This window comes from Phascolarctos cinereus, unplaced genomic scaffold (genome assembly GCF_003287225.1).
Source record: "Phascolarctos cinereus isolate Bilbo 61053 unplaced genomic scaffold, phaCin_HiC Scaffold_4;HRSCAF=312, whole genome shotgun sequence".
Taxonomy (NCBI): Eukaryota; Metazoa; Chordata; class Mammalia; order Diprotodontia; family Phascolarctidae; genus Phascolarctos; species Phascolarctos cinereus.
In genome coordinates this window covers 83,913,116-83,985,204 of record NW_027555847.1, presented here as the reverse complement: position 1 = coordinate 83,985,204, position 72,089 = coordinate 83,913,116, and the positions used below count along the sequence as shown (strand labels likewise).

Sequence of the window (72,089 nt, the reverse complement as noted above, 5' to 3'; positions counted from 1 at the left end):
ACCTCATCTTAGAGGGGGCACAGAAATGGTAAGTCATTTTCCTGGGTTCCCACAGCCATTATGTGCCAGAGGCTTCCATTAACTCAGATGTTCTTGATGCAGAGGCTTATTCATTGCCTCCCTTTTTCCTCTTTACAACTTCTACACATAGGTCCTAACTTTGCCCTCTGGGGCCAAACAGAACAAATGAAATCCCCATTCTTTGCGTCATCTCTTCAAATAATGGAAGGCAGCTACCGTGTTTCAATTAAGTCTTTTTCTTCAGACCAAATACTCCCCCAACTCCCAGAACCTTCGTGGGAGCTTCTTGTGGCACGAGCTAGAGGCTGTTCAATCTCCCTCCTCTGGATACACCCCAATGTATCATGACCTTCCTCAGCTATGGGACCAAGACCTGAGCACAGACAGCACTCCAGGGGTGGCCTGAGCAGGGCAGAAAAGACAGCAAAACCACTGTTTCCTTAATCCTGGACTCTCTGCCTCTCAGCCCTACTTAAGATGGTAATATTAGGCTCTTTTAGTTGCCAGGTCACTCTGGAGTCATACTGGTCTTTTCTATCCACTAAAACCCCCAGATCTTTTTTAAGACAAATTGCTAACCATGTTTCCCCATCTTGAACTTGTGAAGTTGATTTTTTTTAACCCAAGAGTAAGATTTTACATTTATACCTATTCATTTTCATCTTCTTTGATCTTACTCAATGTTCTAACCCTATCAAGACCTTTTGGGGTCCAAAATCTGGCATCCATTATGTTAATTTCCCTCCCAGCTTTGTATAGCTTCAAACTTGATAAACAGTTATGACTTTATTAAGTCATTGATAAAGTATTAGTATGGGTTCATATGCAAACTCCTGCGGTATTCCTTTGGTGACCTCCAATGTCAAGTTGACATTGATTATTAATGATTACTTTTAGGGTTTGGCCATTTGAACAGCTCTGAATCTTCCTAAGTATATTATCACCTAGCCTACATCTTTCCATCTTGCCCATAAGAATGGTATAGATGACTTTGTGCGATGTTTTCCCAAAATCTAGGTGAGCTCTATCTAGTGTATTCCTTTGACCTAATAGTCTAGTAATCTTATTTTTTAAAAAAAAGGAAATGAGATGAGTCTGACAAAGCTTCTTGTTAATGAATTATCCTAGCTCTTTGTGATTGCTGCTTCCCTTTTTCTATGTTCACTAGCCATCTTTTTAATAATACATCCTAGAGTTTCATTGGCCTACAGTTTTCAATTCTGTTCTCTTTCCCTTTTTGAAAAGTTGAAACAGCATTCATGCTTCTCTAGTCTTATGGTGGCTCTCCTATTGTTTATGATGTCTCAAAGAGAGATTTATCAAGAACATCTGCTAATTTCTTAGATACTCTAGGATACAGTCAACTGAGTTTGGTGACTTGGACTCCTCCAGGGCAGCAAGCCGCTGTCCAATTACCTCCTTACTTATCTGTGGTATCAACTCCTTATTGGCCAATTTTGTTCAGTCCTTTACATTCCAAAGATCCTTATCCTTAGAGGGGAAAACAGAAATTAAATAAGACCAGGTCTGTCTCCTTTTCATCATCCATTAGAGTCCCATCTGCCCCAAGCAATGCTATTACTATTTTGATGCTCTTCTTTCTTCCAGTACCTGTCTGACCACACCTTGGTTTTCATAACTGGATTAGCCATCTCCTATTCCAAAACCCTGGATTGTTCCAGAAGCTCAGTCTTTATCTGCTCACACCTTAGGGGGATTTAACTGGCAATCAGCTGAGGGCAAGCTCTGTGGTGAGAGCATCACAGGCTGGGTGTCTGGTTGGAGGTGGGAGGAGGTTATAGTTTCTAGGAGAAAAGAGTTGAGAAGAGGACAGTGCAGAAAGCCCCTCTCCCAGGCCCCCCCCCATAAATATAATCAACCTTATAGCTTTTCTGGCTTCTTTATAGACCCTGTTCCCTTGCTGGACAGCTCTGATTATTAGAAACTTCTTTGTGTTAGACTGAACTGGGCCTCCCTCTAATTCCCCTTTAGGTCTCCCAGTTCTGCCTGAGGGAATGGGAGTCAAATTGCTTAAGGGCATCTTAGGTGACACAGTGGATAGAACCCTGGGCCTGGAGTCAGGACAACTCATCTTCCTGAGTTCATATCTGGCCTCAGACACTGACTAGCTCTATCACCCTGGGCAAGTCACTTAACCCTGTTTGCCTCAGTTTCCTCATCTGTAAAGTGAGCTGGAGAAGGAAATGGCAAACCACTACAGCATCTCTGCCAAGAAAACCTGAAATGGGGTCAGAAAGAATCAGATCTGACTGAAAAACAACTGAGCCACAAATAATTTAATCCTTTGTATTTTTCCAGTTATTTTGTTTCATTAAATGATTTGAATTCATGATCACTTGGTGTGATCCGGTAAAGGAAGCATTGGTTGGGGCCTGTCAGCTATAGAGCCAAATAGAGAATTACCTCAGTAGTACCAGAGACTTGGATGTAGGTGAGAAGGGGGTCATTAAGAGATACAGCTAACTAATAATTCCGATGGAAAAGATCCTAGGGTTTTAGCAGCTTTCAGATTCAAGGTGAGTCAACAGCGTGATATGACTACCATGTTATTCAAGGCTGTGTTGAGAGACCTAGGAGGTTCCATTATGCTCTGCCTTGGTCATACCACATCCGGAGTATCATGTTCAGTTCTGGGCACTGTATTTTAAGAAATGGAAAGATGAACTGGAAGCCTTCCAGACCAAGGTGAATAGGATGCTGAAAAGCCTGGAGAACATGTTTTAAAAGGATTCATCAGAGAAACTGGGGATTTTTAGCTTACAGAATGAGAAAACATAGAGGGACAAGATAAATAACTGTCTGCTTTTTATTTCTTGTGTGCCTCAATTTCCTCATATGTTAAAAAAAAAAAAAAGACATTGTTGGACTGGGTGACCTCTTAGCCTTCCTCCTTCACCCCGGGGCTTTCTTTGGTTTTATTCTTTTTCTCATTCCCAAGCTAGGCTCCAGGGGAATCAGGATAAGGGGTGACTGTCTAGAACGAATCTGCTCAAGCCCCTTCTCCTGAGTTCTTGATAAGTACTCCTGTATAAGTAGTTTGGATTTATGCAGTATTTATTTGAATGTAAGCTCCCTGAGGGCAAGGACTATTTTTATTTTTTGTTTTCTTGTCTGGAGCCTAAGAGGTGTTTAATGAATGCTTGTTGGATTGAGTTCTCAGGCCTCAGATCTCAGTAGATATCTTCAGAGATTCTACACCTGTTCTTTTCAGTGAGGTCCATGAAGGTCAGTGGGCCATCCCTTCAGTGGCCTGGCTTAGGTGCCAGTAGTCTAGAATCTTTCCCCATTTATCCTTTGCTGCCAGACAGCGAAGGCTCTGCAGGCCAGTGGCAGGGACCTCCCTGAGCTCAGAGTCATTTATTAGGATGACCATCTATCAGGAAGATAAGGGGCTAGCCCAGGGCATAGCCCCAGGGACAGGAAGGAGCTGTCAGCTGCCTGCAGAGATAACCAGTCTGGGCAGGCTGGTCCCCTGCCTAAGGTCAGGGATCCCTGGAAGAGCTCACTTCTGCTCATCACCCAGGCTTGATAGGCCTTGCTCAGAACCACCTCTGGGCTTCCCATAGGAAGGAAGACGCCCTGTCAATGGTGATAGCTATCAGCATGTCCGTCTGCCTGGGTGTGGTGGGAGGGAGACAGAAAGAGTCCTCTCCCCACGTTCCTCACGAACTCATGGAGGCTATCCATAATCTTCTGGCTGGCATTCCAGGTCTGATACTGTCTGGCCTCCAATCTATGAGGGAAGGATCATAGATTATGAGCTTGGACAGACTTTAGGGGCCATTCAGGCCAAACCCCATTTTACAAATGAGGAACTCAGGCCCAGAAAGTGTCACTCAGGTAATCAGTAGAAGGGCCGGGATTGGAACCCAAATCCTCTGAAAGGAGTAGACCCTAAACTCTGAATCTCCCCCCAGCACAGAGGTCAGTCCTCTTCTCAGGACAGATGCCTAATTAACATCAAATACATGATGTTTTAATGAAGAATGATGATAAATCAAGTTTTCTTTTGAATTAGTATATTAACAGTAATAATTCAAGTTTATGTCACACTTTATTATATGTAAGGCAAATTATCTATTTTTTCACAATAGCCCCATAGCTAGTGTAAATTAGTTCAAGTCAACCAGCATTTATTAATGGGCTATATACAAAATATAATAATTTTATATATATATGTGTGTGTGTATATATATATATATATATATATATATATATATAATATACACACACATGCACACACACACATGTACATACACACACATACACACATTTATAATCCTACTCTGGGCCAGGTGCTGTGTTAAGCATTGGATTTAGAGTGTTGTCTACATTGAATAGATCAGGAAACTGAGACTGAGAAAGGGGCAAGTGATTTGTTTAAAGTCATAAAGCTAGTGTCAGAGCTGAGAATCAAACCCAGGTCCAATGCACTTTCCATGATAATCCCTCATTGCCTTTCAAGTTACACATGGTAGGTATCAGCAACACACAGTCAAAGCCACCCCTACCTTCTACTCCCACACTCCTCTGTATAGTTTTCCAAAGATACTTGAATTATGATAATCATTATTTCATGGAACCATAGAATGTCCATAATCTTAATAATCTTAAGGATTATCTCATCCAACCGCCATCACTTTATTTTTGTTCTTTGAGTTTTTATTATTGTCTTTTGGTATTACCTAATACTCATTTTCTGTTAACTCTTAGAGTGAACCCTCCCTTATAGCAAAGAAAATAGCATTTAATTTAATTTAACATCATAATCTCTTTATTTTAGAGGATGTGACTGAGGCCAAGAGATAGAAAGAACCTTGTTCCCAGCTACCCAGATTGAGTACTAGCAGTCAGGGATCATGATTCTTTCTGTGATGTTGGTTTCCTCCTTATTCCCAAATACTCAGCAATAAGCAGTCATGACCTACATTTTAGCAAAGTGTTTGATAAAAACTATCTCACATTATTCTTATGGAGAAGATAGAGATATGAGTCATACACTAGTACCATCAGATGGATTCAGAACTGGTTGGTTGGCCAAACCCAACGAACCACGTTCCATCATCATGGGGAGAGGTCTTTAGTGAAGCGTCCCAGGTATCTTGGCGTGGCCCAGTGCTGGGTAACATTTTTATCAATGATTTGGATCAAAGCATAGAGGGTGTGCTCCTCAGATTCACAGAAGACATTGCCAGCTTATCAAATTTGTAGATGGTACAAATTTGGGAAGGATAGTTAGTACTTTGAATGATAGAATCAGGCTCTAAAAGGATCTTGACAGGCTGGCTAGAGCATTGGGCTAATCTTATAAGATGACATTTCATAGGAATAAAATCTGGTAGTTGGGTTAAAAAAAAATCAGCATCCTAAGTACAAGATAAGGGAGGCATGTTTAGACATGGGTTCATCTGAAAAACAGTCTGGACATTTTAATGGACTATAGTTTCTCTAGAAATCAACAGATGTGGCAGCCCAAAATGCTAATGTGGTCTTGGGCTGCTTTAATGAAAAAAAAAAAACTTTCAGGAGTAATGAGGTGGGAATCCTGCTGTATTCTGCCCCGGCCAGACCATAGCTAGAGCACTATGATCATTTGTAGGTGCCGTGGTGAAGGAAGAACATTGTTCAACTAGAGATGGCGCAGAAAGGGGCCATTCTGATGGTCAAGGGCCATGAGTCCAGTCCATATGAGGATCAGTTGAAGAAAAGGGGGACGAGAACACTCAGAGGGCATATGAGAGCTGTCGTCAAATAGTTGAAGAGTTATATGGCTATATGGTAGATGGGGTAGAATTTTTCTTCTTGGCCCTTGAGGGCAGACTGGGGAACCCTGGGTGGATGTTTGAAGAGCTTGTCCATCCATGGAATGGGTTGCCTAGAGGGATGGGGCCTTCCTTCTCACTAGAGGTCTTCAAACAGAACCTTCATGGCCGCCTGTAGGGGATATTACAGAGGGTATTATATTTGCCCTATTGGTTGGGCCATTGAAGTTCCTTTCACTTCTGAAATTCTGAATCCAAGTGGTGAAATCCCACCACTAATACGCAAGCTAAGTCACACCCTCCCTCTCTGTTTCCACTGAAAGGGGATTTTGGCTTCTCTGTCTGATAGGCCTTAGCCCTGTAATTGGCTCTCTTTGCCTGACTGCTGAGGAGGCACTTGTTCAGACGGTCTCATGGGTGCTCTGCAGCCTGGTGTGCTCCTAGGGTTCAGGGAAGACAAAGGGGAGTCTGGCACAAAGTGAATGACAGCTGATTTGGGTTTTGCCCTTCCAATCCCCACACAGAACAGTTCTGGGTTGCTGAAGACAGGACATCCCATTCCAAACCGAGGAGCTGTTTGCTTATGATGCTGACTCCCTGACACAGCACCAGCTATGATAATAAATATGAATTTGCAGTCTAAAGACAGAAGAGAGCTTAGGTCCCTCACTTGGGTGAAGGTTTTCTTGGTTACTGTAAGGGCAGTTCCTTCTCTTAATGAATGAGTCAGATGGCCCTTACCCCAAATCCAAATGGAACTAACCTCTTCATAAGGTAGTGAGCTCCCTGTCACTGGCAGTATTCAGGCAGAATCTGAATGACTATCTGTCAGGGATGCCTCTGGCAAGAGCATAGGAGGTTGGTCTAACACAGCTCTGAGATTTTTCTTCTTCTATGAGATGGGTAGTTGTCTTCTCCTTTCCCTAAGACAATTGGGTCCCAACTCTCATTTGATCTGAGATAAGGTTGGTTTTTTTTTTTCCTGACAATTGGGTCCCAACTGTCATTGGATCTGAGATAAGATAATTTTTTCCGATTTAATTTAGCAGACATTAGATACCTACTGTGTACTGAGCACTGTGTTCTACAGTAGTAGGAAGTAGAAGGGGAAGAGAATGGAATAAGCTCATATTAAGCACATACTATGTGTCAGACACTGTGCTAAGTGTTTTTACAGATATTTTCTCATCATATCAAGAGAGGTGACTGCTATTATTGTCCCCATTTTACAGTTGAAGAAGCAGAGTCAGAAGTTAAGTGACTTATTTAGGGTCACACAACTAGTGTTGGAGGTCATATTTGAACTCAGGTCTTCCTGAGTCCAGGCCCAGTGCTTTATCCACTGTATCACCCGCTGTCTGTAGTGGAGACAAAATTTAGATAATAAACTCATGGAGCTTACTATCTGGCATAAGACAACACAATAACATTTCAGTGCATTGTTATCTCATTGACGTCAGTCAGTCAACAAACATTTATCAAGTTCTTACTAAGCACTGGGAATATCAAGAAAGACAAGACAATTCTGGGCCTTGAGGAGCTCACAGTCTAATAAACGATGTGGGTGTTTTCTCCTTTGCTGTGGAAGACCACAGCCCATGCATGCCTTCTCATCCTGTGAGGCTCTTGTCCAGGTCTGCCCGTCCAACATGCTGAGCTCATTCCTTGAATCTCTAGTCAATACGGGCAAATGGATAATCTATCTATCCACCTGTCTATCCATGGATCCATTTATCTCTCTATATATCTAGCTGTCCATTTATCTATCCATCCATCCATCCATCCATCCATCTACCTGTCTATCCGTCCATCCATCCATCCATCCACCTATCTACCTATCCTACCTATCTGTCTGTCTGTCTATCCGTGTGCCCATTCATCCATCTCTCTCTCTATATATATGTATCTAACTATCTATCTATCCATTCATCCATTTATCTCTCTATATATCTAGCTATCCATTTATCTATATATTCATCCATCCATCTATCTATCTATCTATCTATCTATCTATCTATCTATCTATCCATCATCATTCATCTACTAGGGATGGGGAACCTGCAGCCTTGAGGCCACATGTGGCCTTCTAGGTGCTTGGGTATGTTTTTTTGATTGAGTACAAGTTTTATAGAACAAATCCTTTTATTAAGTTTATGAAGTTTTGATTCCCCCCCATCCCGGATCCATTTATCTATCTACCTGTCCATCTATCCATCTCTATCTCTGTAGGTATCCACTCATCTATCTATTTATCTACCTATTCGTCCATCTATCTATCCATTTATATCTCTTTCTATCTCTCTATCCATTTATCCATTCATCTATCTGTCCATCATCTATCTATCTATCTATCTATCTATCTATCTATCTATCTATCTATCATCTCTTGTTCTTGCTATATGACAGGCCCATCTTTTCTGCTCTGTTTTTGGCAATATCTTTAATGCTGCTCCTACTTTATAGCTCTCTACGTCACAAGATTCTAGGATCATAGGTCCAGAACTGGCCTTAGGGGCCATGTGGTCCAACTCCCTTATTTTGCAGATGAAGAAACAGTCTAAGAGGTTAAGTGACTTGCCCAAAATCATGCAGATAGCAAGTGGCAAGGCTGGGGTTTAAACCCAGATTCTCTGACTCCAAACCCAGTACCATGTAGCCACCTCTTTTCACCTCACCATGTCTTTCTCTTTTGACTTTTGACTTTACTTTTCCCTGCAACTTTAATTCTTCAGGAACTGTGGTACCCCATGATTCTCAAACTCTGACACAAGATCATTTTCATCCACAATAATATCAGAGAGGCTTAAAATAAAGTGCTCTGTGAACTCCAAGGGAAGACCCTTAATGACAGGGGAAATCAAAGAAGGCTTCCTGGAGGAAGGCTTTACAACTCAACTCCATGGAGTTTAGGGGATTTAAAGCATAGGCAGGAGTTCAACAGGTGAATGCAAGGAGAGAAGATGCCCTAGGTTGCCCACTTAGTGATGTTCCATTGGGCAGCTAGGTGGCACCATAGTGCACAGAGCACCAGGCCTGGAGTCAGGAAGACCTGAGTTCAAATCCAGCCCCAGACACTTACTAACTGTGTGACTCTGGGCAACTCCCTCAACCCTATTTGCCTCAGTTTCCTCATCTATAAAATGAGCTGGAGAAGGAAATAGCAAACCATTCCAGTATCTCTGCTAAGAAAATCCCAAACAGGGTCACAGAGAATCAGATGTGACTGAACAACAGAAACAGTGGTGTTCCATGTAGTTGTGCTATCCTTTTCAGTGAGGAGGGCTCCGGGGCTGGAAGGGCCTCCCCAGTGGTTGTGCACTCTATTCAACACCAGGGGATGCTCAAGGAGAATGCCGGTCTTATGTGGTTCTCAGAGGGCTCTTACCTCTAGGTCTCCACTGCAGCCTTTTGTGGATGGCAGCTACTGGCCTTGTTAGTCTAGGAGGTGGGGTCAGGGTTTATCTAATTAGAATCTTGGATTGAGCCCCAACCCTTAGGGAAAACTCCACCCCTTCCCTGATGCTGTGTTTCAATGAATCCTAATCACTTGACCGTAGGATAATGGAGCTGACCACAAACATGGCTTAACTATTTACAGTCTTTACTTGTGACCAAAGAAGTAAAAGGAATACAATAAAAATACATTAAAATAATTACCTTGAAGTCCATTTGCATACAGTTTCTCCCAGTCCCTGGTGGTCCACAGCCAGTCTATAGTCACACCCCAAACCTAGATACAGTTTGCATGTCTAGACTCAGCTGTTCAGGGTCCCAGATGTTGTATTTAGCAAACACACCAGAAGCTCAACCACCCATGATCTCCTGGAGGGCCACAGTATGCAATATGAAGCCCCATGAGGACAAGAGCTGTTTCACTGTTGTCTAGCATGGACCCTGGCATGCAGTAGGTGCTTAATAAATGCTTGCTGATTGTTTGGGGACCCAGGGACCCAGGTGTGGTGGCTACTGTTTTCAGCCACTACTTTTTATTCACTGTCCACCCTTATAACAACTGCTGGTCCTGCCTTCTGACTTCTTTGTGGTATGGAGAGTCAGTGACTGTACTGGAATAGTATCTCCAGGCTCGTTTATTCCATATGGAGTGAAAAGTGCAGTCAAGAACAGCCCAGGTAAGGAGGGACTTCCTTTTTTCTTGACCTTGTACCATCACACTTCAACCATGTGGACTGGCTCATTTCTCTCCTTGTTTGTACCCTCATCAACTTCAGGTGTTTTGATCACATTGGCTTTATGGGAGGAGTCCAGGAAATATGCATAAGCAGAAGCACAGATGTAGGGGAGCACAGGGCATGGTATGTGGTACCCACATTGGCCTACTCAGAGGGGAGTAACATGATCTAAGCCTGAAAAAGATGGGATAGCACCAGATTGGGGAGGCCTTGAATGCTTGGTGGAGAAATTTTAGCTATATTTAGTAGGGAAGAGGAACTCACTGAATATTCTTGACCTTAAGAGTTGTGGGGCCTAGTCTATTACAATAATGTGTGGAGAACAGATAGGAAGAGGAAGAGGAAGACAGAAGACTCAATAGAAAAGACTTATTAGGAAGCTACTATGAGGGTCCAGGTGGGTAATGAGGTCTTCTAATAGGATGGTAGCTGAAGAAATAAAAAAGGAAAGGATGGATGTGAGAGATGTTTGGAAAGTGGAATGTATAAGACAAAAATGGAAGAGGGAGACGTTACTTTCAGCAGAGGAATCATGGAAGGCTTCATGCAAGAGGTGTTTCCGGAGGTGAGGCTTGAAGGAAGAGAGTGGGAGAGAGGAGGGAGCCTTCCCAACTTAGTGGATACCTTAGATGACTACTCAGAGGAGGGAGAGCAGGACAACATCAGAGTACAGTTGGGAGCATAGTGTGATTACTGGCAGCCGCAGGGAAGTGCACGTAAGGAAACACTGAAATCGTGCTGGGAAGGAACTGGAGCCAGAGATGATGAGGGGCTGGACCAGGGCAGGGTCAGCAAGATGAGAGAGGAGAGGATGGAGCAAGAAATGAAACCCAATAGTGTGACATAAGGCAAGAGTCACACTCCTACAGCTCATTTAGTATGTGAAAGGTAGCAGGATCAATGAAAAGGAGGGACAACATGGGATGGTGAGAAGAACACTGGCTGTGGAGGGAAGGGCCCTGGGTTCAAGTCCTGGCTCCACCACTCACTACCTGTGTGAGCTTCAGTTTCCTTATCTATAAAATGGGGGGATGGGGTAGATGAGATGGCTTATGCTACCAGCTGAAGTCCCTTCTAGCTCTAGGGCATAATCCTGTGATGGGAAGATGGGGGGGGAAGGGAGCCACAACAGAATTTGGGAGGAGGAGCAGTAGGTTTCCCGGGTTTGTTTTGGGGTCTTGGGGGGTACATAGATGTAGAGATTCCAGACTGGAGCTGAGGAAAAGATAGTGGCTGGAGATGTAGATTTGGGAGTCATTTGCACAGATGATAATTGTACTCATGGGAGTCAATCAGCTCACTGAGTGAGAAAAGAGAAAAAAGAGAAGAGCTTTGGGGGCACACCCACACTTAGGGAGCGGGAGGAGCGTGAACCAGTGAAAGAGACGCACAAGGTGAAGACAGAGAGGATACCTAGGAGAGAGCAGTTTCACAGAAGCCAGAGGGAGGGAGACTGTGTAATGGCAGAGTGGGGGGGAAATGGAGAGTGGGATGGAGGGCAGGACGGGGAATGGGATGGAGGGTGGGATGGAAGGTGGGATGGAGGGTAGGATGGAGAATGAGATGGAGGGTGGGATGGGGAGTGGGATGGAGGGTGAGAAGGAGGGTGGGATGGAGGATGGGATGGGGAGTGGGATGGAAGATGAAATGGAGGATGAGAAGGAGGTTGGGATGGAGGGTGGGAAGAAGAGTGGGATGGAGGGTGGAATTGGGGCAGAACAAGGAAAAAGGACAAGAGAGCATTTGAGTGATGCCCTACAACTTCCTGGACACTCTATCCACCCTTGGCTTTTGTGAGCCTCTTGCTCCTGGGCCCCTCCTACTTCACTACCTACTTCCCCGTGTCCTTCCCTGCTCCCATTTTCCATCTATGGGTGTTACCCCAGGCTCTGTCCTGAGCCTTCTCTTCTCTCTACACTCTCTCCTGCAGCTTCCCCAATCTTTTCTTTGCTGGTAATTTTCAGGTCTACGTAGCTGCCTCCAATCCCTCCCTGAGCCCTAGGCCTAAAGTTCTAGTTGCCTCCTGGACACCTCAACTAGGACGTTCCAGGGACACTTTAAACTCAGTATCTGAGTGTGACCTTGGTTGTCTTTCCCTCCAAGTCTGCCCCTCTTCCAAACTTCCCTAGAGCTCATTTTACAGATGTGAAAACTGAGGCCTAGAGAGGGGGAAACCTCAGAGCTCGGGGCTGACACTGGAGCCCAGGGTCTCTGACTGCCAAGCAAGTGCTCTTTCCCCTGCACCATACTATTCCCGGTCCAAGCCAGACTGACCAGTGCTCGTCGTCGTCTTGCTCGCCTGTGTCTTACTGCTCATATGACTTTGGGCCTCGGTTTCCTCATCTCTCAAAAGCAAGGGTTGGACTGGTTGTCCTGAGGTCCCTCCTGCGGCCTGTGATCCTACCAAAGCATCATGGGGTTGACGTACTGCCCAGGTGTTTTGATGAAAGTAGAGGGTTGTTCTCTTGGAGTGACTTGATGCCTCTCCTGGTGTCCACTTTTCCATTTGTCCGGTGTAATTAAGTCAACAAACATTTGTTAAGCGTTTCCTATGTGCCGCACTGTGCCATGTGCTGGGAATACAAAGAAAATCAAAAGCAGAGTTCAGACACTTATTAGCTAAGTGACCTTGAGTAAGTCACTTAACTTCTCTGTATCTCTATAAAATAGGGATAATAAGAGCGCTAGGATGTTGAGAGGGTAAAACCTATGTAAAGAGCATTGCAAATCTTAAAATGCTTTATCAATGCATTGGCCATTGACCAGCCCTGCCCTCCAGAAGCTTACATTCTAATGGGGCTGAAAACACATAAGCAACTAAGCAGATACAAGATAAATCCAGAGTAGACGGAAGGTGTAGTCACACAGAAAAAATCAATATCAATCAATCAATCAATCAATAAACAAGCTTTTCTTAAGTGCCTGCTGTGTGCCAGGTACTGCGTTAAGGTCTGGGGATACAAAAACAGACAAAAGGCAGTCCCATTCCCCCTACCCCAAGGAGCTCACGCATCTAGTAGAGGAGACAAGAAGCAAACAAATAAATACAAAGCAAGCTATGTACAGCATACATAGGAAATAATTAACAGAGGGAAGGCACTGGAATTAAGAACCTCAGAGTCTCAGATGGAAGGGAAGTCAAAGGTCATAGAACCCAAGCTGGATCTGAAAATAAATCTTCCCCAGAGCATTCTTAATAATCCACTCCCCCGTTTGAGGGAACTTCACTCCTCCCACCTTGGAAAGACAGTCGTGTTTTTTTTTTTTTTGAATCAGTTTCTTCCTTCCAGTCTAAATGTGTCTCTATAGCTTCCTCCCATTGCTCCTGGGTCTGCCCTCTGGGACCAAGGCAGAGCAAGTGTGATCTCTTTTCCACATGACAGCCCTTCAGATATTTGAAGGGAACAAACATGTCCTACTTACATCATAGAACATGTATCTGGCAGAGAGATCATTGAAGTCCGACCTTTCATTTGACACAGGTGGAAACTGAGGCCCAGAGAAGGGCCCCTCTGGCCCATGGTCACAGTCAGGAGGCATCAGAGCTAGGACTCACACCTGTGTCCTTGGACTCCAAATATGAGAGCCTTTCCACCGCACCACCCTGCCTCCCTCTTCTTCAGGACAAACGTTTCCATTTTCTTCAACTGGCTCTTCACCGACCACAGAGGGTACGATGTGCTCTGGGAAAGAGCCCCAGGTCTGATGTGTGATCACGTGTGAGGCTGCAGGGACATCACACCATGTAAGTCCTGCCGCGGGATCTCTTAGGCCAGTCCCCTGTGGAGGAAATGCTAGGCTACGTGCTCTACCTTCCCCTTAGGTACCTCTCAGCTTTTCCCTTGCGTCTCCCTTACCTTGCCTTACTTTCCCTGTTCCTGGGGGCTGCTTGAGTCTGGGAGTTCTGCAGTCGGGCTGCAGCTGATTGGGTGTCCACACTAAGTCTGGCTCCAGTAGGGTGAGCCCCCAAGAGTGAGGGGCCAGCAGGCAGCCTAGGTTAGATAGAGAGACCTGGTCTCAAACAAAATAAAATAAAAACAAAGAACAGTCTGAGGATTGGGTTCAGTTTAAGGCTCTGCCACTCATTTGTTTTTAACCTCTCTGGGCCTCAGTTTCTCCAATCTATAAAACGGGGATAGTAACCAATTTGTATCCCTTGCTCTCTTGCTGTTTCTCATATCATCTCCCTATGCTGGCAATGCCCTCCCCTTATCTCCTCTTATTGAAATCTTTCAAGGCCCATCTCAAACACCTCCTCCTTCAGGAAGCTTTCCTTGATCTCTCCGGTTGTTAAGGATCTTTCCCCTTTGACCTTCACATAACACTTGGTCTGCATACCTCTTGGGCACTTATTATGTCCAGCTTTATATTATTTTTTTGTTTGGAGAGACAAGCACATTAATTCATTGCAGATGGAGTTGTGATTTGTCCAACCCTCCCTCTTGTCCACAGCCTCTCAGGCTGCCTTCCTGCCCAGGAGAAATTTCTGCTCTGGGGCTCCACCTACCTGATTGGTGATTGCCTCTCCCTGACCACTATTTGAGGAAAAGCCCCAGCTATGCTTCACTTCACTGGATTTTCTGGCCACCTCCTCTATAGCCTTGACAACTTCCTCCCCAGGGGGAACTCTTGCCTCATCCCCTTCCCCCAACCAGATCTAGAACCAATGAACCATAAGCAAAGCAACTCTAGCATTGTTCCTGTATGGGGTGTGTCAATTTGCTCTCCTAAGGCTCCCCCTCCCCATCATCCCTGTAACTTTCCAGTCCAAAGTGCCCCTCCCATACCACCACTGTCCTTTGCACGTTGCTTATTCATTCACTCAACTGGAAAACAATTTGGAATTATGCAAGAAAAGGAACTCAACTTTTCATCCCTTTGGACCCAGGGAGTCCAATGCCAGGACCATACCGCAAGAAGGTTATTGACCTCAAGAAAGGATCCACGTATTAAAAATGTTCACAGCAGCATTATTTGTGATAATAAAAAGTTAGAAACAAAATATGTGCCCAGAAGTTGGGGGAAATGACTGAACAAACTGTGAGTGCAGTGGAATCTTACTGTGTTCTAAGTAAAAATGAGAATGAAGAATTCAGGGAAACACGAGAAGACTTGTATGCAGTGATGTAGAGGGTACAGAAAGCAGAACCAAAGGAACAGTATCTATGGTGGTTCCTGGGGGTTTTGTCCAGACCTGTATTTCTGCCAGGGTGTGGAACCTCGTTCCTCCATCGATGAGTGTTACTTACCTGGAGGCACCAAGAGCTGCCATGTATCATCAATCCAGGTTTTTCTGACTCCAAGGCTGGTCTTCTGTCCACTGTACCAAAGAGCCTCCTACACAATGACCATGACAATGTCACTGACAAATTTGGGTCAGATACAATGGACAACATTGGTTTTATGCTGTCATAGTCAAAGCACAGTCCTTTATTTCTGTTCTTACAGATATTGTGTGTTCCCCAATGGGCTCCATCTGGAATATCGTCTTTGGTTCAGAACTGCCCCCTTTTAGGAAGGCTGCTGACAAGCTGAGGTGTGTCCAGAGAAGGGTGACTAGTATGGCGAAGGGACTGGATACTGTACCGTGTAAGGATCAGCAGAAGAAGCTGGGAATCTTTAGTCTGGAGATGGGTCTTAGCTTGATAGAAAGATGAAATTTCTGACCATTAGAAATCTCCAAAAGTAGAATGGGCATGCTTAGAAAGTGGTGAGTCTAAAGGCTGGACTCCCTCTTGTCCATAGAGAGGATTTGTATTCACGTGTGGGTTTGGAGTGGGGGAAAGGAAGACGCATTTATTAAGCACCTGCTATGTACCTGGCACTGTGCTAAGCACTTTATAAATATTTCCTCACAATAACCAGTGGAGGTAGGTGCTTTTATTAATCCCATTTTACAGATGAGGAAACTGAGGCCCAGAGGGGAAAGGAAAATACTTAGCTATAGTCATTGCCAGAGCTGAGATAAGATCCTAGGTCTCTTGACTCCTAGGACTACCCAGGGTTCTTTCCATAGCACTATTGCTGATATTTTTCCCAGGATTGCGAACTGCACAACATTATTTTCAGGGCAGGAATCTTTGCCCTGGAACTCCATGGGGCTGGAGGCTTAGGGCCACCTGTGGCCCCTTCCCCTGGTGAAGGCCCCTGGAGGAAAGAACATGAACTGTCTGACTTTCTCTGGCTCACGTCCTTACCCTGTCTTTCTCCAGCACTGGAAGCCAAATTGTCTGTGTCCGTGGAATAATTAAAGTTCAGGGAGGTCTGGATTTTATCCAGGCTTTAGGGAAATGTCTCCCACTCACATGACCGCAGGGCCCTGGCTCTGTAAAAGGTGGCATCCGAGGGCCCATTCCTTCCCCAGAGGCCCCTCTCTCATATCCGTGTTGGGCTTACGCCTCTGTCAGGCTCCCCAGCCTTTGCTCTGACTCCTCCTCTTGCACTGGCCCCCCCTCCCAGCTCTTCTCCATCCCTTGACATTGGTGTTGATGCTCCAAACCCTGCATTAGAACCCACCTTTGAGAAGCCCACCCTGCCTCACTCCTGTCTTTTCTCCAGTACTTTGGCATCCCTCAGCCCTCAAATGGCTGGTTCAGTATTCTGCTACCTGTGTTCCTGCCAGACGTGAAGCTCGCCAAGGGCAGGGCTTGACTGTGCCCCTCCTGCTATCTCCTCTGCTTTGTGAGCTCTCAAAAAACAGAGCTTAAGAGGCATCTAGGTGGTGCAGGGCATAGAGCTACAGCCTTGAGGTCAGCAGGACCTGAGTTCAAATGTGACCTCAGACACTTAATTAACTGTGTGACTCTGAGCAAGTCACTTAACCCTGATTGCCTCACCAAAAAAAAAAAAAGAGTTTAAGTCATCCCCTGTATGTCTCCACCCCACCACAGCTAAGCACAGGGCTGGCTGGACACAGGAGAGATCCATTGAATTGAGTTGAATTTGAACTGAGAACCCTGGTCCCCTCCTCTCCCTTAGTTCCTTGGGGTGGGGCTGGAATGAAGATGAGCCTCCTCAGACTAACCCTCTTCCTTCTGCTCTTCCCCTTGTCCCCCCAGCCCCCAATCTATTTCTGGAAAGTGAAGCCCACTGCTCCTGTCCCCTGCCCCTCACCCAGCCTGGTAGAAGAGGCCCTGTTGTTAGGGATTTCTGAGCCTCTCTCTACCCAGCAGCCTCCCTGTGGGGCTTCTTCTTCCCCTCTCTTCCTCATTTGGAAGCTGGTTATAAGGAAATCCCATCATGGCGAGCCCAAAGAGGCTCGAGGTGGGGTTCACTAGGTTACCTCATAGATTCCCTCTAGCTTTAGGCCTGTAACTAATCCAGTTCTTAACCTGGGACCCAAACACCCTTAGGAGGTTTGGGAAAGATTTCCAGGGTTCGAACTTGGATTGTGGAAAAAAAAGGGACCGCTTTCTTTTCACTAACCTCTAACTGAAATTTAGTATTTCCTTCAGTTGTGAACATAGGGAGCAAACTTTATTCTGAGAAGGTGATCACAGACTTCACCAGAAGCCCTGCTCCGTAGGTTCAATGCTCTGCCAGAGTCATCCATTGAGAGGTGGGTTGGACCCCAGGCCTCTCTGTTCTTTCAGGCTGGTGCACTTTCCAGGATACCGCATGGTTTCCCCCTCAGGCCCTTGGTGGGAGCCTCCTCTAGGGTTCTCCTTATTCCCAGGCTTGGGGGAGAAACAGGGAAATTGGAGGCAGCTTCCTGCAGATGGGCCCAGCCAGGGCCATTGCTGAGGCTGAGGGCGGATATGTCAAACCCAATTTAAACCCTGTAGAGGAATCGGCCTTTTACCTACCTTCCCAAGGGGACTCTCTCCATGATTCATTAAGCAGGCCAGTGGAGTCAGCCTGCCAGGGCTGGGGGGGTTATGGAGGGAGCTACCTCTAGGGGGAAGCTGGGATGGCACTCCTAGAGTTCTCCCCTCCAAGGGATGAGACCTCAATTTCCCCCTGCATCCCCAGAAACGCTGTAGTCTTGAGTCTCAGCCTCCTATCTCCTCAGCTCTCTAAGGGGGTGGGGGATTCTTGAGGAGAGGGAGAGGGTGAGGGGGTGGAGTGGGTTCCCTGAGTCATGCAGCCCGTGTCTGAGTAGGTTGAGCAGTGTTAATGAGCATAGAGAAGTCCTGTCTCTTCGGGACCTGTCTGAGGGATCAGAACTGGGGGAAATCAATTGCCAGAGAATGAGGGAGGAGAGGGATTGGGGTTGGGGTGAGGGGGTGCATCTGCTAGAGAATTTCCTCTAGCTCAACCTTACCGGAAACTTGGAATGCCTTGCCTCATTGGGACTTTCAAAGCCTTTCCGCTGACTGAAATCTCCCCTCAGTAACAGAGCTGTAACTAGGTCAGGGTAATTAATGGAGCCTTGTTTCCCGGGCTTCAGTTTGGGGGGGTGGTGGGGGTGCTGTAGGGTGTGCTCCTGACCCTCTGCTGAGCCTTCCTGTTGTCACAAGGGTCTGCCCCCTCCTCTGCTGCCTTCCTCTGGGGCTACCTGGTCTTTTCCACCCAGCTTGGGCATCGTTCTATCTACAGCACCACCCCAAATCAATTTGCTTTGGGCTCCAGGATTCCTACTTATGTATCTGTTCACAAGCCTCTTTTCTTTCTGCTTCTCCACCTGGAAGTCTCCCCTCTGGTCAAGCTGTCCAGTTCCCTGCTCCTACAGTGACATTCCTGCCTTCTATACCTCTATGAAGACCAATCACTTCTTCCCTCCCTGATTCTTAATCTGAACTGTTCCATACCCTCCAAAATGAGGCAGCTAGGTGGTGTAGTGGATAGAGTGCTAGGCTTGGAGTCAGGAAGACCTGAGGTTGAATCTAGCCTTAGATACTTATCTGTGTGACCTTGGGCAAGTTACTTAACCCCTTTCTGCCTGTTTTCTCATCTGCAAAATGGGGATAATAATAGCCCCCTCCTTCCAAGGTTGTTGTGAGGATCAAATGAAGTAAGGTTTGTAAAGTAAGTGCTTAGCACAGTGCCTGGCACAGAGTAGGTGTTATATGAATTTTAGCTAGTATTATTATTATTAAATTTACTTTTATAAATCATCCCCTCCGGAAGGCCCTTCCTGATTAACCAAACCTGGTTCCCATCACATCTTTCCTTTATACTCCCTCCTGTATGGAAATGCTGTTTTCTTTATCAGGGAGGAGCTCCCCAATAAAGGGGGTTCTATTTGACCCCCTCAAGCTGGGTGCCTCTGGGGACAAAGGCTACATGTCTCCTTCTGACCAGAGGGAGGACCCTTGTCTCTCCTCAGCCCTACGTGCTGTGGTGGAAGGAAGTCTATTCTGGGAGTCTGGAGACCTGGGTTTTTGTCTGGCCACTGCTACATATTGTGTGGCTGATCTTGGGCAAGTATCTCCTCCACTTCCACCTCTGTAAAATGGGTGGCCTCCAATAGATGATCCCCAAGGTTCTTTCCAGCTCTACATCCTACAATTCAGGCCTTTCAGGGGTAAAATGCTTCCTTGGAATCAGCACAGTGGGCAGATTGCCTCCCTTATCAGCTTGGTTAATCACATGGTCTCAGCAGTATTACAGGGTAGCAGCAAGGTGGTGCAACGAATAGCAGGTGAGACTTGGAGTCAGGAAGACCTGAGTTCAAATCCAGCTTCAGATACCTACACACAGAGACCCTGGGCTAGTCTCTTAACCTCACTTTCCTCTTCTGTAGAGTAAGGATAATAATAGTGCCTACATCATCGGTCGGCTGTTGAGAGGATAAAAATGAGATGATATTTGTAAAATGCTTTGTAAACTTTTAAGTGCTATATAAGTGCTAGCTATTATTTATTAGTATTATTGTTCTTTTCTGTTGCACGTGTGTGGGTCTCCCCAAGGAGTCTGGAGGCGCCCAGAGGGTAGAAGCCACGCAATCCTTCTCTATCTTCCGTAGAACCTTGAAGAGTAGTGAGGAGAGACAGCCAGCGTTCCTCGTTGGGATAATTTCATCTCGCTCCCAACCCTGCCCCCTCAACAAAACAAGAGTCTTTGTCAGGGAGGATTAGAGGTAGAGGGCAGGATGGCAGGTTCGTGATCCCATTTATCGGGGAAACTGGGACTTGGCAGGCCTGGCTCTATTCTAAGGCCTGACTCCTTATATAAGGAGTGCTAATATATGGACTCAGGCCAGCCAGGCACCCTGGTTCATGGCTTGGGAGCTGAGCTTCCAGGAAATGACCACATCATTCCTGGCTAATAACACTGGGTTCCTGACATCATCAGAGGCTTGAAACTCTGCACAGGCAAGACGGACAAGGTGCTACTTTCCAGCTGAGTGGTTGGCTGGAGGCTTCCTTTCTCCTAGCTCACACAGGAGAAGCAACATGATGGGGAAAAAAACAGAATAACAACAAGTATTGAATTTGGAGTCAGAAGAGCAGGGTTTCTGGTTCTGCCTTTGCCTTTTGACGTCTGTGTGACCTTGAGTAAACCCTATTCCCTTCTCAGATTCCTTTTCTATGAAATGAGGGCATTGGACTCCATGACCTCGGAGGTCCTTTCTGGCTCTGATAACTTAGGATTTCTATATTCACAGTCAGTTTAATTCAAAAGATCGAGATTCCCTGAGCACCTGCTCTGTGCAGGCAGAATTCTAGACAGGCTGAGGGGGAAATGAAGATGAGGATGACCAAACCCTGACTTTGTAGAGTTTACAGCCTCATAGTGGGGAATTAAGATGGCCCCAAATAATTGTGATGCAAGGAAGAATATGGCAGCACAGGGGCAAGAGTCACAGCCTGGGAATCAGGAGATCTAAGTTCTAGTCCTCACCTAGCCACGGACTTGCTTCAGGTCACTGGGACTCACTTTTCTTCTCTGTAAAATGGTACAATAAACTCTGGCCTGTCTGCTACCTAGGAGGTTTCTGAAGATAGAATGAGGAGCTGGCTGTAAATTGCTCTATAGATATCTAACCTCACCCTTGCTCTGCTGGGTTTGGTGGTCCTCTGAAGGACAGCTCTGTGATGCTGCATGTATGATGTGACTTCTGATTAGTGGAGAAGCTTCTGACGGGAGAGGGAGAGAAGGAGAGAGGGAGTAGTTGAGGGTTTTGAATGATGAATGGGAGGCCCCTGGATCTGTAGGCAAGTAGGGGAGGATCTTGTACCCCTACATATCCGTTCTACATGTTCCTGGCGCCTGAACCCCAGAGACTAGTAAAAGTGAACTTCTGTGATGAAATGATTTTTGCTCTGGTTGAACTCCTAGATCACAAAGCCTCTACTCTCAGGTGTTTTGTGTTATATGTGTGTGTGTGTGTGTGTGTGTGTGTGTGTGTGTGTGTGTATGCATGCATGTATGTGTGCATACATATGTATGTATATGTGTGTATATATACATGTACATACTCACACACATATGTATATATATATATATAGAGAGAGAGAGAGAGAGAGAGAGAGAGAGAGAGAGAGATCTTTATATATATGTTTTACTGCTTGCTTTGAAAATTATGTTTGCTCACTATCTGTGGTTGTCTTTTCTATACTAAGCATTTGGTGGGAGGGAAGCTAGCTGAGATCAAATAAAGTTACTTTCTAGGTCTGGGGCAGAACTATTCCCATCCTCCTTCTCCTCAGTAACCAGGGGGACACTTTTATATTGATATACTGAATCCCAACCAAAGAGTCATACCCCTAGAATGCAAACATCTGATGTGTAAGTATACATATTTTGGTTTTGTTTTTTAATATCTGAAAATAACATTTTCCAGGCACAACCAAGAGGACTGGGCTAAAGCTGGCCATGCCCTCCAGCCAAACTGTGGATGCAAGTTCCTTGCATCCGCTGGGTCACATGCCTGGAGAACCACAGAACATGGGCTATCGGAGTTGGAAGGGCCCTTAGAAAATGGATCGGAGAATATGAAAGCTGGAAGGGACCTTGGGTCATAGAATGTTTGAGCCAGAATGCCTCTTAGGACACAGAGTGTAGACTGTCAGAGGAGAGCCGGATGTTAGAACTTACTACCCTACTTCAGGGATTCAGTGATCTCATTCATGTGGACTATCTTTCTAATGGTGGAGAGCACAATCCATCCTTGCCTTCTTATCCTATATGACTCTTGTCCATGTGTTCCCATAATTCTGCCATAGGAAGGTCACCTCCTCCAATTTGCCAGAAGCTTTCTTACAGATCAGGAGTTCTTAACGTTTTTGGTGGCATGGAACTCTTTGACAATCCAGTGAAGCTTATGGACTTCTCAGAAAAATATTTTAAATGCATAAGATAAGATATGTAAGTTTCCAAAGGAAACCACTTATGCTGAAATTAGTTATCAAAATATATTTTTAAGACAAGTTGATGGACCCCAGGCTAAGATCTCCTGATCTCTGAACATTACACGTGGGTAACTGCATAGTCCTCAACCTGTCCATGTCTCCTTCCAAAAATGACTGGTCAACCTCCTTTTCTCGTCATACATCTCCTGGATAATAAATTTTAGGTAAAGGGACTTGCAAAGCTGAAATCACTGTGAAATCATTGTTGTGGTTATTTATTTCTTTAGACACTGTGTGGTAGTCTATGATTTGCAGCTACGTAGCAACTGACATTTTTTTAGTTGTGTCTGACTTTTCATGACCCCATTTGGGGTTTTCTTGGCAAAGATACTGGAATGGTTTGCCATTTCCTTCTCCAGCTGATTTTACACATGAGGAAAGTGTTAAGTGACTTTCCCAGAGTCACACAGCTAGTAAATGATTACCAGTTTTTAAAAGACGGGTTTTTGTTTTAAGAAGAAGCTTGGGATTCTCAAAAGTACTAAACAGTTTCCCAAACGCAAGCCAGCCTGCCCTCTCCTTAGAATTCCTTCATTCATTCAACAAGTATTAAGTACCCACTGTATTTTGTGAATAGTTCTTTCTACAACATTGGAGCTACCAGGGGTTACAGTTCCATTCTGTCACCAGCTCTTTGTCCATCTGTAACAGTGGCTGTCCAAGATCTATTAATACTGATGTACAAGTTTAACAGGACGACCAGGCAATTTCATTTCATGGTCCAGATCAATGGTGTCAAACTCATATAGAAAAGCATCCCCACAGGACTGCATGGTGACTCAGAAGACCACAAATGACCATTATCTGTATTGTATTATATTTTTATTTATTTTATTAAGCATTTCTCAATTACATTTTAATCTGGTTCAGGCCACACTTGGGAGTTTTGTTGGTGGGTAGTTTGATAACTCTGGCCCAGATAATAAGTATTCTTTATCTAATTAGATTTTCCTGTGTGAACTATTAGACCCACCCCTTTTGAGCAGCCTTGGATTTTATTTAGAAGAACCCATAGTATTCTGGAGCTCAGTACAATCAGGACAACATTATTCACAAACAAGAATATCTCTAGGAAATACTTCTTCCATTTGGACTCATATTGGGCAGTCTCCATGACACCAGCAAACACCCTTGATGAGATTTATCCCCATGTTTTATGCCTTGCTCTATACTGATAATCACAGGACCTGGTGACAGAGTTATCTTTGATGTTTCATCTACCAAGGAATCTTGATCTTAACATATTCACCAGTATTAGAGGAAAGTGTTTTATTCTATTGATTAAAGCAATTTTTAAAAAAATCAACAAATAAGAAATAACAGTGGGATTTTGTATTCTTTGAGCCTTTTCATCAATTATGTGAATGTGTGGTTCCTTACAGAAGATCTTTGACAGCCACTGTGGCTTGAGGGTGCTCACTTGGAATTTCTGTGACCAGGAAGGCTGAGGCTGGTGGACCTCTTCAGGGCTGGAGTGCTGAACTGCAGTGGCCTACACTGATCAGGTGTCTTCACTAAGTTCAAGGTAAATATGGTGAGGCCCCTAGGAAGGGGGGTGGGGCACCAGGTTGCCCAAGAAAGGGCAAATCAGCCCAGGCCAAAAACAGGACAGGTCAAAGCTCTCATGCTGATCAGTAGGGGGATCAGACTTATGGGTAACCCCTGCACTTCCATCCTCGGTGAAATGGGAAGGCCTGGTCTTTAAAAAATTGTATATCTTTGAGAAAGAATGTCTGTTTCTTTTTCATATTCTTCTTAAGAATTCCCTTATTTGTATATCATCTTCACAAAGGATTTTGTCGATATGAAGTAGCTATTATATATCCATATATGTAAATATATGTCATAAATTATTAATGTTCCCTCAGCCTCCTTTTTCCATCAATAATATTTTGTTGTTTAGTAATTTTAATGGTGTCCAACTCTTCATGACCCCATTTGGGGTTTTCTTAGCAAAGATACTGGAGTGGTTTGCCATTTCTTTCTGCAGCTCATTTTACAGATGAAGAAACTGAGGCCAACAGAGTTAAGTGACTTGCCCAGGGTCACACAGCTAGTAAGTGTCTGAGACTAGATTTGAACTTAGGAAGATGAGTCTTCCAGACTCCAGGCCCAGTATTCTGTGCACTATGACGCCACCTAGCTGCCCTAATCAATAATATTACCCATGAGCATAGGTTCCCCGCTTCCCCAGGAGTTTGGCATTCCTTCTCTCAGATAGTTTGAGAATCTGTCCACCAAATGCCTTCAAAATTAGTTGCTTCTAGCATGGATTTCTTCTACGTATGGTTCAGTTGTTCTTCTGTCTTTGTTGTTTCTAGAGTTGTCTTAGAGCTGGCTTCCAAGACAGGAAGATCTGGGTTCAAGTCTTGCCTCTGACACATACTCTCTGAGTCACACTGCGTAAGTCACTTAACCCCTCAATACTCTAGGCAGTTCCCTAAGACTATAAGTAACAGAGTTAGTGTAGGCCTACATAGGCAGAAGGAATTTCCTCACCTGGGAGTTCCCCTTACCAAAGAAATCCCAATTCCATTTCCTGTTTAGCACATTGGGAAATGAGATGTTAGAGCACAAAGGTGGTGATTCTACCATCATTGATGAAGATGAGAATTTGCTACAGAAATGCTGATGGGTCTGGTCCCACTTTGATCTGTTTATGTCTTTCTGGTTTCATCCTTTAATGCTTAAGAACCTCACACTAAGCTTTCTGAAAATTTTCCCCTTCCAATTCTTCTTGCAGTTTTCTGCTCAAAATGATACTGATTATAATCTTTGATCCTCCTCCTTCATAAGGTTAGAAATAGGAATTTAAACCTGAATCAGTGTTGATCTGGGCTGGCAAGTCATTTTACTTGACGACAATCAAGCACGTAATCAATCAGTGTTTAATAAGCCCATACTATGTACCCAGGCACCGTGCTAAGCACTGGGGATACAAACAGAGGCAAAAGACAGTGCCTGCCTCAAGGAGCTTACAGTCTACTGAGCAAGACCAAATGTTTGCTGACTGAGGCATTTTTAGGCTCTTGGGGTCTCTTTGTTGAGGCATTTACTTTCTATGCATCTACCTTCTGTAGGAAATACTTATAGGCCATGCTGATCTCTCGCCTTGCTCCATTTTACTTTTATCTTGTTAATAGTTTGAACGGATCAGGTTTCAGTTTCATACCTCTTCTTCTCATTTTTATCCTCCCTTCTGATTCAGTATTGATTGTAATCTTTCTTTAACAAGTCGGTGGTAGAGTGTAAGTTCCCTGAGGACAGAAGCCATCTTTCTTTTTGCTGCCATTTGGATTCCCAGAGCTTAGCACGTTGATTGACTGCCTGAATCTGAACATATTCAGACAGCTGATTTATAAATGATTCTCACAACGGTGATCAGTCATTTCTTATCTGTTAAGGCAGAGCCCAATTCCCCTTTTTTCTTTTTTTCATCTGATGCTTATCCTGTCCAGAACTTTTCCATTGTCTTCTGGAAGAAAATATTCATAAGATATGTGTGTGAGGCTTCAGAGGAGGCTACAGACCTTTGACCCGTTTCGTTTCTAAATCATGAGCCTTGATTTCTACCCTCAGTTTTCGTTTTCCTCCGCAATGTCCATCTTTGAATTGAAGTTACCAAATATTAAGATATGCATACATAGACAAAATCATCTCAGTTTCTGATGGTGATCTCTATGAGAGCGTCAAGGACCTCGGAGGCAAGACCATCCCCTTCTGAGTCTTAAGGAGCTGTGGCCGTAGCACCGGCAGTTATTTCCAGACCCCATCTCCACAGAGTGGCTTCCCGGGATGTTCGGTGAGGGCCCTGGGCTGGAAGTAGTGCTATGCCCAGGGCTGCCAGATTCAGGGTCCTGGGCTGTCCCCATCAGGACCTAAGGGGAAATGGTGGTAACGGTGATGGCGGCGGTTTGTCTTGGCTGATCCATGCTCCTCCCCTTTGTTTCTCCTCCAGGGTGCCTTGCTGCTTCAGTGAGGCTAGTTTGCCTCTCTGTGTATGTATGTATGAAAATATAGATAGATACACTCTGTATGTATGAAACTATAGATAGATAGAGCTAGATGGATAGAGATAGAGAGATAGACATAGATTGATATAGGTAGATAGGTATAGATAGATTGATAGGTAGATAGATGAATAGACAGACAGACAGATAGATAGATAGATGAATGGATGAATGGATGGACAGAGAGACAGACGTAGACAGATAGACAGACATGTATGTTGACTTAGTTTGGAGGAATTTACCAAATTCTTTGCAGAATTTCTCTGTCTCCTCATTCTGTACAACAGATGTTCATAGAATATCAGATTTAGAACTGGCAGGGACCTGAGAAATCATCTAGTGAAGTCCAACTCTCTAGATGAGAAAACTGAAGCAAACAGAGGTAAAGTGACTTGCCCAGCATCATACAGCTAGTAAGGGTTAGTGGCAGGACTTGAACTCAGCTCCTCCTGCACTCCATCTACTAAGTCATATTACCTCCAGCTGCCTAAATGATCTCTGCAATAATATTTCTGTTTGTGCTTATCATGAGCATGGCCAGACGAGATGACCAAGTGTCCTATGAAATGCTATTCCCTTATTACCTTTGGCTGCATGATGAAACCTATTCACTGGTTTGTAGATTGAAGGCTGAAAGGAACTTTAGAAGTCATTGAGTCCTGCTTCTTCCATTTTACAAATGAGGAAACCGAGACCCAGAGAGGATAAGTAACATAGGTCACTTAGGCAGTAAGTGGCAGGGTCGGGATTTGAACCCAGGTCCTTTGACTCCCAAACCTGTATAACTTTCACTCTACTACACTGGGACCTTAGTACCAACTCCTTTATTTGTGTCTTCAGGGAGAACCCATGAGCTATCCTTCCTTTTCATTGCAGCTCCTCCATATTTACAGCTAGAATGTCCCTATGGTTCAGCTCCTTCAGGAGCATTGATTCAGTGATCACAGGACAAGAATCTTACTTTTCCAGTGTCAACACTTATATTACTGTTTATAGTCAGTCTAGAAAGTGTGTGATTCCTTCCCCTGAGCCCTCTTCTGCCACCCCAGAGTGGGGTATCCAGGCCTGGGGCCATTTAAAAATTTTCCCTTGTTTCATGAATTCTTCTCCTAGGGGGTAGCCTCTCTGTACTGGGCTCGGCTGGGCCTTAGACAGGAAACTTGATCCGTTCAGGAAGACTGTGCCTGGCACCTTCCTGTTAGTATCACCTGCTGGAGTCTGTGGTCTGCTACCATCACCTGCCATCACTTCTATGCCATAATGAGGCTCCAGAGTGGTCCTTTGGTGATGGAACCTTAGCACCTAGAATGTCAGAGCTGGGGGACCTAAGATGTCAGAACTGGAAGTAATCTTAGGAGCTAGAATGTCAGGGCTGGGAGACACCTTAGGATCTAGAATGTAAGAGCTAGAAGGGACCTTAGGACCTAGAATATCAGGGCTGGTAGATACCTTAAGATGTAGAATGTAAGAGCTAGAAGGGACCTTAGGACCTAGAATATCAGGGCTGGTAGATACCTTAGGATCTAGAATGTCAGAGCTGGAAGGGACCTTAGGACCTAGAATGTCAGAACTGGAAGGGATCTTAGGACCTAGAATGTCAGAGCTGGAAGGGACCTTAGGACCTAGAATATCAGGGCTGGAAGATGCCTTAGGACCTAGAACAGGGGTGAGGAATCTGTGGCCTCCAAGCCACATGTTGCCCTCTAGGTCCTCAAGTGTGGGCTTTTGACTGAATCTAAACTTCACAGAACAAATCCCCTTAATAAAAGGATTTGTTCTATAAAAGTTGGACTCAGTCAAAAGGCCGCACCCAAGGACCTAGAAGGCCACATGTGGCCTGGAGGCCACAGGCTCCCCACCCCTGACCTAGAATGTCAGGGCTAGAAGGGTTCTTAGAACTCAGAACATAGTGTCAGAGCTTTAGAACGTAGAACTGAGAGAGATCTTAGAACATAGAATGGTAGAGACCGTATAAGGCAAAGATTCTTATCCTGTCCGTGAATTTTTACTTTTTTTTTTTTTTTTTGGCGAGGCAGTTGGGGTTAAGTGACCTGCCCAGGATCACACAGCTAGTAAGTGTCAAGTGTCTGAGGCCAAATTTGAACTCAGGTCTTCCTGACTCCAAGGCTGGAGCTCTATCCACTGCACCACCTGGCTGCCCCCCTGTCTGTGAATTTTTAAAAAAATATTTAAATTATTTCAATATGATTAGTTTCCTTTGTACTCCCAAATATTTTATTTTATGCCTTTAAAAACATTCTGAGGAGTTCAAGCCAAAGGGGTCCATGACACTTTGATGTAAGATTACCCCTAATTTTTTTTTTTCAAGTCAATTGGGGTTAAGTGACTTGCCCAAGATCACATAGATAATAAGTGTATGATGCCAGATTTGAATTCTGGTCCTCCTGACTCCAGGGCCAGTGTTCTACCTACTGCACCACCTAGCTGCCCCATAACCTTTCATCTTAAGATAGGGAAACTGAATTCCAGGTGAGGAAGGGGCTTGTCCCAGATCACCCCACCAGCCAGGCCCCTGCTGCCGCTTTCCCTGGGGAAGGAAGCCCCGATGTGCTGTCTCTCAGCCTAGGACCTGCCCTATTGCCTGTAAGGATAAGTTTGGACTCGGTTCCCCAAAGACCTCTGAGCCTCTGCAGTTTGCCTGAAGCCCAGTGTTCTCTGACCCCTCTGGAGCTCGCTGGTCCTGTCACACCTCATGGTGTTTCTATGAATGGGACTGACCCATGCCAAGAACACCAATCCCCTCCCAACTTCCTGTGTTATGCAATGTCAACAGAGCCGCTGTGGGCTGAAGAGGTGGCTGGGCCCCAGGGTGGCCCTGCCGAGTCTGGTTTCTAAAGGGCTTTGTTCCTCAGGGGCTTCTATCTCTCCATAAACCTGGCCTGACCCTGCCTCTCCTCACACCACCCTCTGCCTGCCTCCTAAATCAATATCTTCTCCTGGGGCTCCACCCAGGCCTTGTGTTTACCCACAGCTTCCTCCCCACCAGCTCTAGTGCCTAGGAGGGTCCTTCATGTCCAATGCAGCCTCCTGGGCCTTCTCTCTCGTTCTTTTCAGGGATCTCTGGCCCGGCTGGGCTGGCAGGGCAGGACAGAGGAGTCCATGGTTCTGCCTGTGGTCTCCCCACCTAAGCCAACCTCAAGAGAGGCTCAGGAGCAGTCTTCCTCCTCTCTGCATTGTTGTAACCATGCTCAGCAAGGCAGGGCAGGTAAACTGTGGAAGGCAGCAGTGTCTGCCAATAGTCCTGTTGGAGGCTCTCCTCCACACTGGGACTGCCTATGGGAGAGTGTGGTAGTGAAGAGAGAGAGTGTTGGATCAGAGTCAGGAAGACCTGGGTTGGAATCTGACCCCATTAGCTATGTGCCCCCAGGGAAGTCACTAAAGTATTCAATTTCCTCATCTCTTCAATGGGTTTGATAATGACTACAGTCCTTTGTTGGGCTATTGATTTGCTTAGGCATAGAGGTGATCTAATGGATGGAGAGCTGGGCCCAGAGTCAGGAAGACCTGAATTCAAATCTAATCTGACATTTACTAGCTGTGTGACCCTGGGTAAGTCATTTAGCCTCTCTGTACCTCAGTTTCTTAAACTGTAAAATGGGCATAATAAAGCACCTACCTCCCAGGGTTGTTGTGAGGATCAAATGAGATAATATTTGTAAACCATTTGGCACACAGTAGGTGTTCATCAAATGCTTGTTCTCTTTTGCCCCCATCTCTTTGTATGCTTTAAAATACTATATAAATGTTAGTTATTAGTTTACACAGGAAAGCAAGGAGAAGCGTTGATGTTATAAAGCAGCCTATTCATATTGCTGTGGTATAATGAAAAGACCACTGGCATTGTAGTCAGGGGAGACCCGGGTTCAAATCCCATTCTGATTCACCTACTACCAAGGCTATTCTGGGCAGGTCACTGAAGCAATCTGGGTTTCGGCATTTGTAAGGTGGAGGTTATAAGACTTATGCTCCCTCCTTCACAGGGGTGTTGTGAAAAATCTTTAGGACTAAGGCTCTTGCCTCCAGAAAGCAGGGTGGATTTGGGAGTGACCTGCCAAGTGTTTGTCTTTCTGCTGTAGCCAAGTAATTACAATGTATGATTGTCAGGGCCCTCCACTGGGGTTCATAGAGGAGTTAGACGAGCCAGTCCGTGCTGAAAGCTACAGTCTCTTTTATTTTTGCATATTTAAGAGAAAGCTCCATAGCTGAACTGGAACCCCCCATGGGAGTATGGAGGGAGAGATGGGGGCAGCAAGACAGGGTCCTCAGTCACCTGTCAGCCAAGCTCTCAATGGGGTTGGGATTCACACCTCCGAAGAAGGATGGGGAAGGGCAGTGACATTGCCATAGAGCCCTGGCAAAAGTGTTCTTCAGGCCATAGAAGGAGGAGACATCTGGGACAGTCCCAGGAGAGGCTGTTCCTAGGGCTTGTATAGGAAGCCATGCTTCAATGCAGCTGGAGAAGTTCTAGAGTCAGAGGCATTCAGGTGTTATAGAAAGAGAGATGGAGAACCCACTCAGGCAGCCTGGTGGGGATCCCTCCAGGCTCTGGCCTGATCCATCTTCTCTTCTCCCTTTATAATATTTCACTTGGTGATCTCATCCACTCCTATGTTTTGATTATCATTTCTAAGATTCTCAGATCTTCATATCCAACCCTAACCTCCAGTCTTACATTTCCAGCTATCTCATACATCTTAAACTGAATGTCCAGTAGACCTCAAACTCAATTTGCCCCAAACTGAATGCATTATCCTTCCCTCCAAACCCTCCTCTCTTCCAAGCTTCCCTATTACTGTTGAGGGCACCACCATCCTCCTCGTCACCCAGGCTCACAATCTAGGTATCATCCTCAACTCCTCACTCTCTCTCCTCTCCTCTATCCAATTTGTTGCCAAATCCTATTGATTTTACCTTTGCTACATTTCTAAAAGATGGCCCCTTCAATGCTCTGACACTGCCACCATCCTGGTGCAGGCCGCCATCAACCTCACACCTAGGTTATTGCTCTCCCTGCCTCAAGGCTCTCCCGACACCAGTCTGTCTTCTACCTAACTATTAAAGTGATCTGCCTAAAGCACAAGTCTGCCCATGTCATCCCCTATTCAATCAACTCCCGTGGCTCAAATCAAATACAAAATTCTTTGCCTGGTGTTCTAAGTGGTTGGCAAAATTCTCTCACACCATTTTGTGTAGACAAGATGGAGAGATGGTGTGTTCAGTACTGGTGGAATGGCTGGATCCAGAGATCAGGAAATAAATTTCCTGATGGTCTAGAGCCACAAAAATGGTGGCTGGCTTCTCTTGCCCTGGGGATTCTTTACCAGGTGTGTGTTAGACTTGGTGGATCCTGAGGCCCTTTCTAATGTGAAGATTCCCTTGCTGTTTTTATTTAATCCTAACTACCGACATTTCTGAATCCTCCTAAATAGATCATTGTGTGGCCCTCATCTTTCCACCCCTGTCCATGAGGATAATAGGAGTGACTTTGTCAGATGCTTTGAAATTGAGGTATATGTGCTATTTCTTTCTTTTTTCTTTTTTTAATTAATTAATTTTTAACTTTCAACAATCACTTTCATAAGCTTATATGTGCTATTTCTACCCCATTCTAGTAATCCTGTTAAAAATAGAAAATGGGTTTAATCTGTCATTATTTGTTCTTAATAACGCATGTTGGCTCTTTAAGGTATTCTAGGATCTTGCTAGGAATCAAAGTGTAGCAGGGGCTAGCCTCCATATTTGTCGTGTGACTTATGGGTCTGTAGTTAGAAGAGTCTACTTTCTTCCTCAAACAAACAACCTGGACATTTCCCTGTCTTTAGTCCTTTTGATTGCTTCCTTTTCCTCTCCACCTCCACCTCCAACCCACCCCAAACCAGGTACTTCTTAAGAGGAGAGGTTGAATAATTGTGGTAGTGGTAAGTTAGAGATGTTCACAGTCCCCAATGGCTCCTGGTTACTTGCATTCTTTTGTCCTGGGATTAATTCAATTTTTTCAAATTCCAGAAAGAGGTGAGCAGAGGGTTGGGGAGAGGGGATGAGATGAGATAATATGAGTCAGAGTACCTGGATTCAGACCCTAGTTGGGCCATTTGCTACCTGGTAGACCATTTCTTCGCACTGGCCTTCAGATTTTGCATCAGTAAAATGAGGAATTTGAAGTCCCCTTCCAGCTCTAAATCCTATTGTCCCGTGATGTAAAAAAGAAGATAGCTTATTTATGCCTCTGTTTTTTTATCTAAAAGACGAGGATAACATTACCTTAATTACCTCATAGGATGGTTGTCAGTAAAAAAAAAAAACTTTGTAAACTTTAAAATACCATGGAAGAAAGTGTTACCACTACATTTTGACTCAGCCAATCACATATTTTATAATTAATTTTTCTCTACTAACAAAAAATTTCCTCCATCCTACCCACTCTTACCATTAAAAAGAAAAAAGAAAACCTGTGTAACAAATATGTGTAATCAAGCATAATAAATTCTCACTGGCCACGTCCAAAAAAAAATCTATCTCCTTCTATACTCTGAAACTATCACCTCTCTTTCAAGCAATGGGTGCCATGTTTCATCATGATGAGATGGAATCATGGTTGGTCATTGCATTGATCAGAGTTCTTATGGCTTTTAAAGTTTGTTTTTATAGTGTTGTTATTGTATAAATCGTTTTCCTGGTTCTGTTCATGTCATCATATCAGTTCATACAAGTCTTCCCAGGTGTCTCTGAAAGTTTTCCCTTCATCATTTCTTATGGCACCATAGTATTCCATTATATTCATATGCCATAATTTGTTCAGTCATTTTCCAATTGATGTTCTCTGCCGTCCCTTCCCCCTTAGTTTCTAGCTCTTTGTTACTACAAGAAGAACAGCTGTGAATATTTTTGTACATATGGGTCCTTTTCACCTTTGTCTGATTTCTTTAGGATATAAGCCTAGTAGAGGTATCTCTAGGATAAGGAGTATGAATAGTTTAGTAACATTGGAGTCATAGTTCAAAATTGCCTGGTTTCCTGCAGCCCCTTTATCATTGTTATTACTTTAAACCTATTATTTAATAAACTATTACTTTAAATAAATTTAAAAATTGTTGCTATTATTTTAGACATGTGGAAGTGGTACAGCATCCCCTCTGGGCTTACTTCCCCAGATTGGCACTTGTCCTCACAAGTTGGGATCCTCAGAAGGCTGCTAACTACTAGTAGTCTTAGAGTTCTAGGAGATTCTAGTACTGCAGCCCCCGAGTCTCCACCAGTGTACTCCCCATGAACTATCAACCATTTGACTTCTTGTTAGCTTTTAGAAAGGTATTTACTGAGAAGATACTTTGCAAACAGTTGATACAAAACATGCCCAAACCGGGGCTGTGTTCCTTGTGTACACACAAAGTCCCTGGGGAGAGTGGACTCAAAATAAATCTTAGTGAGGTCACACATAAAGAATACGTGTGGCAAAAGGATGCTTCCCACTCTTGGCTCTGGAAGTCTTTTTCTCCCCTCATGGAATTCTCATGAAATTCTCTCTAGGTGGAGTTCTCTTCTAGGGTCTGAACAGTAGCACCTTTCTCATGTTCATAAACCGTACTTCCCTCCACTATGGAAGATACTGCTCCCTGAAGCTGTGCCCATTACTGGCTATTTGTCTTTCTGCATCTGTCAGTAGGTCCTTCCACTTTCGGAGAACCTGACAGCTCCAGTAGCCACGGCTACCATGTCTGGTGGCCACTGCTACGGCCTCCCTTCGGTTCTGACCTCCCATAGGAACTCTGAGTCTCCCAAACTTGCCAGATTGCCTAGATGCTTACCTCCATGAGGGCTTACTTGACTAATCAAGAAAAAACAAGAACCAAAAAGGAGAGGTAGCCATGCGCCCATCTGCCACGGCTGGGTGGGAGACAAGGCTTCTTTCCTTCTCCTCTCTGTCTCTGGGGACCACTTCTAAGTAGTTCTGCCTTCTTACAATCACAAAGGGAAAAAAGAATAATGAAATAGGGGAGGGATTTTGCCTTTTCTTTTATATATTCATTTCAGTCTGGCTCAGCCCCTCCAAGTCATCAGCCCTTTCCCCTCCAAAGCCAATCAGAAGACTGCATCACCATACTCTCTAAGTCATTCAGTCATGCTGGGCTGAAAACCAGCTCCCCCATGTTTCCACATGGTCCCTTGGACTGAAACTACGGGGGATGGGGGATATCTGTGCAGGTTTTGAGCACTGGCTCCTGTAGGGAAGTCTATTGATGCTAGCAAGTTTGTTAACGCTACTACTGATGCAAACCTACATTAGTAGTAATAGTGATAACCAAAAAATATATTGATTTGCTGAACTGATTGAATTGAGTTGAATTGGAGTGTCTGACATAGTAAAAAGAGCCCAGGATTGAGAATCAGGAGAGCCAGGCCTGAGTTCTGTCTCGGCCACAAGCCCACCATGTAACCCTGGACAGTCGGTCCTTTCCCTCATCCGTCTTTTCTGTACAAGGAAGTAGTGGGAGACTAGTCTCTTAATCCTTTCCTGGTCTGGTGTTGGGCAATTTGAAAATTGGAGGTGGACTTGAGAGGAGCTTTTTCTTTCTTTCTTTCTTTCTTTCTTTCTTTCTTTCTTTCTTTCTTTCTTTCTTTCTTTCTTTCTTTCTTTCTTTCTTTCTTTCTTTCGCTTTTTGATGAAGCAATCAGGGTTAAGTGACTTGCCCAGGGTCACACAGGTGGTATCAAGTGTCTGAGGTCGGATTTGAACTCAGGTCCTCCTGACTTCAAGGCCCGAGCCACCTAGCTGCCCCTAGAGCTCTTTCTTTCTGAAAGAAGAGAGGCCAGTCTGCTTTTCTTGGCCTCATCTCTAGAGTGTTGGTACTCTGATGGGAAACCCAGCACCTTCCCTCCATCTCTACCCATTCCTTCTGTGGCATCAGGATCTAGAATTGGTTCAGAGTTATCTCCCTGGGTGCAGGGTGGGAATAAGGCTGTTTAGGAGCAGGAAAGCATATAGGTAAGTACTCAGACACTTACTAGCTGTGTGACCCTGGGCAAGTCACTTAATCCTGTTGGCCTCAGTGTCCTTATCTGTAAAATGAGCTGGAGAAGGAAATGGCAAACCACTCCAGTATCTTTGCCAAGAAACCCCACAAATGGGGTCACTGAGGAGTAGGACATAATTGAAAAATGACTAAAAAAACCCAAAAGAATCTGGAAGAGGGTTGTAGAATAATAATGTGACATTTACACTGTGCTCTTGAGTTTGCCTCATTTGAACAGGAAACAACCCTGTAAGACAAGTACTGTGGGTATTATTATCCCCATTTTATGGGATGAGGAATCTGAGTCTTCAGAGACATTAAATCATTTACCCCCAGTCCTGCAGCTAGTTAAATGGTAGAGGCAAGATTCAAATCCAGATTTTCTTTTCCCCCATGTCCAGCACACTAAGTTGTTTCTGAAGTAAAGAGAGTCAGGCTGTAAACTGTTTAAAGATTCTTTTATTGTCTAAACAGAGGCTTGGAGACTATTAAAGGAGGGGAGGTTATAGCTCCTGTTTGTTTTATGTAAGATATTCTGTCCTCCTCGAAGGCCTTAGGGCCAAGGAGTACGTTACATTTCACAAGTCTTGCTTCTTTTTTTTTTCTAGGAAATTAAAAAAAAAGTTTTATTGATGTCTTCTGTTTTTAATACCACAATCATTTCCCAGTATAGCCTCCTCCATTAAATCCAAGGTTAAGTAAAACTCAGTGGAGCAAAGCGGCTGGATCTGACAATGTATGCAACATTCTGTATTCAAAGGCCATTTATCTCTCTCTACCGTAAGGAGAGAAATGTGATTTAGAACAGCAAATCCAATATGGCTGAGTCCAACTACATTTTGGTGTTGTTTTTTATTTATGTTTTCTTAGTCATCGTGTATGTTTTTTCTTGGTTCTTTCTACACTCTGCATCAGCTCATATAGATCATCCTATGTTTCTCTGAATTCCTCGTCTTTGCCATTTCTCATGGGGCAATAATATCCCATTACATTCACATACTACAATGTATTCAGCCGTTGCCCGATTGATAGGCACCCATTTACTTGCTACCACAGAGAGTGATTCAAAGAACCTTTTCTTTACTCACAGAGCCACCATCTGAACTCAGGCCCTCATTCCCTCTCATCTAGACAATCACAATAGCCTCCCAGTTTGGTTTCACAACCTCAAGTCTCTCCCCATTCCAGTCCATCCTCAGCACAGCTGCCAAAGTGATTTTCCTCAAATGCAGATTTGACTATATCACTTTCCTACTCAAAAAACTATAGTGGTTCTCTATTGGCACTGGGATAAAACTTAAATTCTTTTGTTTGGCTTTTATAGACCTTCACAGTCTGTCCCCAATCTCTCTTTCCAGCCTCATTATGTAACACCCCTCTTCCTAAACTGTATGGTCTGGCCAAAATGGCCTTTTCTCTGTTCCTTCAACATGGCCCAAGTGAAAAATAGTCCTTTCTCTGTTCCTTCAACATGACCCAAGTAGAAAAGATATATTTTATTCCCCAAACAGGAAGGGGGAATGCAATGATCAGAAGGAGTACTCTGGGCACCTATTTTAAGAAGGGGATTGGGGCAGCTGGGTGGCACAGTGAATAGAGCTCTGGCCTTGGAGTCAGAAGGACCTGAGTTCAAATCCAGCCTCAGACACTTAACACTTACTAGCTGTGTGACCTTGGGCAACTTACTTAACCCTGATTGCCTCACCAAAAAAGCAAAAAAAAAAAAAGAGATTGACAAGGGTGGTGAAGGACCTTGAGTTCTGGCTGTACAAGAAGCAGAGGAGACTTAATGACTATCTTCAAGTATTTGAAAGACTACTTCGTGGAAGAGAGAATGGCCTAGTTCTTCTTGGCCCCAGAGGGCAGAAGTGAGGGCAAATGGGTGGAAGCAAAGAGACAGATTTAAGTTAGTTGTTGGGGGAAAAGCTCTGAACAATTAGAGCTATTTGGTAATGGAACGGGCTGCTTCTAGAACTAGCTGATTTCCTCCTCACTAGAGATCTTTGAGCAGTCTGGGTGACCACTTATTCAGTGTGTAGTAGGGAAGATTCTTTTGCGGGGAGGAGCTGGAGAAGCCAGACACTGAGATCCCTGCCAGCTCGGAAATTCTGTGATTCTGTTAAGCATTTTCTGTGTGTGATGGCCCCAGCTGAATCATCCAGTATTTGAGGTTTGGGCTTTTTTCCTCCCCTTGATGTAATTAGCCCTTAGGCTTAGGAACAGTGAATTGTTCATGTCAAGCAGAGAATAGCTTCACAGAATGCAGAGCCGATGAGCTGCCAGGCTGGGGAGGAGTCAAGACCAAGTTGGTTCATGAAAAGGCAAAAGAAGGTAGAAAAATAGCAACACATATCGACCTCTCTTGCTCAACCCGAGGCTGACAATATGTCAACATGTGGGAGGCCCATCTCTAACAGGCCTTAACACAGGGAAATAGTTCGTTTACAATGTAGAGCCTGACATGTCTGCACACATCTTTCTGACTTCTCTCTGAATAAGATATTGTCCCAAGAGGGAAGGGCTCACTCTCAGTTCAAGATTTAGTTTCCATTTTTATGGTCGGTCATGAGTGAAGTCCAAGGAAGAGTCTTTAAATCAGCCTCAGAAGGAGTACTGGGCAGTGGTCAGAGTAGGAGGCAGAAGACCTGGAATGGAGTTTTGGCTCTGCTATGAGATTTTAAACAAGGTCTAGGCTGCAGTTTCCCCATTACACAAGAGGGCTGGACTACATAACCTCTGACATCCCCTCTGGCTCAAGCTACAGAATCACAGAATTTCAGGGTTCAAAAGGACACTAGATACCATCCACTCCAACCCATCTCTGAACCTTTCTACCACATGAAAAATGAGCAATTATCCACCCTTTGGTTGAAGGCTCACAATGGGGGGAAGTGGGAAGCCTCCACCAATTCTGAAAGCAATCCATTCCACTTTGGGGTGCTCTAATTGTTAGGAAGTTTTCCTTATATCAAGTTATATTCATCTCTACAATGCCAATCCGTTGTTCCTAGTTTTGCCCTGTAATCCTCCTTCCACACAGCTGTCTTTCAAATACTTGAAGTCAGACACCATGATTGAATCCCTCACCCTCCTGGCCTTTTTTCCAGGATGAACATTACCAACTCCTTCAACCAACATTTATCATGAGCTTGAAGATCTTGACTATCTGATAACTTCTCACATTTTCTTTCATATTTCTGTGGGTCTGTGACTTCCTCCACTTGGATACTTCTTCTACCACTTCCTCCTTGAAGGGGTGTGATAGTAAATGATTAACAACCAGCTCTCCAGGGGAAAAATATGTATGCAAGACGTACTTTTAAGTTCAACCTGCATTATTGCATTTTCTTTATCACTTCCTTCAGTTTAGACAATAAACAAAAACAACAAGACAAGCCCTGATTTGTAGGGCTTACCCTGGAAAGTTTGTTCTCATGAACCAGTTGGAGCTGGTTCCAACACCCTCCTGCCTCCATGTGTTCTTTTCCTGTGTGTTTCCTGTCCGAGGCTTTCCATTAGACCTCCAAAGGAGATCCATCCAGTGCAGTACAGACCTCCCTCTGGTTTTTTCCCTTATTTTGCAGATAGCAGTTCAACATGTTGACCAGCTATCTGTTAAGTCTATCCATCTTGGTATGTGATTGGAACGCCTCCTTTTCTGGTCATATATCTCCTTGGCGACACCTTTTATGCCACTGCTTCCATGCAAGACATCATTGGCCAATAGCTTCCTTACTTCTCCCCCCCCCCCCCCGCCCCATTCATCTTTTTATTGGCCTTTAGATCATCCAATTGAAATCTTGGTTCTTTAGAGATTGGGCTATTCCATGATTCAAAGCAATATGGCGCTACTGAGGAAATGCTATTGTTATAAAAAAAATGGGCCTTAAATACTTTTAAAATTTTATGCTGGGCACTTCATTTGGCAAGGAGGGCTGGGGGCTAGGGAGGAACACCAGCCTATTCTGGCTTTGTCTCTGTTGGATCAGCAAAAGTTGGTTCCCCTGGTTTTCCCAATAATAGCCCTTTATTTGTGCATACACTCAAGAATGGAGACTAAAAGCATCCTTAGGTGGAGCTGAAGAAGAGGAGAGAATGCAGCCTCAGTCTCTTTTACCAAATGCCACGTGAAAGAAGCTGTCTCAACTCAGCCTGTCATTTGAAGGGCCTTCATGATATTACTGCTAAAGCCCTTGCTCTTATGCATCAACCAAACTGGATTGTGCAGGGCTCCCCTAATATACCCTGAGGCTTTTCCCTCTCTTTGTCTTCACTTAGACCATTTCCTCTGGTTGAAATGCCCTACCCCTATGGCTCTGCCCGTCAAAAGTCTGCCTGTCCTTCAAGGCTGAGATCAAATACCACCTCCTCTAGGAAGCCTCCCCTGGAGAGGCAATTTGGTGCAGTGAAAAGAGCACTGGAATTGGCATCAGGAGGGCCCCAGCTTTGCAACCAGCCTCTGATGCTTTCTAGGAATATGATCATGGGTAAGTCCCTTAGCCCCTCTGAGCCTCAGTTTTCTTTTCTGTAAAATGCAAATAACTTTCGCTCTATCATCTAATATACCTCACTGGCTGTTGTGTGGATCAAATAAGATGTGATAGGTGGTTCCTCACAATGCAATGATAGGAGAGGCAAGCCCCCTTAATTTCAGGCTCTGCTCTCCTTGGCTCACATGCCTTTATTTTACTGGAAAATCCCCATTTCCTCTTGGGCTTTATATGTTCTCAGGTCACCTCAGCCTCAAATTTTTGGTTAAATAATTTAATTAAATTAGTAAATGCAAGATAAAGACCAAGAAGCATTCGATACATGTACTATAGGATGCAACAGCCCAGTCATTGCAAGCTTTTCTAGGCTAGAGTCTATTTTTCATTCTTTTCAGTCTCTCAAGCTGCGACTTCGATGTTCAGCATCTTATAATAAGCATCCCTATGTCCCAGGAAAGTGAGAGCAGGAGGAAGGTGGCCAAGTCACAACAGGATGTCCACACCAGAGTCAGGGAGCCCTGCGGAAACTTCCACTGATTCTCTTGGTTGCGGCTCCTCCCTGGCTCTGTGGTCCCCTGGCTCTTGGACCCCCATAAACTTCATGATCTGGCATATGGACCTATCTATTCCTGCCACACTAGCACTGAAAAGAGGTGCTGCTCCAATACTAACAAAGCAAAACTAAACGCCTCCCTCCCCGGCCCCCCCACACCACCTGACTGTCACATAGCTAATGTCATTTTTAGAGGATGGGCTCAGTACCGCTCCCCTCCCCTTCCTCTCCCCATTTCTTTCTTTTCCATCCCACTCAAACTCCCCTTGCTGCCTTCAAACCGACTGGGGACATGTTGGCACTGACGCTCACTGGAAAGTGTCCCGGCATTGGCAGTTCCTATAAAAACACCACATCCCAACAGACATCGTCCTTGTAGAGATAATGTATGTACAGCGCTTTGCATGACTTAAAAAAGCTACATGGTTGTCAACTATTATATTTGTCTCTATTTGAAGTGATAGCTTCAATCTCTGAACCCTCACAACACTTTGTGACTCTAAGATCTTTTTTATGTTGTCTATGGAATCTTAGTTCTCTGTCTCTCTTTCTCTCCTTTCCTGCCTCTCCCCCTCCCTTTCCTTCTCCCTCTTCCTCCTTCCCTCTTCCTTTCTCCCTCTCTGTTTTTCTCCCTCTTTCTCTCTTTCTCCTTTCCTGTCTCTCTTTCTCACTCTATCTCTCCCTTCCTCTCTCTCTTTCTCCCTCTCTCCCTCTCTTCCTCTCTCTCTTTCTCCTTCTCTCTGTCTCTGTCTCTCTCCATGTCTTTCCACGAATCTGTCATTTCCTAGACGCTTTCAAGGAGAAGCACCTTGCCTTGAGGGGCCCAAGCCCTTTTGAAATACAGAGCAGCCAAAGAGTTAAGTACAGCTCACAGGCATTTTCTCCGGTCCTTAAACCATGTCCTCTTGCTCACCAGGAGCAGTGTCTCTGTCCTAGGCCCCATTCTAACTTAGGGTTGGAAAGTTGCCTTTATTATCTATCAGTTCCCAGTTGACAACCAGCACCTTCAAAATAATCTTGAGACTGTATTTAAGCACACCATGAAGGCTGGCAAAGTCAAAAGCCCGAAGGTTTTTCTCAGCCTTCTATTTGGCCTCTATCCACTTCTCTTCGTTCATACAACCACCGCCTGAGTTTGGGTCCTTATCCCACGCTGCCTGAACTATAGCATTAGCCTCCTGCAACCAGTCTGTCCCCTTTCCAATCCATCCTCCAGAGCCACCCCACTGAGAGCCCTGAAACACGGATCCAGCTCCTCACTCAGGATGCACCAGGGGCTCCCTCCTCTAGGGTAGGATACAGACTTTGCTTGGTCCTTAAAGCCCTCTCAGTCTGGCTCCAGCCTAATTTTCCAGTCTTATTACTCATTACTACCCTTTACACATGCTACATTTCAGCCAAATTGGCTTGCTCATTGTTTCCTGTCCAGGATGCTCCATCCCCCATCTCAGTGCCCCGGTACACTGTGTCCCATTCCTGGAATACCCTCCTTCCTCCCCTCTACCTTGTAGAATCCCTCACTTCCTTTAAAATTCAGTTCAGGTACCCTCCCCTACAGAGAATCTATCCTGGTCCCCCTACTTGCTAGAGTCCTCCTCCTTGAAAATATTTTAAATATATTTTATATTTAATTTTCTGTGTGTATCATTTCCCACCCCCATCCCTCCAACCCAACAGAATGTAAGCTCCTTGAGGGTAGAGACTATTTAATTTTTGTCTTTATATCCCCAGCATCTAGCACTGTGCAGGGCACACAGTAGGTGCTCTATAAATGCTTGGTGAATGAATGAATTAAGGAATGAGCACCCAAGATCCTTTTGGTCTCCTATGCAAATAAAAGGGAAGCGGGAAATAAGGCAAAAAAAAAAAATCGAAGTGAAAGAGCAGCTAGGTGGTGGAGTGGATAGAGGACTGGCCCTGGAGTCAGGAGGACCTGAGTTCAAATCTGAGCTCAGATACTTGACACTAGCCATGTGACCCTGGGCAAGTCACTTAACCTCAATTGCCCCATTTGAAAAAAAAAAATCCAAGCACTGCTGAGGTAAATCATTGTCTTCCACCTGGTAGTATGCTGATAAATGTTTAACAACTAGCTCTCAAAAAATGTACTCACAGCACACTTTTCAGTTTAATCTGTATTATTCTCATTTTCTCCATCCTTTCTCAAGCCTAGACAATCAGCAAAGCAATAAATCAAGCCCCGATCTGTAGCGTTTGCAGATTTCTGAGGTGCAGCTATCCACACTGGAAATTTAACAACTGGCTCTCCAGAAACACTTGGGTGTGTCCCCTCTGCATCCGCCTCAATCCTGTTCCAAATTCCTGCCCCTATTTTGTGTATGTATGTGTACATTATTTGAAAGGGATCAGACTAGTTCTGCCTGGCCTCAGAGGAGTTAATAAGGAGTGATGTGGGAAAGCTTCCCCGAGCCAGGTGTCAGCTCAGTGTGAAGAAAAGCGAACGATGATTGTTGTCCCCCAGCTTCATGAATGGGCTGCTTTGAGAGGTCAGTTCTCCATCGCTGAAGTCTCCCAGGGAGGTTAGATGATCATTTTTTGGAGAGGCTATAAAATGAGACTCTTGTTTAGGTGTGAGTCGGATTTAGATGCCTTCTTCAGTCCCTTTTTTCCTTGAGACCCTGTGTGTTTTTATTTATTTATTTGTTTGTTTTCTAAATTCTGGTCAGAATAAGCTAGGGCCGGCTGAGTATCCCTTTCTACCCTTTGCCCTGGGTAGAAAGGAGATAAATGACAAGCTTGTGCTCAGAGAGGGGCTGACGGCTGTGTGTGGGCTCTGGTCTTTCCGAACAGCCAGGATTTGGTTTGCTTCACAACCCTCCAAGTGCCTTAAGAACAAGTAGTTTTAAAATGTAGGGCTGTGATTTTGCCTGAACATGACAGAATCAAAGGGGCCTTGAGAACTAGCTGGGGTTGTTGCACTGACCCTGTCCACTCCCTCCTCTGGGAATGGTCAGACAGAGCTGGGCTCGTCGTCCAATGGGAGGCCAAGAACTTCTGTGGCTAGGAGGGAAAGCTCCCGGAATGACCCTGGGAGCCCAACTTCAGAGTGGTCTCGTCCCCTGGCAGGCTCTGGGGTGGCCGGGGAGGATGCCCCGGGGAGGCCCTCACCTGGAGGTGACACAGTAGGGGAGGGGGGAATGTCAAAATGCCTCCAGCTTTGGCCTGTGTATGAAGAGCTGCTGAAACACCCCTCTGCTGCCCAGCTATAAATAAACTTCCCTGGCGCTCCCTCACTTCCTCTGTCTGTCTTTGGCCCGGTCAGCTGGGGACTCGCTGTTCTCAGGCTGAGGCTGGCCACTCATTAAGACCAGTAAAATCAAATTCAAACACATTGACACTTCAGCATGGGGTGGGGAAGGGAGAGCTCAGGCTTTGACCAGGGCCCGGCTGCTAAAAGATCCAGCTCGTCTGTGTCCATCCCTGCTGGGCCACAGCCTCATGGGAACCAGGACTGTTACTGCCCCAAAGGCCAGCCTACCTGAAGCTATCTGCAGGGATTAAAGGCAGGTTGGGAGAGAAATTCTTCCTTCTCCCAGTATATTACCCCTGGACTCATCTTAAAACTTAATTTCATCATGTCACTGTGCTGCTCAAGAGCTTTCAATAGCTCCCCATGGCCTATGATCAAGTCCAGGTATGTTAAGTCGATGAACAGGGTTCCCCCAGGATCTGAGCCCCACACCCTAACACTCTTCCAGCCTAATCTCCTTCCTTCTCTCCACTGCCTCCTTGCCCACCACCACTCTCTCAGTGTTCCAGCCAAGCCAAGTTCAAGGACTTCTCACAAGCCAGACTAATGACCCACCTCCAAACCTTTACCCAGCAGGCTGTGGGGGGGGGGGGTAGACTACACTCACAAATAGCAAACACTACTTCTCAGTCTTAATACCTTGAAGTATTTTATGGTTTAAGTGCTCCTAAGTCCATTCTCTGCCTTGAGCCTTACAATGGCCCTGGGTTGGAGGCAAGAAAGATGATGTGTATCCACTGTAGAGGTGAGGAAGCTAAGGCACCATGAGGTTTTTCAATGCCTTGCTAAGGTCACACAGCAATAATCTTTTCCTTATTCTAGTAGAGCACATTGCAACTTCCTTCCTTCCTTCCTTTTCTTTTCTTTCTTCTTTCTTTTTCTTTCTTTTTCTTCTTTCTTTCTTTCTTTCTTTCTTTCTTTCTTTCTTTCTTTCTTTCTTTCTTTCTTTCTTTCTCTCTTTCTTTCTTTCTTTCTTTCTTTCTTTCTTTTTCTCTCTCTCTTCTCTTTTCCTCCATCCTTTCCTCCTTCTTTTCTTTCTTAATTTCTTTTCTCTCTTCCCTTCTTTTTCTCTTTTTTCTTTCTTTCTCTCCCTTCCTTCCTTTCTCTTTCTTTCCTTTTTCCTTCCTTCTTTCTTTCTTCTCTTTTCCTCCCTCCTTCTTTCCTCCTTTTCTTTCTTAATTTCTTTCTCTCCCCTTCTCTTTCTCTTGTTTCTTTCTCTCTTTCTCTCCCTTCCTTCCTTTCTCTCCTTCCTTCCGTCTTTCTTTCTCTCTTTCCTTTTTCTTCCTTCCTTCCTTCTTTCTTTCTTTCTTTCTTTCTTTCTTCTTTCATCCTTCTTTTCTTTCTTTTTCTTTCTTTCCCTCTTTCTCTTTTTTCTTTCTCTCTTTCTTTCTCTCTTTCCTTTTTCCTTCCTTCCTTTTTTCCTTCCTTCTTTCTTTCTCTCTTTCTTTCCTTTTTCTTCCTTCTTTCTTTCCTTCTTTCTTCTCTTTTCATCCTTCTTTTCTTTCCTTCTTTCTCTTTTTTCTCTCTTTCTTTCTCTTCCTTCCTTTCTCTTTTTCTTCCCTTTTTCCTTCCTTCCTTTCCTTCTTTTCCTTCCTTCCCTCTTTCCTTTCTTCCTTCCTTCCTTCCTTCTTTCTTTCTTTCTTCTCTCTTTCTTCTGGGTTTCTCTATCTTGCTTTGGCTTGGAGCGCAGGGGCTGCTTCCGGAACTCTGGTCCCAATTTGATTGCCACGGGAGGTCCATGAGGAGCTCTTGCTACGTTTCCAACTGGGCTGCTTTACCCTTTCTTGGGCCACTCTGTGCCCCTTCTACTCTCCTGGAGATTTACCACATTAATACTTCGTGCAGTCGTCGCCTAATCAGCTTAGCCTGCTGCATTTCAGAACTTGCGAGCTCCAAATCCACCAGCCTCTGTCTCCCAGTCGCAGGGACGGCAGGTATTTGCCACCATGCCCAGGTCACGTTACAATTTCCAAAGCCCTCTTACACCCATTTTCTTACTTGATCCTCACAACATCCCTGGGCACACATTATTCCCTCCCTCCCATTTTGCAGATGAAGAAACTGAGACCCAGAGAAGGGAAGTAACAGCCAATGCCACACAGTCAGTGAGTGCCCGAGATTTGAAGACCCATATTCCAGGCATCTTCACCAAGGTGAAGATGAAAGGAGAAAGTATTTTGTGTTTATAAAAGTACTTTGAAAACTATAAAATATCGTATGTACTCTATAGCCTTAAAACACATCTGTGTGAGATGATTTTTATTTTTGGTCTGGACTTGTGACTTTATTGGCATGGGGAGTACCTGCTAAAGAGACTCCTTCTACCAATATAGATCAACCACTTGCCTGTAACACAGAGTGTTAAGAGTTGCCTGGAAGGTCTAAGAGTTTAAGTGACTGGCCCAGCATCATATGGCCAGTACATATCAGGGACAGAACATGAAGCCAGGTGCGCCTTTGAGATAGGCTCTCTATCTGGTATACCACACTGTCTCATTATTAATACAAGAGAGAAAAATCATGACCCTTCTTTGACATTGTATTCCCTGACTATATTATCTTTTGGAATAATGAGTTTTACAAGCTTATTATTTGCTGGAGAAAGACTTTGATTTTTTCTAATTAGCCTCCTCTTCTGGCAAGGGGGACCCCATTTATATTGTATGCCCAGCCCCTAGTTCAGTAGCCAGGAATTCAGACTAGCTGGAGCTCAGGGTCTAAAGACAAGGAAAAATGATCTTGTCTGTCATGGATCATGGAACCATAGAAATGAAAGATGAAAAAAACCCCTCTAGAAATCATCTAATTCACTTCCCTCTCCCCCCTTCCTCCCAAATATAAGATAGGAAATTTGGGCTCAGAGAAGGGAATGAATTTGACCCAGGTCACACAGTAAGTCAGTAATAGATGCAACAGTGGTTGGTTGTCCTTGGTGCTTGAAGCTGTGTGATCTTGGGCAAGTCACTTTACCCTGTTTACCTCAGTTTCCTCATCTATTAAATGAGCTGGAGAAGGAAATGGCAAAGCATTCCAGCATCTCTGCCAAGAAAACCCAAAATGGGGTCACAGAGAGTTGGATACAACTGAAAAGACTGAATGACAACAAAAAGCCATATTACTCTAAATAACATTGAAAGATGAAATTGGATAACAGACAAAAAAGGGAACAGATCTGTCAGCATTTCTATGACAAATTACTTCCTTCGTTGATAACAATGAAACCTCCACATTTGGATCAACTTCTCAGTCCCACTGGGGGACTACTTGAAGTCATGGAAAGAGCATTAAGGATGAAATTAGGAATAGTAACTTGACCAGATCAAGTATCTAAAGAAAAGGTCTGTGCTGAAAGCAGTCCAGTTTTAAGGACATTTAAAAGACTTATCCTCAAGATATCTGAAAAGGGGAAGATACCGATGACTGGAAAAAATAATAGATTACGCTACTGGAAAAAAAAACATAATTAAGAGGACCTCAGTAGCTACCAACCTATATCATATGCTAACTTTTGAGTCTTTCTGAAATCTTTATGAGAATGATCTACACAACAGGACATCATTGATGAGAATATGAGAAGAGTAAATAGTTTTTCAAAGATATTTTATATCCGATCACATCATTAGCCCAAATTGACTAAAAGGTGCAGAAAATACAGTTTCACAGTGTTTGTTTGTTTAGATTAAAAAAGCATTTGATTTGGTCCAGCAAAATGTGGTCTTAAAAGCATTCTTCCCATACCTATGTGTCTCCTATGCATATATAAAGACCATACAAGATTCTCTGAAGGACAAAGATAATTTTTGTAGTGTGTATGATTGAGTAGAAATGTCCCCAGCACTTCATCTCCTGAGATGCTTGGGGTCCCAGAGAACATTGGTCAGTGGAAGAAATTCCCTGGTCTGTATCTTCCAGAAGACTACGTGTGTGGCTACAGGGTAATGGCCTCACCAGGTAAGAATTCTGCTTGGTGAGGAGTCTTTTGAGAGGTGGGATATTTAAAAAGCAGGGGCTTCTAGAGCAGTGGAAGGAAGGAGCAATGGAGCAGTAAGTTATAGACTGGGATTTCTGGAGAAAATGAGATACGTTGGAAGGTATCACCAAGGCACCACCAAATCAAAAAATCTCAGCAGGATCTTGACACCCCAGAGCCACAGTGAGAGATTTCACAGCTCTCCAGTCTGAACTTGGGCTTCAGCAATTTTCCAGTTTGCCCTGAAAGACTTCCATGGAACTCCATGAAGCGGTTTGACATTGAACCCCAAGTCAATGCAATGGAATGCAAAATGCATTTATTAAATAACTGCTATGTGCAACCTTAAACTTTTACCACTGGAATTATAAATTGTAAAGTAATTGAATACCTCTACCACTTCACTAGAGCAATTAGAGACAATTAGATTATAATTCCCTTGGACATTTAAAAGATTACCCCCATTTGTATTTGGGAACAAAGGATGATCTATTATTTTGTCTCTTTTAGTTACTTACTCTGCTTTATATCTTAATTAAAAGCTTTTGCTATTGAATCGGTGACTTTTTATGGTCTGGTAATAGATGTACTATGCTGTAATGGGCTTGAGCAGTGATTTGCATGAATGACTATGTGTAATAGCCATACTGAACCTAGGAAAGGTCTCAAGAGGATTGAGATCCAGAGTGCTCAGAGTTTCCAGGGGATCAGTTGTTAACATTTTGTGGGGGCTTGCCCAGGATATCTATGAGTTTGTTAAAGCTATGGTGTATTAAGTCAGTGCTATAACATTAAGAAATTTATTTTTTCTTTGTCTAGGCTACATTTATATTTCAGTTTAAATTATTTATACCAATAGCTTTACCATCCTATGGTAGGTAGTAGGTTTGATTAGTAACATATTCGCCACTGGCAGCATTGAAGAGTTTAGGGTTCTTGCCCTGCCAGACTATAATTTGACAGCAAGTTTTCCAGTGAAGATTCTAATACAGGTCAGGCAAGTTGATTCAGGTCACCATTGTTTCATTGTGTATAAAAATGTCATTGCTTTCTTCTGTTTATTGAGTGACATTGTCTACAATGTGGAAACAGCTTTGGTGAAGTGAAATATAATTGTGTTGAAGTGGACTTATAATTGTGTATATGAAGTGACATTGTACACCTGTCATTGTACATCACACAGAATAGTAGACATGGCTATTCAGGCATTAAAGAATGGGGACACAGTAGCAGTACTTGACCCTCATCATGGTTGGGTGGTTTTGGGGGTTCCTGTTGACCGTGATAGTGATATTTACAGCATGATGTGGAAGTTTTGTTAGAAAGTTAGATTCACTGGAAACTTTTTATTAAACTCCTTAGTGTTGACCAGTACCTGATAAACCAGTTTACAGACATCATGGTGAGAGAGGGATGGACTGAAGATGATGTTTAAAAGGTCTAATGGAGGAATGCCATCAATATCCAATTACCCAATTGTTACAATAACTAGTTTCCATATGACTCCCTTAACAATTATCTCTTTGGACTTTGGAATGTCCCGCAATTTTAAACAGCTAACACTGTATATATCTCCTGCTTCATCTTTCTCCATATTTTAGTCAGTACCTAACTTTCTAACCCCATAGTTCAGTGGCAGGACAAAAGTCAAGATGCGGTGGATGATGTTGGCATTTTCGATATCTGATCAAGCTCTAAGCACTCCACAGAGCTTACTTCAGCTGCCTTCATGGCCGTTGGAACAGATTGTCCTCATCTGCCTACTCTGCCGGGTGAAGTCTTCATATTCTTGGGGTAAACAATACACTAGAATTAAGGGAGATCGGGAAAGGTGGGATTTTAGCTGGGACTTAAAGGAAGCCAGGAGGTGGAGATAGGAAGGGAGAAAATTCCAGGCATGGTGGAGAGCCAGAGGAAATGTCCCAAGTTTGGAGATGGAATGCCTTGTTTGAGGAAAAGCAAAAAGGTCAGTGTCAATAGATCTGAGAGTATATGGGTGGGTGGGTTATATAAGGTAGAAGAACACTGAAGAAATCAATGGTTGTTAGTGTTGGGTCTATACAGTGGGCACTAGCAGATTCCTATGATGGAAGCAAACAGGGAAAATACAGCCTTCATCAGCCCGGTCTCTAGATTGCTGTATAAAGTGGTGACTAAAGCACTGTTCAGATTTGGGCTGATTGCATTTGCCTGTGAAAGGGCTAGGAAAAAGGGAGGCCAGCTGAAAGGATGATGACCTTGCTCCTCTGAGCGTTTGCTTTCTCTCTGTGCTTTCCCCCCACCTACTCATCTGCATGGGAGAGCAGAACAGGTTTAAGGTACAAAAATTAAGGATCCCCAAATCCCACAGCTATTTGGTAGTGTTTTAGGTGAACAGGCCTTAACAAGGCTCATAATTGAGCTTAGACAGAGTAATACTGAGAGTCATAGAAATACTCACCATGAGCTCAATTGAAGCTGCCCAAAAAGAACTCGAACCTAGTGACCACAAAGTTTAGTCCAAAAGAAAAAAAAAAGAGAAAGGATCCTTAAGGCACCATGGACTGAGCTAAGAGGACCTCTGTTCTTTGTTCTAAAGCGCTTGGCGCCTAGGGTTGACAATCTCTTGCTGAAGAGACAAGAGACCTAGAGCCAAGACTTTGAGGGAAACAAGGTAATTTACTTCATTGGGGAAAAAAGCTAAGAAATTGGGTTTTTTTTTCCACTATGGGGAAATGTATTTGCTGGTCTAGGGCACCGATTTGTCACTTATGTAAAATAGCTGTAACATGAAAATGCCTAGAGGTTTAAAGCTACAAGAGGATGGCAGTGCCCACTTTTCCCTCCAGTAGAAGACAGCCAAGGATTTCTTTCAGCTGAGCCAGAAGCAGCGTTCAATGGAGCCATGCCCAGTGGAGAGGCAGCCATTGAAACAGCATCCCACAGAGAAGTGTCTAGCAGAGACTCCAAGGATCGCCAAACAGTGTCCAGCTGAGCTGAGTTTGGTGGAGGCCACACATCTGGCCAAGCATCATCCACAACAGAGTGGCATCAGGCCAAGACCATAATGCCAGCAGAGAGCAAGCCTGATGAGCAGCAAAATAACACCACCAGCCTGAGTGAGAGTTCCTGCAGGAGCAGCTCCATCAGCTCCCTAAGGGTGCCCCTAGGCAGATATCACAGTAGATAGAATGCTGGGCTTGGAGTCACAAAGACGGGAGTTCAAATCCAGCCTCACGGACTTACTAGCTATGTGGCCCTGGGCAAGTCACTTCACCTCTGTCTGCCTCAGTTTCCTCAACTGTAAAATAAGGATAATCACAGCACCTACCTTGCAGGGTGTTGTGAGGATCAAATGAGATGACATTTGACATTGTCCAGCATATAGTAAGCACTTAATAAATGCTTGTTTCCTTCCTCACTCTTCCCCAGTGTTCCCTGGCCACATGTGTTCCCTGCGTCTGTGCCTCTCTATTTGTGTCTCTGACCTGAGTTCACTTTTCTCACTTTATGTTGTGTGTGTGTGTGTGTGTGTGTGTGTGTGTGTGTGTTTGTGGTAGGATGCCTCCCTCTCATGTTTGTGGGGGAAATATTTTGCTGTTACTTTTTTGTTTTTACTCTGCCATTTCATGAGTACTTTTGTTTTGAACTGATCATATATTCTGGCAGACTAAGATAACTATATTGGTGGAGCTTGTGAGTTTGAGGGAGCACAAAACCACAGAATACCTTGAGCCTGGGGGTACTGCCCTCTGGGGAACTTCATCTAGAAGTTGAGGAGTGGGGCTGGTACCAGGTCCTACGATAGGATCATCCCATTCTTTATTGGCAGAGAACCCAGAAGTCATCTTGTTGAATCTACTCATTTTATAGAGGAGGCAACTAAAGCTTTCCATTTGATAGTATATATGCACACACACACACACACACACACGTATTTTTTAAGTCATTCACACAGTAAAGAGCACACATTCATATTTCAAATTCTTCCCCTCCAGGAATCAGCATGGTTATATTATTTCTATATTGCAAATCTGATCAAGGTTGCTGAGCCTCCTTCCTTCAGGTGAGATCTCAACCTCAATGGCATCTTCCATAACCAGATCTAGAGTTGGCTAAAGTCATCGAATCCTGGTATCAGGTCGATGACTTCTTTATCACTCTTCATCACAATGTGAACCCGTGAATCTATACATTTGTCCCACAAGTTTAAGCAGCTTCAGTTGGTGGTCAGGTGGACAACCATGATGTCCTGGGTTAACATCTGTTCATATTCAACACTGAGAGTGTTTCATTGTCTATAGAGGCTTTAAGCATATGTGGTTGTCCTGCTTGTCTCTCTTTACCATATCTATTTTTACTGTTACCTTATCTGAGATCATAATTGCCATTCCAACTTTGGGGGATTTAGGCAAAGCATAAGAGGTCTCATAAATTCCACATTTAACTCTATGAATCTTTATGTTTTATGTGCATTTCTTGCTTGTCATGAATTGTTGGACTTGGCTTTTTTTTTTTAATCCATTCTGCTGTTCCATTCCATTTTATGGGTGAATTTATCCCATTTCCATTCTCAATTATGACAAATAAGCTTTACCCCCCCAATCAAATCCTGTTATAATATTTCTCCCCAGCACCACCACTACCTTATTTTCTTTTCTGCTTTGAAAGAAAAAAAAGAATCACAAGAGATAATTATAAATTTGTATTACTTTGGAACAATTCAATTCTATTCTCCACCCTTTCCCATCCCTTCTCTGTCCAGACTCAAATCACTGAGTCTTATCCTTAACAACAACAAAAATTAGAAGCAGCTCTCCGAAGGTGTAGTCTGTTTTGCTTGAGGCGATCCCCTTCCCAGCTCCTCCTTCTTCTTTGAACACCCCTCCTCCATCTCCTCCTTATCACCACTTAGTCTCCAGCTTACTTTATTGTACATCTACCACCCTTACAATTTTGTTTTGGCTTTTTTTGCTCTCCTCTTGCCTGGTCCAGACAAAAGTGAGAGTCCTGAGATCCCCACTCCTTCTCCCTTCACCTTTCTGTTTGAGTGTCCTTCCCCTGTGATGCTCCAGTTACAAGAAACAGTGAGTCCCTCACCTCTCCTTCCTTAGCGTAATTCTTTTTTGTTTGCCTGTTTAATATTTTAAACACCCAGGCCCAGAGCTTGCCTTTCTTTGTTCCCTTATAAACTCTGAGAGCGGGTAGGAATCTGAAAGCACCAGAGTCCTTTCTCCCTCTCTGACAGAAGAGCTGGGCAGGTCCTTGGAGGCCATCTAATATCAACCATGCCCAAGCAATAATCTTCTTTGCAACATATGTGATAAATGATAATCCTAGAATACTATTGCTGTACTTAGGGGTCACTTTGTCCAGCTCATTCACTTTACAGAAGAGCAAACTGAGGTTCTAGAAAGAGGAAGGGATTTGTCCAAAGCAGAGATTTCCAAACCAAGCCATGTAGCCCTGGGATGAGCAGGGAGTGAAGCAATGATCAAAATTACCGACTATTTTTTAGGGCAATGCCCACATAAACACATCTACTTGTTTCAGTGAAAATAAAACTCAAATCAAAGCCAATAAAAGCAAGATCCACATGTCGAATTTGCTCCAACTGGCGATCTGGGGGAATGGCTTAGGTAGAGCCCATCGTAGCAAGGCCATGAGTGGTAAGAGACTGGTGCTAACCCTTCTCTATCTCTCCCCAGGTGCCGAGTGGCTCCATGGTGGTTCTGAGAACTCTTTCCTGCCCGGGCTCTTGGTGGAAGCTCCTACCATAGGAAGAAAGAGCCAGGATCCTCTACCAGAGAAAGAGTCAGTCAGGCTCCCAGAGCAAGAGAGGCAGAGGATGGAGCTATGTGAAGGAAAATTATACCACCTAGCCCGTAACTAATCCAACAGCTAAAACCAACCTACAAGAAGCTTTTCCTGGTCCCCCTTAAAGCTAGTGTCTTCCCTCTACAGATTACCTCCAGTTTACTCTACACATATCCTACATACACATAGTTATATACATGTTGTCCCTCCCATTAGACTGTGAGCTCCTTGAGGGCAGGAATTATTTTTGCCTTTCTTTGCATCCTTGGCATTTAGCACAGTACCTAGAACATAGCAGGTGCTTAATAAATGGTTGTTGACCTGACTTGACTTGATATAGGAAAAGATATCTGTTATTCTCCAAAGCATATGACTGTAGGACCGTGACAGTGTTTCATTATGATTCTGGGTATTTGGTGCAAGAGGGAACTCTGTAGCTGGAGTGGGAGTGTAGCACTGAGCTTGGTGCTTTCAAGGGAAAGTCCTACTCCCTTGCATGGCTTTCACGGTGAACATGAGCACTATCGAGACTTTGGATGTGGTATGCGGGAGCTTCTTATCTCTGGAAGGAAATAGAACATAAAGCAACATCTGAGTGGTGACAGATCATTTCACCCAGTGTGCACTGTGTGCGTATCCTATTTTACCAGGGACCAGAAAATAACCTCTGGATTGCAAATGCCCTCAGGACAGAGTTCAGATTTCTCTCTTCTAGATATTCTCTTTAGTTTTTTTCCCCCCCTAGGTTTTCATAACACTGCTCTCTCCTGGTTCTCTTACCTGTCTGACCACTCCTTTTCAGTCTCCTTTGCTAGATCTTCATCCACATCAGGTCCAAAGGCTGTAGGTGTCTCCCATGATGTTGCCCTGGGTCCTCTTTTCTTCTCTCATACTATCTCAGTTGTTGATCTCATCATGGGATCTACTGCCTTCTCTATGCAGAAGATTCCCAGATCTATATATCCATTCCCAGTCTTACCAAACTTTAGTTACATATCATCAACTGCCTCTTGGACCTCTTGAACTGAACGGCCCAAAGGCATCTCAAAATCAACATTTGTAAAACAGAATTCATTTTCTTTCTCCCCACCTCCCCCTTCCCAACTTCCCTATTGCTATCAAGGGCACTGCCATCTCCCCAGTCCCACAACCCAGTCCTGCCCTCTTGTTACTACCCTTGACTCCTCATTCTCACTCATCCCACGTTTCCAATCAGTTGACAAATTTTGTCATTTCTACTTTCCCAGATTACTTTCTCCTCCCTCTTCCTTCACAGCATCTCTTATATAAGTCCTCCCTTCTCTATTGACAAAGCGACTACCCTACTCTGAGCCCTTATCACTTAGACTATTGCTTTGCTACTGTTCTGTCATTTCACTTATGTCTGACTCTTTGTGACCCCATTTGGGGTTCTCTTGGCAAAGATACTGGAGTAGGTCACCATTTCCTTCTGCACCTAGACTATTGCAAAAGCCTTCTAATTAGTGTCACTGCCTTAAGCCTCACCCTATTCCAATCTATCTTCTATTCAGCTACCAAAGTGATTTCCCTAAAGGGTCGGTCACCCCCATTACCCTTCTCAATAGATCCCAGTGACTCCCTATAATCTCTAGGATCAAATATAAACTCTTCTGTTTTGCATTTAAAGCCCTTCACAATCTGACCTATTACTACCGTTCAAGTCTTCTTATGCCTCTACATTTCGGGCTCCAGCTATGCTGACTTACTTGGCTGTTTTCCCCATCTGACACTCCTCACCTCTACTTCCTGGCTTTCTTGGCTTCCTTCAAAACTCGGCTCAAATCCTACCTTCTGCAAGAGTCCTTTCCTGGTCCTCCCCACTGCTAATGCCTTTCTTCCAAAATTATCTTCCATCTACACCATCTACATCTTGTACATACATAGTTATTTGCAGGCTGTCTCCCCAATTTGGGGAGGAACAATGTTTTTGACTTTATTGGAATTCCCAATGCTTATTTTAGTGCCTGGCATGCAGTAAAGTGCTTAATAAATGCTTTTTGACCAACTGACTGATTTCTCCTTCACCCCTTTAATGTCTGTTTTCTGGCCCCAGAAGCCTGGAGGAGAGAGAGGGTGGGGAGTGGTCGCTGATCTGAAATACCTTCACTTTTGGCCTAGGGGCCTTGCTGGGACACACTGCCAAACTCTGTCTTTTGCCTCCCAACTCTAATAGCGAGGATCTTTTCAAAAATCTCCAATCTCTCCTTCCAAACTTAAATCTCTCCTTTTTTGTCTGCTCTGCTGCCTCTGAGCTTCCTGCCTTCCCCCACTGCTTCACCTAAATCATCAGGGCCCCAGAAAACTGCTTCCCTACCCTTTGTTTCTCACTAGCTCCCTTCCCACCCCCCCTGCCATTCTGCACTATCTTGCCTAAGCCTGCTCCAGTCAATTGTTAGTGTCAAGATTTCTGTCTGAAGGGGAACATAGTGGAAAGAACCCTGATCTTGGAATCAGGGACCTGGGTTCAAGTCACGACTGTCCCATTTACATGTATGACTTTAGGCAAGTCATTCCCTTTCTTTGAGACTCTGTTTCCCCACCTCTGTAAAGTGAGGAGGCGGATGTAGGTGGTCTTGACATCTTGTTTACCTCTAATATTTTATGTGTTGTCTCTCTTCGCTCCAGTCCTCCTTTACTACCCTCTTTTTACTTACCCCTTTTCTGTTCATCTCACTAGGTCCTGGGCCTTTGTATCCATCCACAATTAATTCTGGAAACCAGGTCATGGGATTCGCAGTAACCTTACTTCATCGAACCCCAGCTTCAGTAAGAAGAAAGGCATGACTGTGACCCCTTTCCTGAGGATCCTGGTCTGGTCATTCACTCCCCTATCCTGGTGCAGGCCACTCCTGGCCTGGTCCATTTCTGTTCAGTCCTGGCATGCCTGGAGGGATGACTTACATTAGACAGAGGTCAGTTGGGCACTCAGAAGACCTGGCTTCTAGTCCTACCTTTGAAGCTAGCTCTTGCTGGGCCTTCTAGCAGGTTATTAGTCATCTCTGGGCATCGGTTTCTGCTTCTCTACAATGAAAGGAGTTGGATTGGATACCTGGCTAAGAGTCTAGCCGGCTCTGACATTCCTGAACTTCCATATACCTGGGTTCTCATCTTATCTCATCTCACCTCTGCCATTAAACTGTCTGTGTGATCTCAGGCAGCTGACTTCTCCTTTGTAGGCCTTAGATTTCTCACCCCCCCCACACCAAATGAGGGGGCCAATTCTCCAACAGCTAAGTGGTCAGAGGCAGTTCTCAAGAGAGGAAATCCAAACTCTTCATAGCCATATGAAAAAATCCCCCAAATTACTAATAATGAAAGAAGTACAAATTAAAATGACTCTAGTTCCGTCTCACACCCATCAGATTGGCAAAGTTGACAGAAATGAAAATCACAAATGTTGGAGGGGCTGAAGGAAAGCAGGAACGTTAACACACTATTGGAACTGTGAATTGGTATAGTCATTCTGGAAAACAGTTTTGGGGGTATGCCCCCACATACTTTGACCCAGTAACCATGATGGGCCTGAGTGGCTAGGTAGTGCAGTGGGTAGAGTGTTAGGCCTAAAGCAGGAAGACCTGAGTTCAAATCCCACCTCAGTCACTTACTAGCTGTGTGACCCTGGGCAAGTCATATAACTTCTGTCTGTTTCAGTTTCTTCAATTATAAAATAAAACTATAATAACAGCAGGAAAAAGCCCTATAGTAGCTCTTTTTATGGTGGCAAAGAGCTGAAAACCAAGGGGATGCCTATCACTTAGGAATGGCTGAATAAATTATGGCATATGAGTGTAGCAGCATACTGCTGTGCTTTAAGAAATGATACAAGGGAGTCAGTTTCAAAGAAGCCCCTGGAGACTGATATGCGTTGGTACAGTGAAGTGAGCAGAACCAGGAGAGCAATTTATACTATGACAGCAACATTGTTAAATCAAGGAACTCTGAAAGACTTAACAACTCTGATCAATCAATGCAATGATCAACCATAATTCCTTGCTCCCTGATGGAGAGATGGTGGACCAAACAGATAGGAGACACACATTTTTGGACATGTTCAGTCTGGGAATTTGTTTTGATTGACTAGGTAAGAATTTGTTTTGACGGTTTTCTCTCTCTCTTTTTTTTCCCCAGTGGACAGAAGAGGTTTGGAAGAGGAAAAAAAATTCATTTTTGTTCATTAAAAAAAAATTAATTTAAAAATAAAATGGGAGGGTTGAATTAGATGATATCTAAGGTCACTTCTATCTCTTGTCCTCTAAGATCCAAAACCCCTCCTCTTTTCTATTCATATGAAGCCCACAGCCTGGGGCTTCTACCCCTCTACCCCTCTTCCTTCCACAACTAGTTACAATTTAGGACATTTCCATCCACTTTATAATCAATGGGTGTTACATCTTTCTTGTCTTTGATTTCTCTTCTACTGGCCTCTTTTCTACTGCCTACAAAATAGCTCAGGCCTCCCCCATTGTTAAAACTCCCCTCTTTTTTGACCCTCCCATCCCTTCAAACTACCATCCTATATCTCTGTTTTCCTTCACTGATAATCTCCGGAAAGAGTTATCTACACTCGCTTCCTTCATTTCCTCACCACCCACTCACTCCTTAACCCCTTGAAGTCTGGCTTTGGACCAAAACTGTTCTAAGGTCACCACAGGTTTCCTAATTGCTAAGTCTTATGGTCCTCATTTCTCCTGACCTCCCTGAAGCTTTGACCACCCTCCCCTTGAATACTATCTCCTCCCTTAGTTTCTGTGACGCTGATTTCTCTGGGTTATCCTACCTGTCTGACTGCTCCTTCTCGGCCTCCTTCTCTGCTTCATTCTCCTCCTCCCTCTCCCTAAGTGTGGGTGTCCCCCAAGGCTTTTCTCTTTTTAAATTCTCTCCCTTGGTGATCTCAACGACTCCCATGGTTTAATCACCAATCTGGGCAGATAACTCCCCAAATCTTTATCTATAGACTCAGTCTTTCTGCTGCACTCCTGCCCAGTCTCTTCAACCTGGATGTAGCGCCAGTGTTCCAAACTGAGTATGACTAACCATACAGCTCAACAAATCCTTCCAACATCTCTCATTTATGTTAATGACACCATCTCCTCCTGGAAGGTATGGGAGGTATTTATTACTCTTCCCTCTCCCACATCCTGTAGCCCACATTTATGACTCTACCCTCCATGACATTCAGTCAACTGTCAAGACCCGATCCTTCCTCAATGGTCTCTTTCTCTTCATTCACAAACTCTCCACCCTTGCCATCCAACCGTTGTCACTAGAATTACTCTTCTGCCTCCTAACTGGTCTTCCTGCTTCTCATCTCTTCACTCTCCAGTTCCTCCTTCTCACAGTTGCTAAAATTCTCTTCCTAATCCTCAGTTCTCACCGTGTCAATCGCTGCTCAAAAAACTTACATATTGCCTTCTTAGGCACACATTTGAGGCTCTCCCCAATCTGTCTGTAACCTGCGCTTTCCAGCTATATTTTATAATGTAATAATCCCCTTCACAAACTCTATATTCCAAGCAAGTTGGATGACATTTTATTTTTCCACAGCTCCTATCCTCTCCTGCTTCTATACATTTAGCCAGGCTGTCCCCTATGTCTAGAATGCTGTCTTGCCTTATCTGCATCAGTTGCAACCCTTCTCTTCCTTCAGGGCTCATCTCAGAAACCACTTCCACCATGAAGCCTTCCTTGATTGACCTAGAAAGTGACTTCTCCCTTCTCAGGTTTCCCCAGAGGACTTTGGATCTCTCCTTTGCCCCTACCATGCTCTACTTTGCTTGGGTCATACTTATCTGTGCATATGTCTTAGGTCCTCTTCTCTCCCTCCTTTCCCTGTCCCACCAGAGACTATGAGCTCCTTCAGGGCAAGACTTCTGCCATTTTAAATTTCTGTATCTCCAGTGCCCAGCACAGGACTTGGAGGATAATAGGCCTTTAATAAAGGTTTGCTGAAACCAAACTGTAGATTATTTACACCAAAGATTATTGACATTCTTTGTCAAAATGAAATAGAAACATCCATACATAAGGATTCCTGTAGGATGCATATTGACTTCATTTTAAAATGTAATATTATCTATGCTTTATTTTATTTTTGTTTATTTTGTTCAATATCTCCTAATTGAGTCCACTCAGTTGTGTTTCAGGCCAATATCTGGCACCTCTGACATATACAATCTAATAAGGGAATAGATAGGGCCTTGGACTTGGAATCAGCTAGACCAGAATTCAAATTCTGACTCAGATAACTTTCTAGCTTTGTGGCCCTGGGCAAGTCACTTGACCTCTAAGCCTCAATTTCCTCATCTGTAAATTGAGGATGATAATAGGACCTACCTCATAGGTTTATTACGAGGATCAAGTGAGTTCAGATTTTGTAAACCTTAAAGCCTTTAATAAACATTAGTTATTATTATTATTAAGCAACTGAGGGAGGGGAGACAAAGGTGTATATAATGAAGGAAGGAAGGCAGGAATCTGAGAATCGTGGATTGAGACCTGCAGAGGGCTGCAAATGTCACTGAGTCCAACTCCCTCATTTTATAGGTTTGGAAATGAGGCCCAGAAAGTGTAAATGACTTGCGCTAGGACATGCAGAGAGCAGGCAGCTGAGCCAGGACTGGGGTCCTGATTTACTGATTTCCCCACACCAGAATGGGAGTTCTCCCCTGGATTCATACACCTGAAGAAAAGCGTGATCTGAAGCTACAAGAATCCCATTGTGATACTAGATTTTCAGCCACTGTGTGAAGGCCCACGAGATTTCAGGGCTACTCCGACTTAACCGGGCCTCTTTTCTGCAGCAGCAGCCTTGGGACACCACCACATCCCCCTCTTCAAAGTCTGAATTACTCAGCAGTTAGGCATGGGGCTGGTCTCCCAAGAGGCTGAGACTTCTTTGCTTCAGGAATGAAGACCAGGAGGCCCCACACAGACCCTGTACTAGGTACTGTTTGGTCGCTGCTGTTTTGTCTCCTCAGTTTCTGTTCTGGTCTTCAGAATTTCACTCGAGAGCTTTCTCATACTTCTTGACCAGGGGTGGGTGGGTCAATGTTTAACAAGTGGCTCCCCACCCCCCAAAATGTGCCCCACAAATGCACTTTTAAGTTTCATCAGCACTTTTTATATTTTCTCCATCACTTTAAGTTTAGACACCTAACCAAGCAATCATTCCAGCTTTGATTTGCACGGTTTGCCTATTTCCAAGGCAAAATGCTCATACTGAAAATATACCCGCTGACTCTCTGAAGACACATGGAGCTGGCTTCAGCACACACCCCTGCTCTTGAGTCAACTTGCCCTTCACAAGAATGGGCCTATCTCTTTCTTTCACCCCATTATGACCTGCTGTCCCTGGTCTGGGGACCTCGGCTTGCCTTCATCACCAGTTCTATGGCTGAGTGGTCACTTAAGCCTCAGGTTTGCTCCAGCAGCCACCTCCGCCCCATTGGTCAGAAGCTGGTCAAAGGTAGCAGTTTCCCTTGTTTTCATCTGTCTTTGGAAGGGTGGAGTTATCAGTAAGGTGAATCACATGTGGATCCAGAGGGAGAGACAGAGACAGAGTGTCAGAGAGAGAAAGAGACACAGAGACAGAAAGACAGAGAACCAACAGAGAGTCAGAGTGAGTGAGAGAGAGAGAGACAGAGAGTCAGAGAGTCAGAGAGAGACAGAGACAGAGAAAGAAACAGAGACAGAGAGAGAGAGCAACAGAGAGTTAGAGAGAGAGACAAGGACAGAGAGAGAGAGTCAGAGAGACAGAGAACAACAGAGTCAGAGAGAGACAGAAAACAACAGAGAGACAGAGACAGAGAGACAGGAAGACAAACAGGCAGAGAGAGATGCAGATATCCAAATCCAGTTCAATTCAATTCAACGAGTGCTTAAATTCCAACTATGTTTGAGGAAGTCAGTCGATGAGCCTGTATTAAGTTCCTACTAAGTGCCAGACACAGTGGATCTAAAAGGAGGGAAGAAGGGCTCCTTGCCCTCAAGGAGCTCCCAATCTAATGGAGACAAACAAACAATTAGGTGTAAATAGCCATACACAGGGTAAATAGGAAATAATTAACAAGTGAAAGCTACTGAAATTCAGAGGAATAGGAGAAGGGACTCCAAAGAAGCCGGGGAGTCTGTAGGGGAGTGGAGAAGGGAGACGGAGCATTCCAGGCTGGGGGACCTGGAAAGAGAATGGCGGTCGTGAGGAGATGGAGTGTCTTGTTCCAGACGGCCCGGAGGCCAGCGTCACTGGATCGAAGAATACAGTTTGAGTAAAGGGTAAGAAGACTGCAAAGAAAGGGCACAATGCCAGGTGTTGGGACTGTAAAGTACAAAACCAAAATAGTCTCTGCCCTCAGTGTTCTTACAGTCATCACTCCAGTATTATTCTTCTACTTGGATTTTGTTTCCCATATTCTTCATCTAATTCCTCTGGCGTGGTTACTCAGTAAGGAGAAGAAAACCGGGGAGTACTTAAGTCTGGCTGGGGAAGGAGGATTCACAGCCTTATACAATGGAAGCCCTCTGATCTGGCAGTCAGATCTCTGTGCCATCTTGGGCAAGTTCCCCCTTCTGTGGACCTCAGTTTCTCCCTCCATACGATGAGGATGACTGCTCTCTCAGGGTCCTTGCCTAACTTTCTCATTCCTAATCTTTCCTGGGGACTTGGGTATGGAAGATTGGAAAGATATTTTGCCTCTGGTGACCCTGGTAATACCAGTTCCGGGGGCAGCTCCAAGCTCAAGAGTGGCCTACCAGCTTGCCCAACTCAGTGATAGATTTGGCCTTTGAGAAGACCCACAAAGGAAGTTGGTTCTAGCTATCAAGCTGGTTACCATGTTGCTAATTATTACCAAAACCGGTTAATGATCTCCTTCTGAGTTTAGAGACTTAGAATGTCAGAGACAACAGATCTGGAGATTATCTAATCTTATCCCTTCTTTTGAGGAGAATTGAGGGGGTAATAAACACAGGAAAACACAGGAAGACAGTAGGTGGCAGAGCTGGAATTAGAATTCAAGACTTTTGAATTCCCATGGGGAAATTCAAGACCTGGAGGACTACCCATATGCTCTCTCTCTCTGTCTCTGTCTCTGTCTCTATCTCTGTCTCTGTGTCTCTCTCTCTCTCTCCCTCTCTCTCTCTCTCTCTCTCTCTCTTCTCTCTCTCTCTCTCTCTCTCTCTCCTTATCTATATGTCTCTCAATCTGTTTCTCTGTCTCTTTTTCTGTTACTCTTGCTTCTCTCTTCTCTGTCTCTCTGTTTTCCTGTCTCTCTCCTCTCTGTGTGTGTGTGTGTGTGTGTGTGTGTGTGTGTGTGTCCTCTCTGAGTCAATGCCCTGGGCCTCCTTGGTGGGCAGGACTGGGCAGGGCCTGGCAGGGCAGGGATGAGCTTCTCTCAGGATTGGGGAGCCTTCCCTGGGGGCCCTAATCATTCCAGGGCCCCCTCCAGATGAGCCTGCCCCAGCCTGCTCCAAAGTTCTTTACCTTGAATCACCCACAAAAACAACCCCCGAGGCCTCCCCAGCTGCTTGAATCTGACCACATCCTGTACAGATACAGACAGGATGGCTTCCACCCTGGCTCTCCATCTGAGCTCCCACTTCCTGTAACCCACCCCATTTCCCAGATGGGGCCTCTAAGAGGCATAGAGAACCTGGTAGAAATGTGTCCCTGTGGGAGAGGGCCGGAGCTTTTAGAGTTCGAAGAGATATTCAATGTTATCCAGACCAGAGGATTCTGAAACTCTGGGGATTCAAGATCCCTTTGGTAGAAAGGTGAAGCTTATGGATCCTGGCTCAGAATATCGTTGTGTGTGTGTGTGTATGTGTGTGTGTGTGTGTATGTGTGTATGTGTGTGTGTGTGTGTGTGTGCATATGTGTTTAATGCATAAAACAAATGGAAAAAAAAGCTGAGTTTCAGTTAAAGGTTAAGAAACACAAAGATCTATTTTTTTCCCATCCAAGTTCACAGACCCCCCAAAATCTATCCATGGGCCCCTTGGGAATCCTTGAACCCCAGGTTAGGCACCCGTGATAGATCCATTATTCCCATTTTACAGATAAGGGAGTTGTGGTCATAGGAATAGTGATTTGCCGGAGGTCAAGCAGCTACGTAAGTGTCAGGGCTGGGTGTTCTGACTCCCAGTCATGCTCTCTTTCCATTGTATAATGATGGCTGGTACTTATCAGGACCAAAGACCGATAGACCACACATGGCCCAAGCACCAGTCTCCGGAGTCAACACCTTGGCTGGGCAGGGCTGAGGAATACATGCCCAGGGATCTGTGGGAGAATCTGTCCCGGATTAAGTGTGGCTTGGAGAGAGTCAGTGGCAGAATTCCCCAGGGGAATATCCCTGGGCCTTTTGAGGCTAGAACTTGGGGTCTTGGGATTGCTAAAGCCCAGGTACAGAGCCCACTAGGGTCAAGCTTCAACGGGTCAACTAGCTTGGTACAGGGTAATATTCTATTCCCCACCCCAGATTGAGCCCCGACCCTACCAGCTGTCTCACAAAATTGTGTGCTGTGGGTCACAGCCGGGATAAGACGGTGTGGGTGGGCCAGTTCAGGGTACTCTTTTATTGTGGGAGACCCATATCCAAGCCTACAGTCCATGGCCGGTGGGTCAAGGTTGGCATGTCTGGGGACAGATGGCCTGTTTCAGCCAGACCTGAGGGACTGAAAGACTAAATACAGACTTGGGCTGCCTGGGCTTGATCTGGGGACCAGGGAGCCACCATTCAGCTTTGCTTCGGAAGGAAGGGCCTGGTGGTTTCCGGCCACTGGGTACAACCCAGTATTCTCCGTGCACCCTGGTAGCCTCAGGAGATTACTCTGAGCTTAGTCATAGGAAGTGAAGCCCAAGGAAAACAGAGATATGAAGGCAGCCACGGGGGAGGTCTGGTGTGATGTAACAGCCAGGCCTGTCGAAATCCGTGGAGGGTGAGGCCTGGGAGCTGAGAACCTGCTACTCAATAGAGAGGACAGCTCTGTGCAGATGGCATTACCTCTGCCCCGGCCCAAGGGGCTGTCAGGCCCCGCTCCAAGGTCGCCTGTCAATATTTGTATTGAGAATCCAGGCATGCCGCTAGAACGATCTCTCTCCAGCGTGTATTTTTTTTTAACCTTCCAAGCTCACTTCTTCCAGGAAGTCTTTCCTGACTGAATGTTTCCACATACTGGACCTAGAAGGACCTTGCTGAGACCATCTAGTCCTGGCCCCTCATTTTGCAGAAGAGGGAATGGAGAACAAGGAAAGAAAGAAAGAAGGAAAGAAAGAAAGAAAGAAAGAAAGAAAGAAAGAAAGAAAGAAAGAAAGAAAGAAAGAAAGAAAAAGAAAAGAAAGAAAGAAAGAAAGAAAGAAAAGAAAAGAAAGAAAGAAAGAAAGAAGATAGATAGATAGATAGATAGATAGATAGATAGATAGATAGTTGGATGGATAACATTTATTAAGTACTTACCTGGTGCCAAGCATTATGCAAAGTGCTGAGAATACAAATACAAACAAACTAGACAGCTTCTGCCCTCCAGGAGCTTACATTCTAATGGGGAGAATGGATAAAGGCAGGGGAAGGGAATTCCCGATGAATATGGCAGAGGGAGAATTAAACTCAGGTCTCCTAACTCTCAGTCCTAGGCTCCTGGCACACTGGTCCTGACTGTGAGCTTCTCTATTCTCTCAACACATGAAGGACAATATCTGCATGAGGGGCCTTGCTGACCGTGGCAGTTTCCCAGGGCCTCAGCTTCTCCTTAGAACAGATCCAAGGGAGGCTGTCCTTTTGCCCAAGGCTTCCTTCTTCTCCTGTTCTAAATTTCATCAATCCCTAAACCCCAGATCGTGGCTTTAGATCCAGGCGTCCTGACCTGCCAGGTCCCCTAAGCCCACTTGTCTCTATGGGCTCCAAGATGAGTCACACTTGACCCAGAATTACCTCCCTCCTCTTGTCCCTGACATTGGCACTCTCTTCCTTCTTTCATTTCCTGCCCTTTGCCATCAAACACAACAGACTGCAAGAGTACATTTTTTTTAAAGTATTTATTCACAAGGGAATAGTTGTCTGAAGAAAAGGGTGGTTTCTGGGGATGGAGGCGGAGTGGGGGTTGGGGGTAAGTGCATCGGAGAAAACTATCCAAGACAGACTAGGTGGTATCAAAAGTTTCATAAATCGTTCTCCAAATAAAGCTGCCTGGGGTCCACTTGGGCTCCATGATTCTCTTCTGGTCTGTAGCCCACTCCCTGTGCCCTGAGAACTGGCATACTCTGACACCTTTCCTACACTATTGCCCTGTGCCTGTTTAGGATTGGCCTAGCTGGGAGCTTTGGGGCAAACTCATTTGTCCATTCTGTCTACATGTGCAGGCTTATTCTCAGCTGCCTGGGAATACTGTTGGTCCCGGACTTGAGCTGCTACTTCCCTCCTCTTCCTTCATCCCTGACCTAACATCTCGACTCCTGGGTGAATTGGAACAGAAAGAACATACACCTGAAGTCTTTCCTATCACCACAAATCGAACAATGTGATAACTCCAATTGGCTGCTAGCTATAACTTTCCCAGCCACAACCCCCTCTCCCAAAATCAGGAGGTCAGTTTTCAAAGTAGTCAGATCTCTCCTGACTTTCCTACCACAAGGTGAAGTGCCTCCAGGAGAGAACACCAAGGAGGCATATACCTTAGCTATTTCCTGCTTTATCGTCCTCAGTTTACCTGTGAGGACCCTAAGGTCCAAGCAGGAGAAGGGTCTTGCCCATAGGCACAGAGCTAGGAAATCGTGTCAGCATCTGAATCCATTTCTGCCTCCAAATCCAGCATTTTCCCCATACCACGTGGGCTAGATAGGAACTCAGTTTGAAGGGTATTAGGGTGGTGGAAATAGCATTGAGCCAGAAGTCAATGGGACCTAGGTCCCACTTCTGGCTCTGTCACTTTTTAACCCAGTGACCTTGAAGAAAGTCACTTAAATGCTGCGGGCCTCCTTTCTCTTCTGCAAAATGGACAGAATAATCCCTTCCCTGCCTGAAGGCAGAGGACTTGATTAGGGGTTTCTAGAGGTCACTACTAGCTCTAAGGTCTACCCTTCTGTCAGTGCTCTGTGGAGTTGTAGGGGAGGGCTCAGTCCTGGCAGGATGCTGGTACCTCTAGCGATGCTATCTGGGTAGGTGTGGCTACGAGGAGAGTGAATCCTCCCTTCCTCATACTCTGGTGCTCTTAGCAGTAGCTACCGCTGCTGCTGCTGTTTGAAAAGCCTGGTGCTGTTTGCCCCTTTGCCACTCAGATTGAGACCCAGGGGCAGTATGAAGCCGCTCCTCACCCCTACATTCAACCTACCCCTTGACCTGGCTTCTCCTTCTTTCCCATCCTACCAGGCTTAAAGGGACTCACCAGTTGGGAGTAAACTCCCCCAAGACAGGACAAGGGCCCTATCTCCTCCCCCCTGCAAAAGGTCCCTAAAGACATACCAAGGGCTATATCTCCCTTTCAGACCAAGGACCCTCTGAGGGCTGTCTTCTCCTTCTCCTTCTCTTTCTCCTTCCCCTTCTCCTTTGAGCCTCAAATTAAGGTTCCTTAGTCAGTTCAAGGAAGGGAGCTGATTCCTGAGAGGCAGGTATGGTTTTTTTTTCTTTTTTGGATGAGCAATTGGGGTTAAGTGACTTGCCCAGGGTCATAGAGCTAGTAAGTGTCAAGTGTCTGAGGCTGGATTTGAACTCAGGTCCTCCTGACTCCAAGGCCAGAGCTCTATCCACTGTGCCACCTAGCTGCCCCTCTTTTTTTTCAAATTAACTTATTTATTTTTAGTTTTCAACATTCACTTTCACAAGCTTTTGCATTTTAAATTTTCTCTGCCTCCCTCCCTTTCCCCCTCCCCAAGATGGCGTGCATTCTGATGTAGGCTCTACATATACATTCTTATTCAATGTATTTTCATATTAGTCATGTTGTAAAGAAGAATTAGAACCAATGGGAGGAACCACCAGAAAGAGGAAACAAAACAAAACAAAAGAGAGCAAATAGTATGCTTTGATCTGCATTCAGACTCCATAGTTCTTTCTCTGGATGTGGATAGCATTTTCCATCACAAGTCTTTTGGAGTCGTCTTAGATCCTTGCATTGCTGAGAAGAGCCAAGTCTATCAATGCTGGTCATCGTACAACGTGGCTGTTACCGTGTACAATGTTCTCCTGGTTCTGCTCATTTCATTCAGCATCAGTTCATGTAAGTCTTTCCAGGTTTTTCTGAAGTCTGAAGGTATAGTTTGTTAGCAGGGTCTGTGATATTTTCTCACTCTGTTATATTTAAGAAACATTTATTAAGTGCCTACTACTGTTTACAGAGCCCCAGGATAGGCACTGAGGGAAACACAAGAGTTTATATAAAACGTGGTCTTATTCCTCCTGTAATTCACAATCTAATGGGGATAGGACATTAATGCAGCTGCACTAGTGGGAAGAGCTTTCATTGGCTTTGAAGTCAAAAGACCTGGGTTCAAATCTTTCATCTGTATGACTGAAGGTAAGTGACTTAATGTTCTTGGGCCTCAGTTTCCTCATCTGTAAAATGTGGAGGTTGTACCAAGTGGTTTCTGAGTTCTCTCCCACCGCTGGAGAAATAAGCATTTATCAAGGGCCTACTCTGTGTCAGGCCTTGCCAAGCATTTTTACAAAAATTATCTCATTTGGTTCTTACGAACAACCCTAGGAAATAGTTGCCTGTATTGTTTCCCATGTACATTTGAAGAAACTGAAGCAGACAGAGGTGAAATACATAGCTAGTAAGTGTCTGGAGTTGGATTTGAACTCAAGTCTTCCAGACTCTAGGCCTAGCGCTCTATCCATTGCACCACCAGTAATACTCCAGTGGATCTGTGACCTCATTGATTTGGAAGTTCCCTCTAAAGATTCAGGTTTCTACTTCTCTGTGCCTTCCCAATCTGGGAGACTCTTGTCCATAACCTCCCCTTAGCTCACCATAAGAGGTCACATGCTGAGGACCTTCCTCAATCCCTCTTAATGTGTCAAGGGTTCCAGGCAGGGAGCCTTCTTCTGGTTCAATTCTTGCCTTAACCACATGATCAGCCCATCTTCTTCTCCTATTTTTCTATGACCCTAAATGATTATAATGCACAGTATTACATACTAAGTACATCAGAGAGGGACAAAGGAAGGCCCAGGGAGAGAGGAGTAGTCTACATCACCCTAGGAAAATCAGGGAAGACTTCTTGAAAGAGGTGGCATATAAGCTGCTCTTTAAAGGATGGTTAGGAATTCAACAGGCAAAGAAAGAAAGGAAGAACATTTGAGGCAAAGACATGAACAAAGGAATAGAGGCAGAAGGGTTGTGGCATATTCTGATTAGAGAAACAGGGGCAGCCAAGTGGCCCAGTGAATAGAGTAACAGCCCTGGATTCAGGAGGACCTGAGTTCAAATTTGACCTCAGACACTTATAGCTGTGTGACCTTGAGCAAGTCACTTCACCCCATTGCTTCCAAAACAACAGCAACAAAAAAACTAGAGGGAATAAACTAACAGTGCAGCAGTAACTTGGAGTCAGAAAGACCTGAGTTCAAATGCTACCTCAGATACTTACAAGCTGGGAAAGTAACTTGATCTCTCTGGGTCTCCACTTCTTTATCTGTAATAAAAGCACCTACTTCTCAGAATTAAAAAAAAGATGAAGTACAGAAAAGCTTGGCCAGCCTTAAATTGCCCCATACATATTAGCTACTACTATTGATAATAGTAATAATGACAGGCAACATTCTTTATGAGTCTTATGTTCCTATTAGTATAGGCTTACCTGGAATTCTGGAATTTCCCACCTGTATCTCTGACAGCTGGAGATAGTTGGCATTCCATAGCCATTTCTAAAGCTTGGCTTCAGTTTATCATTCTACCAAGATCTTCTCCCCTCTCCTCTCCCTCTCCTCGTCCCCCTCTCTCTCCCTCTCCTTCTCCTTCTCCCTTTCCAAATACGTGTATGTAAGCATGCCCCTGCTTAGTAGGCAGGAAAAAATTGTAATAAAAAATATGGTCTTGGGGAATGTTAACACACATCTTGGGGCCTGGGAGAGGAAACCCAGAACAGGATATGTGAATGGAGAGGCAAGGAGCAGGAATGAAGAGGATTGGAGATACACACACACATAAATACATACCAACATATCTCTATCTATCTATCTATCTATCTATCTATCTATCTATCTATCTATATCTGGTCCTGATCTGTGATTTCATTAGTGTGGGAGAACTTCTGGTATGGGAACTCCTTTCACCACTGCAGATCAGCAGCTTGGTCTTCTTAGGGAGTTGCCTCGGATATGGAAAGGTTAATCGACTTGACCAGGGTCACACAATTAGTATGCATCAGAACAAAGGTCATCCTAACTCCTAAGGTCATCAACCTATCAGCTGTGCCACACCATCCATCATCTAATTATGGAACACAGTCTTATCAACTCAAGGAATATTAGACCTGGAAGGAAATGTAGAAATCTTCTATTCCGGTAGTCTTGTTTCACAGATTGGGGAGATAAGAGTGCCTTGTGGGGAGATAATCCAGGTGTCTCAGAAGGGTAGAGTCTAGCCTGTGACCTTTGGCCGGGCTGGTGTTTGTGCTTACCTCAGAATCCAGGGGTCACTGACCCTAGAAAGCCCTGGCTAAAATCCATGCCTGTCATGCCTCCTATACTTCTCCCATTAGCACACTAGCCTAAGCTGTCCAATGACCAGATTGCCAACTGGGGCCTTGGAAAGCTTCCCTTTTCCCATCTCCCTCTCCCGCCATCGAGAAAGAGGAAGCGAGGATCTCTGGGTAATGCAATCGGAGTGAAGGGTAGCAGCATGAGGAAAATGAGACCCTTGGGGAGATGGTTACACTGTCCTCACCAATCCCTATCTGTAGCTCTTCCAAATCATTCCCATTCTTTGGGATCCAGCTCAGATGTCACCTCCTCTGGAATCCCCTCTATGACTACTCTAATCCACAGGGATCTTCCCATTCTCGATTCTCACTTGGTTACCTGTCTTATCTCCCCTAGCAGACTGTGTGCCCCTTGAGAGAGTGACTCTGTCTCTTTCGTTATTGTCGTCCCCAACACTCAGAACAGGGCATCGCATAAGTATGCTTTCGGTGACTGTTAAAGTAAGGGAAGAGATAAAAGAGGGAAGTGAAAAGGAGAAAGAAGGAGGAGAGAGGAGAGAGGGAAAAGAGGACAGTGAGGAAAGGGTCTGGGCCTCTAACCAGGGTGCCAGTGGCTTAGTCTCCCAGGGCTTACCAATCCACCTCTCCTTCATGGAAGCAAATAAACTTCTTAGATTTGGCTAATCCTGCCAAAGTTACCTGAGTGTAGCCAGTATAAACAACTGTCTCAAGCTAGGTTCGGCAATCTTGTTTTGTGGGCCTGGGCCAGCAAACAGTGCTGGTAGTGATGACCAGAGCTGATAAAGGCTCTTGGAGGGAGCTGTCCCCTCTCTTCTCCTCCTCCTCCTCCTCCTTCTCTTTCTCCATCCCCTGCAACCAGACAGCCTACTTCTCCAACCCCCGGCTGCTTCCATCCCCTGGAAGCAAGGCCAGGGACTTGAGGCTGAGCTGGCTGGCACCATCCTCTCCCTAAGGAGGTCCTGGATTAATGGGATCAGGAGAGTAACCACTTAGAACCTTGGAACCATGGTCTCAGAGGTCAGATTCTCACAATCACAGCAGCCCAGAAGGTCTATTCCAGCCAGGGCTCTTTCCACAGAGGTAGCTGAGGGAGGTGCTGAGGCAGCACTGGGTTTGAAATCAGAAGACCCTTGCTCAGATCTGTGAGGCACTCACCTAACCAGTGTGATCTAGGGCTTCACTTCCCATATGATCCCTAAGGTTCCTTCTGGCTCCATGTTCTATGATCCTTCTTCCAACTACATCTCCCTCATCAAATCAGGGCTTGGTGGGAGGGGGAATAAGAATCAAGAGGGGCCCCGTGTGCCTCCAGAGGCAACTTCCTAAGGCATGTGGGAAACAGGTGGAGAGGAAGACAGGGAGAAGGCGGTGCATTCCTAGGAACCCAAGCTAGAAGGCACCTCAGAAATCAGCTTGTCCAAATCCTTATTTTTCAAGTGACTTGCCCAAAGATACATAGGTAGTACAAAGAGCAGAGTTAGGATTTGAACCTGGGTCTTTTGACTCCAGAGCTAGTTTTCTTTCCACTGGGCCACAAGGCTATGAATAGGAGCTGGGGTGGAGGTGAGGAGGGTAGCCCTCTGGGAGAAGGCTGGGCCGAGGAAGGAAACTGGTGGACGACGGCCCCACCCGGGGCCTGCCTTGTTGTTGATCCGAGGGAACAATCATGAAACAGCCCCTTTGTCCCAGGGCAGCCAGAGTCCTGAGGATTGAAGGAGGCCTGATGAGAAAGGGTCATTGTTCCCTCTCTGGGGAGCCACTCCACCGAGCAAGGACCAAGGAGAGGTGGGGGAATGGAGTGCCCTGTGCCAATCCCACAAGTCTGGTCCCCTTGCCTATGGCAGGGCCAGGGAGTCCCTTTGCTTTCGATGACACCCACACCTGTTGCCTGAAGAGAGCCTGTCACAATCTGATGCAGAGGCCACTTTCCTCATCTGCTTACCAACCATACCCTTCTAGATGCCCTGGCCAACCTATATTGTCCCTTCCCTTCTTCACACCT

At 44.7% G+C, this 72,089-nt stretch overlaps 1 long non-coding RNA gene and 1 pseudogene across 1 annotated transcript; one reads left to right on the top strand and one right to left on the bottom strand.

Moving 5' to 3' along the window:
• Positions 1 to 13,275: 13,275 nt before the first annotated feature.
• Positions 13,276 to 53,737, top strand: LOC110217111 (uncharacterized). Its single transcript, XR_002326959.2, has 4 exons — positions 13,276 to 13,739; positions 23,673 to 23,815; positions 24,612 to 24,693; positions 53,304 to 53,737. It is a non-coding gene; the product is annotated as an uncharacterized LOC110217111 (long non-coding RNA).
• LOC110217110 (U6 snRNA-associated Sm-like protein LSm5 pseudogene) lies at positions 51,568 to 51,841 on the bottom strand (annotated as a pseudogene).
• Positions 53,738 to 72,089: the final 18,352 nt, after the last annotated feature.